The 58,196-nt window shown below is 44.7% G+C and overlaps 1 long non-coding RNA gene across 1 annotated transcript; it reads right to left on the reverse strand.

Annotated features, from left to right (window-relative positions):
- Positions 1-40,931: 40,931 nt before the first annotated feature.
- Positions 40,932-49,421, reverse strand: LOC140722579 (uncharacterized). Its single transcript, XR_012097675.1, has 3 exons — positions 49,284-49,421; positions 46,546-46,718; positions 40,932-40,979 (listed from the first exon to the last, which is right to left on the reverse strand). It is a non-coding gene; the product is annotated as an uncharacterized lncRNA (long non-coding RNA).
- Between the last annotated feature and the right edge of the window lie 8,775 nt (positions 49,422-58,196).

Genomic DNA, 58,196 nt, shown 5'->3' on the forward strand with positions numbered 1-58,196 from the left:
GTGCCCTTAATCAGGACATAGAATTCCCGACGTAGAAGTGTGCAATAAGCTGTTAGGAAATTATCCATTGTTAGTGACTGAAATTAGTGTATGGAAACACTTCGTATCTAGCGATCGTAACAACATAAGATTCCAAGTAAATATGGGGAAAAAAAGCGGGCTGGATGATGGGTTGAGATTCTAAATTGGAGAAAGGTCAATTCTGATGGTATCAGAAAGATCTAACAAGTGTGGATTGGGACAGGCTGTTTTTCTAGAAAAGGAGTACTTGTAAGTGGGAGTTCTTCAGAAGTGAGGGTGTAGAGTTTGTATGTGCCTGCCAGAATACAAGTTGTAAGGTAACCGGTGCGGGGAACCGTGGTTTTCAGAAGATATTGAGGCCTCAGATATTGTTCCTCTAAATGTCTCAGACTGCTGGGTGCTACCAAGACTCATTAATGACTACAGTATCATAATGCCGTGCCCTGAGCTCATCTGACTTTTTGTTTAGTCAGCTTCTGATGGTTTCTAAAAGCTTCCTAATAGTTTTTGCTCTTTTGTTTGCCCTGTCTTTGGTGTTTCTGTTGGCTTTGTCTTCTTATCCAGCCACAGTTGTGTCCTCCTGCCTCTTCAATGCTTCCACTTCTTTGGAATGTATTGATCACTGAGCTCCCGAATTGCTCCCAGAAACTCCAGCCATTGCTGCTCCTCTGTCACTCCTACCTTTTCCCTTCCAAACAAGTTTGGCCAGCTTCTCTGTCATAGAAATGGGGAGACGTTCAGTACAGGAACAGGCTATTTGGCCTATTTTGTCAATGCCAAAAAAACATTTAAGCTGTCTAATGCAACTACCTGCACTGGAACCATCGCCCTCCATACCCCAACCATCCAGGCTCCCATCCAAACTTCTCTTAAGTGGTGAAATTGAGCTCATGTTCACCACTTGTGCTGGCACCTCATTCCACACTCTCACGGCCAATTCAGTGAAGAGGTTTTCCACATGTTCCCCATAAATTTCACCTCCCCACTTAACCCATCACTTCTGGTTGTCATCACACTTAACATCAGTTGAAAAAGCCTGCTTGAATTTACCCGTTCTATGCCCTTATGTTTTTTCTACACAGGAACATAGAAAACCTACAGCACAATACAGGCCTTTTGGCCCACAAAGCTGTGCCAAACATATCCTTACCTTGCCCATAGCCCTCTACTTTTCTAAGCTCCAGGTATCCGTCCAGGAGTCTCTTAAAAGACCCTTTCGCTTCCGCGTCCACCAGGGCTGCTGGCAGCCTGTTCCACGCACTGACCAATCTCTGTGTAAAAAAAAATAACTTCTATACTTCTAACAATTCCTCAATGCAATGTATAATTTCCTTGTCTCTGTTTAGTGCATTTTTTAGGTGTATAAGTTGATGAGGGGCATTGATTGTGTGAATAGTCAGAAGTTTTTTCTCAGGGTTGAAATGGCTAACTTGAGGGGGCATAGGTTTAAGGTGCTTGAAAATAGATACCGAAGGTGATGTCAGGGTTAATTTTTTTTTGCACAGAGAGTGGTGGGTGTGTGTAATGCACTGCCAGCAGCGGTGGTCAATGCAGATACAATAGGGTCTTTTAACAGCCTCTTAGATAGGAATATGGAGCTTAGAAAAATAGAGGTCTATGCACTACGGAAATTCTACGCAGCTTCTAGAGTAAGTTACATGGTTGGCACAACATTGTGGGCTGAATGGCCTGGAACAATAGCCAATAGACAGTACCTGCTGGAGTAGGCCATTCGGCCCTTCTAGCCAGCACCGCCATTCACTGTGATCATGGCTGATCATACACAATCAGTACCCCGTTCCTACCCTCTCCCCATATCACTTGAATCCACTATAAAAGCTCTATCTAACTCTCTCTTGAATGCATCCCGAGACTTGACCTCCACTGCCTTCTGGGGCAGAGCATTCCACATATCCACCACTCTCTGGGTGAAAAAGTTTTTCGGCATCTCTGTTCTAAATGGCCTACCCCTTCTTCTTAAACTGTGGCCTCAAGTTCTGGACTCACCCATCAGTGGGAACATGCTTCCTGCCTCCAGCATGTCCAATCCCTTAATAATCTTATAAGTTTCAATCAGATCCCCTCTCATCCTTCTAAATTCCAGTGTATACAAGCCCAGTCGCTCCAATCTTTCAACATATAACAGTCCCGCCATTCCAGGCATTAACCTTGTGAACCTGCGCTGCACTCCCTCAATAGCAAGAATGTCCTTCCTCAAATTTGGAGACCAAAACTGCACACAATACTCCAGAACATGCTGTAGATTTCTATGTTCTACGTTGAACAGCGAAATAACTTTTTTTCTTTAATCTGTGCAGGGTCCATGATTTTATTGACACTTTTCCACACTCCCATAGAGCCTTTGTCCATCTCCTGAGTAAACAGAGATGAAAAAAATATTTAAGATCTCCCCCATCTGCTTTCGCTCCACACGTGGATTGCCATTCCGGTCTTCCAGAGGACCAACTTTGTGCCTTGCAATCCTTTTGCTCTTGATCTATCTCGAGAATCCCTGTGGATTATCATTTCTGCAGGACAACCTCATGCCTTCTTTTAGCCATCTGGATTTATTTCTTATGTGTTCTCTTGCATTTCTTATACTCCATAAGAAACTGCCTGCCTATCCCTGTTATGCAATTCCATTTTGTGCTTTACCAGGGTCTCAATATCTCTTGAAATCCAAGGTTCCCTACAGTTTCTAACTTCACTTTTTATTCTGAGAAGCAAATACCCGCTTTGTACTTTAAAAATTTGGCTTTGAAGGACTCCCATTTACCAAGCACACCTTTGCCATAAAGCAGCCTGTCCCAGTCCACAGTTGCCAGATCCTAGTATCTTAATTCCAGATGTTGATCCATGCCCTGAACACATCTACCTTTCCTACGCTGCTCCTTGTATTGAAATATACAGGGCTCAGCATATTCACTGCACCATGCTCAACGTTTTCATTCCTGACTTTGTCTGAGGACTGAACAACATCTGTCTCCACAACCTCTCCACTCTCTGTTCTGTTATTCAGGCTCCCATTCCCCCTGCAACTTTAGTTTAACCCCCCTTACCCCCACCTCCCAGCATGCAGATCTATCACCCCTTTGGCTTTCCTCTCCCAGATCAATAAAAAGGAGGTGTTTACCAGGTACAGGCAGATAGGAACAAATGGGGTACTTATGAAATACAGGAAATTCAAGCGAACACATATGAAAGAAATCAAAGAAGGCATGAGCTTGCCTGGGCAGGGAAGGTGAAGGAGAATCCTCAGGGATTCTGCAAATATGTTAAGAGCAAAAAGATTGCAAGGGATAAAATTAATCCTCTGCAAGATCAGAATGGTAATCCATATGAGGAGACAAAGTAGATGGGCAGATTATTTTTGCATCCGTATTTACAGAGGAGATGGACACAGAGTCTATAGAAGTGAGGCAAAGCAGCATCAACTTCATGGACCTTGTGCAGGTTACAGAGGTGGAGCTGTTGGCTGTCTTATGGCAAATTAGCGTGGATAAATCTCCAAGGCCTGACAGGTTGTTCCCTGGGATCCTGCGGAGGACAAGTGCAGAAACTGTCCGGGCACAAGCACAGATATTTAAATCATCCTCCGCGACAGGTGAGGTACTGGAGGATTGGAGGACAGCCAATGTTGTTCCACTGTTTGAGAAAGGCTCTAAAAATAAACTAGGAAATTGTACATTGGTGAGCTTGACATCAGTAGTGACGTTATGTGCAGGAACCGGACATATAAGTATTTGGATCGATGTGGACTGATTAAGGACAGACAGCATAGCTTTGTGCATGGTAGGTCATGTCCAACCAATCTTATAGAGTCTTTCGAGGAAGTTATCAGGAAAGTGTTAGCAAGACACTTGACAAAGTCTCATAAGGGAAGCTGGTCAAGAAGGTTCAGTCACTCAGCATTCAAGATGAGATAGTAAATTGAACGAGACTCCATCTTTGGGAGAAGTCAGAGTGTGGTAGCAGATGGTTGCCTCTCTGACTGGAGGCCTGTGTCTAGTGGTGTGCCACAGGGATCAGTGCTGGATCTGTTGTTGTTTGTCATCTATATCAGTATTCTATATGATAGTGTGTTTAACTGGATTAGCAGATCTGTAGATGAAACGAAGATTGGTGGTGTAGTGGTCAGCAAGGAGGACTATCATGGCTTGCAGTGTGGTCTGGACCCGCTGGGAAAATGGTTTGAGAAATGGAAAATGGAATTTAATGCAGACAAGTCTGAGTTGTTGAACTTCGGTCTGACCTACCAAGGGAGGTCTTTCACGGTGACTGGTCAGGCACAGAGGAGTGTTATAGAAGAAAGGGACCTGGGAATACAAGTCCTTAATTCACTGAAAGTGGTATCATGGTTAGATAGAGGCAGAAAAAAAGATTTCAGCCCATTGGCTCTGATGAACCAAATACTGACGATAGATGGATGTTATGTTGACTTATAGAAGACATTGGTGAGGCCTAATTTGGAATATTGTGTGCAGTTTTGGTCACCTACCTACAGGAAAGATGTAAAAGAGTTTCAGAGAGTACAGAGAAAATTCACAAGGATGTTGCCAGGTCTGGAGGACTTGGATTATAAGGAAAGATTGAACAGGTCAGGACTTTATTCCCTGGAATGTAGAAGATTGAGGGGAGATTTGATTACGATAGAGGGGCATAGATAACGTAAATGCAAGCTGGCTTTCTCCACTGAGATTGGGTGGGACGACAACAAGAGACCATGGGTTAAGGGTGAAAGGTGAACCGTTAAGGGGAGCATGAGGGGAACTTCTTCACACAGACGGTCATCCGGGTGTGGAATGAGCAGCTAGCACAAGTGGTGCATGCGAGCTCAAGTTCAACATTTAAGAGGTTTGTGTAGGTACCTGGATGGTAGGGGTATGGGAGTGGGCAGTTTATATAGTTTAGCACAAACCAGTTGGCCCAAAGGGCCTGTTTCTGTGTTGTAATTTTCTATGACTGTGACAAGAACCTGAAATAATACAAAAATTTACTCTACGTCATCTCAGCAGAAATTTTGTATATGGCATTAAAAATGTGGCACTTTAAGTTAATAATACATACAAGAAAATCCCAGATGCACGTCAAGAAAGATTATTTGCATGAGACTGTTTCTATTACTGTGGGGCCAGACAACCATGCAGCTCAGCAGGAACAGGGAATAATACTAATGGAGAGAGTCAAACTGAGCCAGGGTACAAATTGGAGATGGCAAAAGTGCCCCATTCTTATAGAGACAGGAAGAACATCAGAGAATTGATGGTCATTCCAGATACCAGCACTCTGCCCAGTCAGGAGATGATTTCAGATGGATAGACATACTTTATTGATCCCGAGGGAATTTGGATTTTGTTACAGTTGCACCAACCAAGAATAGAGTAGAAATATAGCAAAATAAAACCAAAAATAATTAAATGTTAATAAGTTATGCGAAGTGGAAATAAGTCCAGGACCAGCCTATTGACTCAGAGTGTCTGACACTCTGAAGGAGGAGTTGTAAAGTTTGACGGCCACAGGCTGGAATGACTTCCTATGACACTCAGTGTTGCATCTCAGTGGAATGAGTCTCTGGCTGAATGTACTCCTGTGCCTAACCAGTACATTATAGAATGGATGGGAGACATTGTCCAAGATGGCATGCAACATGGACAGCATCATCATTTCAGACACCACCGTCAGAGAGTCCAGTTCCACCCCCACAACATCACTGGCCTTACGAATGAGTTTGTTGATTCTGTTGCTGTCTGCTACCCTCAGTCTGCTGCCCCAGCACACAACAGCAAACATGATAGCACTGGCCACCATAGACTTATAGAACATCCTCAGCATCATCTGGCAGATGTTAAAGGACCTCAGTCTCCTCAGGAAATAGAGACGGCTTTGACCCTTCTTGTAGACAGCCTCTGTGTTCTTTGACCAGTCCAGTTTATTGTCAATTCGTATCCCCAGGTACTTGTAATCATCCAACATGTTCACTCTGACCCTTTGGATGGAAACAGGAGTCACCGGTGCCTTAGCCCTCCTCAGGTCCACCACCAGCTCCTCAGTCTTTTTCCCATTAAGCTACAGATGATTCTGCTCACACCATATGACAAGTTTCCCACCGTAGCCCTGTACTCAGCCTCATCTCCCTTGCTGATGCATCCAACTCTGGTAGAGTCATCAGAAAACTTCTGAAGATGGCAAGACTCTGTGGTGTAGTTGAAGTCCGAGGTGTAGATGATGAAGACAAAGGGAGACAGGACAGTCCCCTGTGGAGCCCCAGTGCTGCTGACCACTCTGTCTGACACACAGTGTTGCAAGCGCACATACTGTGGTCTGCCAGTATTTATCTGTCCAACTTGGGATTAACCTCACTGTAACAGTGTGATACCAGATCAAAGCTTGGCAACTCAAGTAATCTCATCTGAAATGTTGTCCTAAACCGATTGATGGATTTTGTAAATCTTTTTACAGGTTAAAAATGAGATGGAATTTGTCTCCAGGAAGCTCAAACACGGCACAGCAGTTTTGTTGTCTCTGTCTAGATATTTAAGAAGTGGAGCGAGGGATTCAATCGACCATCCTTCCTGCTCAGACTGTGGGGAGGGATTTACTCGGTCATTTGACCAACTGGCACGCCCGTCATTTTACACAGGAGAAAGGCCGTTCACTTGCTCAGACACTGGGAGTGGATTCACTCGGTAATCTCAATTGAAGGTACATCAGCAAGTTCACACTGGGCAAGGCCATTCATCTGTTCTGTGTGTGAGAAAGGATTCAGTTGGTCTTCCCACCTGTGGACGCACCAGTCAGTTCACACCACACTGGGCAGAGGCCGGTCATCTGCTGAATTTCTGGGAAAGGATTCACTCAGTCATTTGACCTAATGGCTCACCAGCGAGCTCACACCGGGGAGCGGCCGTTCACCTGCTCAGTCTGTGAGAAGAGATTCACTCATTCTTCCACCCTATGGAAACACCAGCGACTTCACACTGGGGAGAAGCCATACACTTGCTCAGTCTGTGGGAAGAGATTCACTGAGTCATCCACCCTACTGGTACATCGGCGAGTTCACACTGGGGAGAAGCCGTTCACCTGCTCTGTCTGTGGGAAGGGATTTACTCGGTTATCCCACCTACAGAGTCACCAGCGAGTTCACACTGGGGAGAGGCCTTTCACCTGCTCAGAATGTGGAAAAAAATTCACTGATCCATCCAACCTAAAGAGACATCAGCGAGTTCACACTGGGGAGAAGCCGTTCACCTGCTCAGAATGTGGGAAAGGGTTCACTGAGTTATCCAACCTACAGAGTCACCAGCGTGTTCACACTGGGGAGAAGCCGTTCACCTGCTCAGAATGTGGGAAAGGATTCACTGATTCATCCACCCTACAGAGTCATCAGCGAGTTCACACTGGAGAGAAGCCATTCACCTGCTCAGAATGTGGGAAAGGATTCACTCATTTATCCAACCTACGGAGACATCAGCGAGTTCACACTGGGGAGAAACCATTTACCTGCTCAGAATGTGGGAAAGGATTCACTGAGTCATCCACCCTACTGGTACATCAGCGAGTTCACACTGGGGAGAAGCCGTTCACCTGCTCAGAATGTGGGAAAGGATTTACTGACTCATCCACCCTGCATAGTCACCAGCGAGTTCACACTGGGCAGAAGCCTTTCACCTGCTCAGTGTGTGGGAAAGGATTCACTCGGTCATCCAACCTACAGAGTCATCAGCAAGTTCACACTGGAGAGAGGCCATTCACCTGCTCAGTCTGTGGGAAGAGATTCTCTCATTCATCCACCCTACAGAATCACCAGCGAGTTCACACTGGGGAGAAGCCGTTCACCTGCTCAGTCTGTGGGAAGAGATTCACTCAGTCATCCCAAGTACAGAGTCATCTGCGAGTTCACACTGGGGAAAAGCCGTTCACCTGCTCAGAATGTGGGAAGGGATTTACTCAGTTATCCCAACTACTGAGTCATCAGCGAGTACACACTGGGGAGAAGCCATTCACCTGCTCAGTCTGTGGGAAGGGATTCACTGATCCATCCAACCTACAGAGTCATCAGCGAGTTCACACTGGGGAGAAGCCATTCACCTGTTCAGAATGTGGGAAGGGATTTACACAGTCATCCCAACTACTGAGTCATCAGCGAGTTCATACTGATGAGAGACCGTTCCCCTGCTCAGTCTGTGGGAAGAGATTCACACATTTATCCACCCTACAGAGACACCAGCGAGTGCACACTGGGGAGAAGCCATTCACCTGCTCAGACTGTGGGAAGAGATTCACTCGGTCATCCGACCTACAGAGTCATCAACGAATTCACACTGGGAAGAAGCCGTTCACTTGTTCAGAATGTGGGAAGAGATTCACTCATTCATCCACCCTACAGAATCATCAGCGAGTTCACACTGGGGAGAGGCCATTCCCCTGCTCAGAATGTGGGAAGAGATTCACTCGATCTTCCACCCTGCAGAGACATCAGCAGGTTCACAATGGGGAGTGGCCATTGTTATGAATCCCTAGGTTTCATTTGCTGTGGACTGTCATTTTAAGAGAGAGACAGAGATTAAGAAGGTGAATCAGTCTGACTTGCAGCTTATTTACATCGCTCGCAGCTTGTTTAGTTTTAACGAAGGACACAGACACTCAGAGTCAGACGGAGACGAAGGAGGAGAAACGGAAGGATCGAAACCGGGGAACTGGTGGCCAAGGGTCTGATGCACCATCAATAACTCTTGGAGACGTGAGGCGAGATATGGGCTTTTATTAGCTGGAAGATAGAGCACTTATCAGCAGCAGAGCAGCAAGAGATCAACACACACATCCCGGAGACTGAGGGATGAGCTGTGCCTCCAATCGCCTTTATACAGGGGTCAGTCAGAGGAGCCACAGGAGCAGTCAGCAAGGGGGGGGGGGTGTCCAGACAGGTATATGTAGTTCACCACAGGGTCACTGTTTAGAACTTTCCTATGCCCACAATGGTAGGTTAATTATCAATTCACCATACTTCAAATGTGTGGTTGTGACCTTGTCTGATCCATTGGAGTGAATCTGTTTTGGGGTATCCTGTGAAGACCACTGATGTGTTAACCCTTGCCTGGGTGTGGCGTGGTCATTCATTTGAAGACGATACCCCTTGTGACAAGTCACTTTCGGTGATAATTCATATGTGGATTTGGAATGATGACAGATAAAATCTACAGTGACTGTTCTCTCATTTTACCACTATAGAACCTGTGGAATTCGACATAATTGCCTTCACTTGACATTTATCCTGGATTACAAATATCTCTCATCATCTATTCTGTGGATGAACTGAACTTTCACACTTTACCATCTCAAGACTCCAAGCCTTGTTTCCCTTGAGCTCAATAGTTTGGGAGTTATATTTACACATATATATATATATATATATATATATATATATATATATATATACATAACACTGTTAACTTCCGTTTATCTTGTTTAAGTTGAAATTTTATAAGTAGATTATATTAAAGATAGTGGTTTTAACATCAAAACCAGACTCCAGGTGTAGTCTATTGCTGCTGGCTTGTTTCTAAAGCATTATGGTTCATAACAAATTTGGGGGCTATTGATCGATTAATTATCGATTTGACTGGGGAAATCCCTTTTGATTTATTTGTGTGTGGAAATCAGCAGCAATGGATACTGATAAATTTCTGGAAGCGCCAAACCCTGAGGCATTAGGAAAAGCCAAAAAGAATGAATTGCTGACTGTTGCAACTGGGCTGAACTTTAAGGAGTAAGGGGGTGTGAAGGACCAGGGTAAGCATAAAACTGGGAGAGCAGGTAAAGTTAAAAAATATATGGGTTTTATTATATAATCTAGGCGTCCAACCCCTTTTTCAGAGACTGGGATCCCTGGTTCAATCGGTAATGATGTTGTGCATTTCAATGTGTTCACCTCACAGTCCTCGATTCTCTAAATGAAAGGGTTATCACATTTGATCTTTCTTCATATGATGACCCCACAACTCCAGGGATCAGTCTGGTGAATCTTCATTGCACTCTCTATAACAAACATTCTCTCACCTCTTTGTTAATCCTCTGTGGAATTAATTTCCATTTTCTGCAGCCCCGTGTTGCCCCAACCACTCACCTCCCACCCCTGTCAGTATTTCCACCTTCCCAATTCCTCCCTCACATGGATCCACCTCTCACTCCACATCTCTTGCCCCATCCGCACCCCTCACCTCTTTTTTCTGACTATTTCTGTCCACTCTCAGTCCGGAGGGAGGGTCTCAGCCTGAAATGTTGACGGTCCATTTCCCTCCACAGATGCTGCCCGACCCAGTGAGTTCCTCGGACAGTTTGTTCTTTGGTCTATAAAACCTGAGTTAGTATGGGGAGTGGGATTCCAAGTACAATCTCAACACAACACACATAATTGTCACTTTGCCCGGACCATTGGCCCCACTTGGAAGTCAACAGTCTGCCGGTGTTTGCCCCGCAATGTGGTGAATCCCTCTGCTCGCCACCACCGTTGTCTCAGACGGTTCCACAGATTTCCACCGGGACAAACATCCTGTCCGCCCCCTCTCTCACCATTTTCATCCTTTCAATAAAATCCCCCCTCTCCCTCCCTCCCCGGGGAACCGGCATCAAACTGACGGGCCGAACGGTCTCCTACCTCGCGGCGATACATCAGACTCCGGCCGCAGGAGACTCTTCAGAACTTCCCTTGGAGGGAAATGGAAATAAATCAGAAAGTGGACATTTACTCCGCTCTGATTGGGAGTTCGAGGTCGGAGCAGGGGTTACGCCCTCTCGGCTTGTTCGCCTCTGCGACGGGTGGTAATGCGTGACTGACATCGCTTTGCACTAATGGGAATAGCGCAGCTCCTGAATTCTGTGCTGTCAGCGGTGAGGGAGGGAGTCGTTATGTGATAATTAGCCCAGCTGTTAAACTGATAATGCTCGAGCTCACTAGCACGTGGATGACACCGCGCACGTGACGGCAGATCCCGGTGTCAGGAGCGGGGGGGGGGGGGGGTCGTCGTGACGTCACCTGTGGTGGTGCGCTCGCATTTAAAAGCACCTTAATGGGCGTTCCTTGTGATTTCGGTAGGACAACAACATTAATCACGGGTTTCATCACTGAATCCAGTGTTGTGGGATGTAAACTCCCTTGTTATGTGTCCGGCTGTGCCGTGTTGTTGGTGGAATGGGCAGCGTGGTGGTTGTCTTGATTCGGGTCACAACACCAGAATTGCCAGCGGGGTCCACACACAGTGGACAGAAAACCTCGTCCCTGCAGTCTTTGTCTCCTGGTAAACTCAGCACCCTGACAGTGTGAACCATAGGTATCCTTGCTCACCCACCCCGTTTTTATTCACTTTATGAACATACAATCAAACCGTGCATGGTATATAATCTGTGGATATATGTTGTTACTATTGTGTTGTTGTGTTGCATTGGACCCGGAGTAATAATTATTTCGACCTCATTTACTTGTGTCTGCTGGAAATGGAATTAAACAACCCTGAATCTTGAATAAACATTTCAGCAGCTGCAGCGTCACATTTCTGTCTCTCAGCGTTATTACGGCAGAGCGCCACCTGGTGATAATGGAGTCCACAAATCAGGGGGTCCTGTTATTGTGGCAAATCACCACCAAGTGGCAGTATTGTCCACAAAAGGGAGAGGTTTACAGCGATAAGAAGGGGTGTAGGGGCTGGAAGCCAACTGCAAGTGGATGAAGTGCCAGACCTGCCCATAACCTCTCTCCTCGTCACTAGTCAGGGTCCCAAACAGTCCTTCCATATGAGGCAAATTATCAACATCATGCCTGTTGGGGTCATCTACTGTTTCCAGCTTTCCAGGTGTGGCCTCCTCGACATTAGTGAGACCCGATGTAGTTTCTGCATTCTGCACTCTGTCCCGATGAGATTCTGCAGATGTTGGAGATGCAGAGTAACATACACAAAATGTTGGAGGAAGTCAGGAAGTCAGGTAGCTTCTATAGAGGGGGATAAAGCAAAACAGAGATTTCCTGCCGAGACCCTTCATCGGGACTGGAAGTGGGGAGAAGCCGGAATAAGATGGTGCGGGGAGTGGAAAGAGTCCAAGCTGGTAGGTGATAGGTGAAGCCAGATAAGAGTGAAGGTGAGTGGGTGGGGGATTTGGGAGATGAAGTGAGACGCTGAGATGGTAGGTGGAAAATGCAAAGGACTGAAAAAAAAAGGAATCTGATAGGATAGGAGAGTGGATAATGGGGAAACAAAAGTAAAAGCAGAACCAGAGGGAGACAATCCGCAGTGGGGAAGAGAGAAGTGTGGAGACAGAGTGGAGGAGACGGGCGTGTGGGTTGATGAAAAAAAAGGTAGAGGTAGAAGTTAAAGATATCGATGTTCACGCCATCAGGTTGTAAATTACCCGGATGTAATATGAGTTGTTGCTCCTCCAACCTGACAGTGCACTCATCATGTTAGTTAAACAATGAACCGGAAGGGAGAGTGGATTAATAATTTCCCTCTGGGATCCCTATTAAATCAATCCTCTCTCACCTTAAACCGTTGCCCTCTGGTTGTTGATTCCACAAAAGTGGGGAAAAGGACTGCACACATTCCCCATTTCTGTACACTCATGGTTTGGAACACCTGCATAAGGTCACCTCAATCTCCTGCACTTCAAGGTGTGAAATCCCAACCTGCCCAACCTTTCTCCAGAACTCAGTCCCTCGAGTATCGGCACCATTCCTGGAAATCTCCAATGCACTCATTCCAGCTTGACGTCCTCTCTCCTGTAGTAGAATGACCAAACACGAGGAAATCTGCAGATGCTTGAAATTCAAACAATACACACAAAATGCTGGTGGAACAGAGCAGGCCAGGCAGCATCTACAGGGAGAAGCACTGTCAGTGACGAAGGGTCTCGGCCCGAAAAGTCGACAGTGCTTCTCCCTATAGATGCTGCCTGGCCTGCTGTGTTCCACCAGCATTTTGTGCAGAATGACCAAAACTGAATAAAATAATCCAGACACTAATACCCTAATCCTAATGAAACCTCTCTGGCCTCTTCTTCAGACCATGAGCCATGAGATATCGGACAGAGGCTGCTCAGCCAATCGATTCTGCTCCGCCATTCCTTCGTGTCCAATTGATTATCTCTCGCAACCCAATTCTCCTGCCTTCTCCACATAATCTTTGAACATCCATTTAAAATACACTCAATGACTTGGCCGCTACTCCGTTCATGGGAATGAATTCTAAAGATTAAAATTCCTCTTCATCTCTGCTCTCAGTGGATGCCCTATACATTGAGGGCTGTCCTCTGGTCCCAGACTCACACAGTACAGGGTGCATCTTCTTCACAGCCACTCTGTCGAGGCCTTTCAATATTTAATAGGTTTCAATGAAATCCCTTCTCTTTCTTCCAGACCAGCGAGTACAGGGTCAAAGCCGTCTAATGCTCCTCATACTTAACCACTTCATTCCGGGAATCATTCCCATGAACGTTCTTCGGACCAGCTCCAATATGAGAGTATCATTTTCTCAGATAACCGGTCGGAAACTGCTCACAGTACACCAAGAGCGATCTGACCAATGCGTTTTAAAGCTACAGTGTCACATCCTTGCTCTTATATGCTAACATTACAGTTGTCATCCTTCATCAACACAATCTGCAAGCAAACCTTTAGGGACTCCTGCTCAAGGATTCCCAAGTACCTATGCACCTCTGATTTTTTTAATTTTCTCCCTTTTTTTTCTACGCCCCTATTCCTTCTACAAATTGTACCTGACCGTTCCCTTGCATACACTGTGTTACATCCGCTACTTCGATGCCTGATCGCCAGACCTATCGACGTCCTTCTGCAGGCTCCCACTTCTCTCTAAACTACCTGCCCCGTACGTATCCTTGAATCAACTGCCACGTTCGTAACCAAGGTATCAATTCCGTTATCCATATCATTCAGATTTAAAATGAAAAGATGCGGTCTCAATACCAGGCCCTACGGAACATCATTAGATACCGACAGCAAAACAGAATTGCGCACATTATTCTGACCCTGTCTCCGTTGTCAGTCAGACAATCTTCGATCCATAAAAAGTATCTTTCCTGTAATTCCGTGAGCTGTGATCTTATTAAGCAGCCTCACATGCAGCACCTTAAAAACATAGAGAACCTGCAACAAAATACAGGCCCTTCGGCCCACAAAGCTGTGCCGAACATTTCCTTACATTTCCTTTTGGACAGGAAAGGAGTGGAGGGTTATGGGCTGAGTGCGGGTAGGTGGAACTAGGTGAGCCTAAGAGTTTGGCACGGACTAGGAGGGCCGGAATGGCCTGTTTCCGTGCTGTGATTGTTATATGGTTACCCTAGAACTACTTAGACTTACCTATAGTCCTCTATTTTTCTAAGCTCCGTGTACCTATCCGGAGACTCTTAAAAGACCCTATCGTATCCGCCTCCACCACCGCCGCTGCCAGCCCATTCTATGTACTCACTACTCTCTGCGTAAAAAAAAACTTACCCATGATATCTCGTCTGTACCTATTTCCAAGCACCTTTAAACTGTGTCCTCTTCTGTTTGCCATTTCAGCCCTGGGAAAAAGCTTCCGACTATCCACACGATCAATGCCTCTCATCATCTTGTACACCTCTATCAGGTCACTCCAAGGAGAAAAGGCCGAGTTCACCCAACCTATTCTCATTAGGCATGCTCCTCAATCCAGGCAACATCCTGGTAAATCTCCTCTGCACCCTTTCTATGGTTTCCACATCCTTCCTGTAGTGAGGCGACCAGAATAAAGCAAATTACTCCAAGTGGGGTCTGACCAGGGTCCGATACAGCTGCAACATTACCCCTCGGCTCTGAAACTCAATCCCATGGAAGTGCAATGCACCGCATGCCTTCCTAACCACAGAGTCAACCTGTGTAGCAGCTTTGAGTGTCCTATGGACTCGGAACCCAAGATCCCTCTGTTCGTCCACACTGTCAAGAGTCTTACCATTCATACGATATTCTGCCATCATATTTGACCTAACAAAATGTACCACCTCACACTTATTTGGGTTGAACTCCATCTGCCAATTAACAGCCCAGTTTTGCATCCTATCAATGTCCCGCTGTAACCTCTGACAGCCCTTCACACTGTCCACAACACTCCCAACCTTTGAGTCATCAGGAAATTTACTAACCCATCCCTCCACTTCCTCATCCAGGTCATTTATAAAAATCAGGAAGAGTAGGGGTCCCAGACAAGGCCCCTGAGGCACACCACTGGTCACGGACCTCCATGCAGAATATGACCCATCTACAACCACTCATTGCTATCTGTGGCAAGCCACTTCTGGATCCACAAAGCAATGTCCTCTTGGATCCCATGCTTCATTACTTTCTCAATCAGCCTTGCATTGGGTAGCTTGTTAAAGATCATCTGAAAATCCAAGCAAACAACTTCCTCTGCCTCTGCTTTAACAATCTTGCCTATTATTTCCTCAAAGAATTCCATGAGATTTATCCGACACAATTTCCTCTAAAGGAATCCTGCTGACTTTTGCCTACTTCATCATGCGTATCCAATTACAGTACCCAAAAACACTCACCCTTAATACACTCGAACATATTCCTGACCACTGAGATCAGACTAACTGTCCGATAATTTTCGTTCTTCTGCCTCCCTGTCTTCTTAAAGAGTGGAGTGACATTTACAACATCCTAGTCCGCCAGAACTGTTCCAAAATCTAGTGACTCGTGATAGACCATTACTCATTACTTTAAGAGAACACTAAGGGGGAACTTATTCGTTCAGAGGCGGGGAGAGTGTCCACCGAGCTACCAGAGCAAGTGGCAGGGACGATGTCAATCTTTAGGAGAAGCTATGAAGCTCATGTCCATGGATGAGAAGGATATGGAGGGCTATGGTCCAGGTGGAAGTTGTTGGAACTCGGCAGATTAATGCTTTAGCACGGACTAGATTGGCCGAATGGCGTTTGCCTGTGTTGTAATGTTCTATGACTCTAATGCTTTCACAGTCTCTTCAGCTACCTCCTTCTGAACCTGGGGTGTACACCTTCTGGTCTAGGAGTCTTATCGACCTTCAGGCCTTTCAGTTTCAAAAACACCTTCTCTCCTTGGTAAAAACATTTATCCTCACTTCTGCCCCAGATACTGCTGAATGTTTAGCATTTATGTAATAAATTTAATGACACAATTGTAGTGGGTGACTTCAGTCTGCAGGAGGATTTGTAAAGTCAGATTGGTGTCAGATCGCAAGAACATGCCTAGGAAATGGCTTTTTAAGCAGCTGATGGTTGAGCCTACTCGGAGAACTGCGATCTTAGATTGGGTGTCGTGTAATAACCCAGATCTTATTAGGGAGGTCAGTGTAAAGGAACCATTAGAAGGCAGTGATCATAATATGATTGAATTCCTACTGCAATTTGTGAGGGAGAAGCATAGATCACAAGCGTAGTATCACAATGGAATAAAGGGAAGTACAGAGGCATGAGAGAGGTGATTCCCCAGGTGGATTGGAGAAGGATATTGGTGGGGATGACGCCAGAGTAGAAATGGCTGACGTTTCTGGGAATAGTTCATAATTTACAGGATAGGTATGTCTCGCAGAAGTAGTTCTCAAACAACGGGGCTAGGCTGCCGTGGCTGACAAAGGAAGCTAAGGACTGTATAGAAGCGAAGGAAAGTACATATAAGGTAGCAAAAGTGAGGAGTGAATTAGATAATTGGGTATCTTTTAAAATCCAACAACAGGCAACTAAAAAAAAGCTATTTGATGGGGAAAGGTAGGAAGGCAAAAGAGAGCAAATTATAGTCCAGTTAGCCTAATCTCAGTGGCTGGGAAAGTGTCGGAGTCTATTATAACAGATGAAGTTTTGGGGGTACTAGGAGACTAATGATAAGTCAAAGCCTGCATAGCTTCTGTACAGAGAAATCTTGCCCGACAAGTCTGTTAGAGATCTTCGAGGAAGTCATAAGCAGGATGGACAAACGAGAGGCGGTGGATATCATTTACTTGGATTTTCAGAAAGCATCTGATAAGGTGTCACACATGAGATTGCTTAACAGGATAAAAATCAGAAGAAATACAAGCATGGATAGAGGAATAGCTGACAGCCAAGAGGCAGCGAGTGGGATTAAAAGGAGCCTTGTGTGGTTCGCTAGCAGTAACTGCTGGTCTTCAATGGTCAGTATTCAGTCCACTACTTTTCAGATCATCTGTCAATGATTTGGATAATGGAACTGATGGCTTTGTGGCAAGGTTTGCGGATGATACAAAGATAGGTGGAGTCGTGGGTAGTGCTGAGGAAGCAATGCGATTGCGGCAGGACACAGGCAAATTTGAAGAATGGGCAAGAAAGTGGCAGATGGAATAGAATATTGGGAAATGTACGATAATGCACTTTGGCAAAAGGAACAATAGTGAACTATTATCTGATTGGGGAGAAGGTTCAAACCACAGAAGTACAGAAGGAAATATCAGTCCTCGGGCAAGACTCACAGAAGGTTAATTTACAGGTTGAGCCTATGGTAAAGAAGGCAAATGCAATGTTGGCATTTATTTAAAGTGAAGTAGAATATATAAGCAAGGAGTTAATGCGAATATGGTACTTTATACGTAGGCTGCAGTTAGAGTATTTGGGACCCATATCTCAGAAAAGGTGTGTTGTCGTTGGAGAGAGTCCAGAGGATGATTCCGGGAATTAAGGGGTTAATTATGAGAAGCGTTTCCCAGCCTTGGGCCTGTACTCCTGCAGTGACCTATGTTTAATAAATGTAGGGGGGGGGGGGGGTGTAAAATCTCACTGAATCCCACCGAATGTGGAAAGCTCTAGATCGGGTGGATGAGGAGAGGACTTTTCGTATGGTGGGGGTAGCCATGACAGAGGGCACAGCCTCAAACCTGAGGAGCGACCTTAAGGAGGATTTCATTTAGTCAGAGAGCAGTGAATCTGTGGAATTCTCTGACACAGACGGCGGTGGGGGACAAGTCTGTGGGTACATTTAAGGCAGAAGCTAATAGTTTACAGATCAGTCAGGGCATTACAGGATATGCCGAGCAGGCAGGTGTGTGGGGTTGAGTGAGAACCGGGATTAGCCATGATAGAACGTCAGTGCAGACTTGATGGGTTGAATGGCCTAATTCTGTTCCTATGTCTTATGGTATAATACTGCTAGTGTCTTACACAGTGAATATTGACACAAAATACTTGTTACGTTCAGCCGTTATTTCTTTGCTCCATTACTAACCCGCCAGCATCATCGTCCAGCGGTACAATATCAACTCTTGCCTCTCTTTTACTCTTTCTATATCTGAAAGACCTGGTACTTGATATTATTGGCTCACTTGCCTTAATTTTTCATCTTGTCTCTCTTGTGTGTGTTTTTTGTTGTCTCCTGTTGGTTATGTAAAAGCTTTCCAATCCTCTCACTTCCCACTGTTTTCTTGCTGTATTATATGGCGCCGCTTAAAATCTGTGGATGCTGGGAATCCAAGCAACACATACACAAAATGCTGGCGGAACCTAGGAGGCCAGGCAGCATATATCGGAAATAGTAAACAGTCGACGTTTCGGGCCGAGACCCTTCATCAGAACTGGGAACCAAAATATGAAACCTCAGAGGAAGAAGTGTGTGGGTGAAAGGGGTGGAAGAAGTGTTAGGTGATAGGTGAAACTGGGAGAGGAAGAGTAGTGAAGGAAAAAAAATCTTAGGATATAATTACCTAAACAATTCTTGAAAGACCATTGCTAATGCCTCCACATCTCTTCAGCTGCTTCTTTCAGATCTCAGGGGTGTACACCATCTGGTCCAGGTGAAGCATTTACCTTCAGACCATCTCTGCTTCCCAAGAACCTTCTCCCAAATAACGTTACTTTACACATTCTGACCACTGACTACTCTTGAGACCAACACCATCCTGATTTTCCAAATCACCTGCATGACAACCACCCATGACTATTGTAACATTGCCTTTTGGCACGCATTTTCTATCTCCCATTGTAATTTGTGGACCACATACTTACTACTGTTTGGGTGTCTCTATACAATTCCCATCAGGGATTTTTTTTTCCATTTGCTGTTCCTTAATTCTACCCACAGATTCTACATCTTCCAACCCTATGCCACCTCTTTCTAATGATTTTATTTAATATTTTACCAACGAAGCCACACAATCCCACAAGCAGCTTGTTCTTTCAATAAGCATAGAAGTATCTGGGGAACAAGAGGACCCGCAGATGCTAGAAATCTAGAGAAATACACAAAAACTGCTGGAAGAGCTCTGCATATCAGCCAGCACCCTCGGAGATCTGAGGGGCGAAGAAGATCTCAGACAGAACTACAGTCAGCTCGACTTCTTCAGTCTGCAGGGAATTCAAGGGAAACCTCTTCGCCCACAGAGTGGTGACTGTTTGGAACCCATCCCCACAGGGAGAGTGACAGGGGAACAACAGGTGAGGATTTGAAAGATCTGTTGTGGAACGGAATCACTGGCAGGGTCCAGCCGGCCTGAGTTGACTCTCTACTGTACACTCGGTCTGTTATAAATTCACCAAGTACCCGAGACTGTGCTTAAGATAGAATTGATTTATTTGTCCAGATCTGGTCCCAGTAAAGGTGAATATGCAGCAGAAGAAACTCCTCCCATGCCTGGTGAGCAGCAGCAATAATTGCAGAGTTCAGCACCTACAATCACTCTCGAAATTGCATTCAGCAACGGTGATGGACAAATATCCAGCATGCAGCTTATTGAAACTTTCTCCCCTGTGTGAACCCGGTAGTGTGTCGTAAGTGTAACACGCTGTAAGGATTCACTGCTGATGTAACGGCCTCTCTGTAGCAGCAATGTTTAGGTTACGACTAGAGATAACAGGGTGTTGGAGTGCGGGGTTATCCGGTGACAAAAATATTCGTTCTTGTGAGTCTGGAAGAGAGATTTTTGTGGTCTTTTTCTGGGAAGAGATGAGAAGAAGAGAGTGGGCCCTTTTTCTTTTTTTTTGTTTTGTTTACTTCAACAACCATACAGTCAAAATAAAAATTATAAAGCTCAATCGTTTAATCACATATTGTGTAGTGTTTGTTATTTTGGGGTGCTGATTTTAACAGGGGACACATCACACAGCATCCCAAACGAGATATCTTAAGTTTGGACAGGCTGGGGGACAATCACCCCCTTTATTAAGCTGCCTGCCGAAGCAAGAGTTGCATAAGGTTAGACGACTGAGTGAATCGCTTCCCACATTCACAGCATGTGAACGGTCTCTCTACAATGTGAACTCAATGGTGCACATTAGGTTGATTTCGCTGAATCTCTTCCCAAAGTCTGAGCAGGAGTTCGGCCTCTACCCCGTGTGAGCTCGCTGGTGCCTCTGTAGTTGAGATGACCGAGTGAATCCCTTCCCACACACTGAAGTCTGAATTATGCTTCTTCGTCGATGCTATGCTGCAGGCTCCGTGTTGCCGCGTACCCGACATGGCACCTTAGGCTGTACTGGCGCCCATTCCTAAAAATGTAACTAAGCGTCGCAGCGACGCAGAACGCAAGAACTGTGATTGGCCCGCTTGGTAGCAGACAATTCCCATTTCTTTTTCAATGTTTTTATTAAGTTTCAAAATTAATAAGCATAGCAATAATAGTAATGATACAAAAAGATCGGGATTACATTAATAATGGTTAACATGTAAAAGCAGATTCCAAATGACAAATATAGTGTAACCTCCCAATCTCATAGTAACTAACCATGAAAAAGATATTTTATAAGGGGAAAACACCCTAAACTACAAAAAAAAACTAAGCTAAATAAAAACAAATAGAAAAAGATTGGGCTGTCATATCACAACGGCTGAAATTATTTGTCGTTAACTCCACTTCTCTATACATGAACAAAAACTTATTACACAAGATTCGGAAAGGGTCAACTTACATCTTATGAAAATATTGAATAAATGGCCTCAAAGTCTCTTCAAATTTAACCGAAGGATCCACAGTACCACTCGTATTTTTTTTTTCCAAGTTTAGACATGCTAAGGCTTGGGAAAACCTTTACAATGTAGTAGGGGGATTGGAATCTTTCAAGTAAAATGGATCTTCTGGCTATTAATGTAACAAATGCAATTAGACGACAAGCTGATGAGGATAGTTGACTACAGTCTATCACTGGTAGTCCAAATATTGCAGTAACTGGATGTGGTTGTAAATCAATACGCAGAACTGCTGAGATAATATCAAAAATATCTTTCCAATACTGTTTTTAGAAGAGGACAAGACCAGAACATATGTGTCAAAGAAGCTACTTCGGAATTACATCTATCATAAACAGGATTTATATGGCAGTAAAAACGAGCTAACTTACCCTTGGACAAATGAGCCTTATGAACCACTTTAAATTGTATGAAGGCATGTCTGACACACACTGAAGAGGTAGATAGATAGATAGATAGATAGATAGATAGATAGATAGATAGATACTTTATTCATCCCCATGGGGAAATTCAACTTTTTTCCAATGTCCCATACACTTGTTGTAGCAAAACTAATTACATACAATACTTAACTCAGTAAAAAAAAATATGATATGCATCTAAATCACCATCTCAAAAAGCATTAATAATAGCTTTAAAAAGTTCTTAAGTCCTGGCGGTAGAATTGTAAAGCCTAATGGCATTGGGGAGTATTGACCTCTTCATCCTGTCTGAGGAGCATTGCATCGATAGTAACCTGTCGCTGAAACTGCTTCTCTGTCTCTGGATGGTGCTATGTAGAGGATGTTCAGAGTTATCCATAATTGACCGTAGCCTACTCAGCGCCCTTCGCTCAGCTACCGATGTTAAACTCTCCAGTACTTTGCCCACGACAGAGTTGAAAAATTTTCTCCCATTTCTGTATAGGTAAAGGTATCTGATGTTCTCTTTCCCACCCATTCTTAATTTTATCAGAAATACCTAAGCGTATTTTCATAATTAAATCATGAATAAATTATACTAAAGTCTTCTGATAGGGATTTAAACTGATTTTTTCCCGTAACTTCAATTCGATGTAATATTGGAAAGGAAGGTAAAATAACATTAAAAAAGTTTCTAATCTGTAAATATCTGAAAAAGTGTGATCCAGGCAAATTATATTTAGTAGAAAACTGTTCAAGACATAAAACAATCATCCATAAATAAGTCACGAAAACATAATTTTCCCTTTCTTTTCCATAAAATAAAAGCTTGATCAATTCTAAATGGTTGAAATTAAAACATAGATGTAATAGAACTTGGAAGGATATATTTATTCAGTCTAAAAAGTTTACAAAATTGAAACCATATTCCTATTGTATGTTTAATTATTGGATTTACCATTTGTTTATTCAATTTAGTAAGTGCAAAGGGGAGCCCAGCCCCTTAAATAGAAGCCAGTGAAAACTCCAGTACAGACCCACGCTCGAGGTTCATCCATCCTGGACATTGCATTTCATCAAACTCTTGTGTCCAAAACGTTAAATATCGAATATTAATTGCCAAAAAATAAAATCTAGGATCCGGCAAAGCCAAGCCGCCTTCCTTTTTTGATTTCTCTAAACCTTTCTTAGTTAACCTGCGATTTCTATTCTGCCATGTATATGAAATTTTAGAATTAATAATATGAAAAAAAAGATTTAGGGATAAAAATTGATACTGCCTGAAAGAGATACAGAAATTTAGGTAAAATAATCATTTTAATATCATTAATGCAACCAATCATGGATAAGGACAATGGGGACCATTTAGTAAACAATTGTTTAACATGATCAATTAAGGGTAAAAAAATTAACTTTAAAAAAATCGTTGTGCTTCTTAATAATTTTAACACCCAAATAAATAAAATAATCAGCAGCCAATCTACATGGTGATTGTCTTTAAATTGAGACTTGCATATTTAATGGAAAAGTACACTTTTATTAAGATTCAGTTTATAAGCAGAAAAACTAAAAAATGAGCAAATTGTGTTATTACTACAGGAATGGATTTCTCTGGATTAGAAATATATAGCAACAGGTCACCTGCATATAGTGATACTTTATGTGTCCCATTCCCATAAGTAACAGTGAATATGATGGGTAAATCACGAATATCGTTTGCCAAGGGCTCCAGGCCAAAATCAGATACTAAGGGGCTCAAAGGACAGTCTTGTATAGTACCTTAGAAAAGCCTAAAGAAAGCGGACCTCTGTTGATTAGTGAAACAGAAGCCAAAGGTATATGATATATCAATTGGATCCAATATATAAATTTTGGGCTAAAATTGAATTTCTGAAGTATATTAAAGAAATATTCCCATTCAAATGTATCAAACACCTTCTCGGCATCGAGCGAGATAACACATTCTGGAGTCTTAGATAAGATAGTGTATACAATGTTCATTAACCTCCAAACATTAAAATGTAAATAACGATTTTTAAAAAATCTTATCTGATCCTCGGAGACAATTGTGGCAAGCCTTCTCCAATCTAATTGCTAATATTTTATATAGGATTTTAGATTCCACATTCAACGAAGATCTAGGTCTGTATGATGCACATTCAGTGAGATCTTTATCATTTTTAGGAATTAAAGAAATAGATGCTTCATAAAAGGATTGTGATAATTTACTACAAATAAAGCATTTTTTTAAAAATTACCTAATCGGCGAGAAAGTAAATCAGAAAAAAGATTTTTAAAATTCAGCTGTATACATCCGGACCAGCTGCTTTATCAGAATTAATTGAATAAATTTATTCAATTTTTATTTCCCCTTCAGTAATGGCTGTGCCTAATACTAAATGTTCATCAACTGATAATTTCAGAATATTTAATTTCCTTAAAAATTCATGCATTATGGTAGAATCATCAGGAAATTCTGATTGGTATAAAATCCTTGAAAAAAATTGTTAATTTCATCATGGTCAACTGTTAAAATACCATCTCGTTTACGAACCCTATTAATCTGAAGTTTCGCCAAAGCAGCTTATAATTGGTTAGCCAATAATTTACCCGAATTATCACCATATATATATAAATGACACTTAGTTTTAAGTAACTGATTCTCAATCGGGGATGTTAATAACAAGCGATGTTTCATCTGAAGTTCAACTCTCTCTTTATAAAGCTCCAAATTGGGAGCAATAGAATATTTTCTATCAGTTTCTTTAATCTTATCAACCAATGTACGTATTTCATTATTAATTTGTTTTCTCAATCTAGTAGAGTATGAAATAATTTGCCCTGGGATATATGTTTTGAAGGTATCGCAAAATATCCCACGGAAAATTGTTTTGCTTTATCCACGGATTTAAACCATTTGAATGATTTATCAGGCAGAGCAACCATTAGGCAAGCGGGATATAACAAAGCTGGACAAAGATTCCTCTGATATAATTCTGACATCACCATTTTAAAACGCAATCTTTCTTGTATAACCACAGGACAACAAAGATTCTGATGCTCAGTAACTCCTTTCTAACGAGCAATCCGAATGAATTCCTCCTTAGTATTCACATTGTGACATCGAAGAATTACATGACACGGTTTTAACCCTTTTGATGGTTTTGTTTGCAGCGCCTGATGTGCGTGGTCGAGTGCAGGAAGAGAAGAAAAAACCTCCGAGCCAGAGACCTCCATTAAGAATTGAGAAAAAAAACTGAGTAAGATCCCAGCTCTCAACGTCCTCACTGAGTCTATTATTCGCAAATTCAGTCTGTGGCTTCGACTCTCCAAATCAATAATCTTGACTTTGTTCTGCTCCAATGTATGAGTGGTCAAAGATCATTTCTTTTACAAAGAATTCAACTTGTGATCTCTCTGTTTTTCAGCTTTAATAAGCTCTGAAATTTGCCGCTGCTGTTTTTTGTTCTTCTTTTCAAGTGTTGCCAATCTACCTTTGCTCTCCTTTAACCATACTTCCAAGGTAGTAAATATTTCATCAAGTTTTTCATCCAAAAGATTTGAGATAACCTGTAAAGTAAGTTGAAACATTTTAGGCTGTTCAAAGACATCTTCTTTCTTTCCATTTCCATAACTGGTTTCCTTGCCTTCAGCTAATGCCTTTCTTCCTCTGTAAGCCATTTTAGTCGATTAAAATTCAAACTCAAACATATAAAAGTGTTATAAACACTTTGATAAAGATATTAAAGGGTGGTAAGTAACTTTAAAATGAACGGAGCAAAGCCCGAAAGCTACCTACTCCATGTAGCGCCTCCAAGAGAGTTTTTTGCCTAATGTAGCCTAACGCGCCCATTCCCAAAAATCTAGCTATGCATCGTGGCGACACAGACTGCAAGAACTGTGATTGGTCCACTTGGCAGCAGCCAGTTTCCTCCTCTGCATTTCCTGTTGCTTCAAATTTGGAAAGTGGACCACGTCGAGGAGAGATTAAGTGAGGAAATCAGAAAATAAGTACATTTGCACGACTCGTCACCGGCACACAATAAAGACTTGAAAATGCAATCAAATTTGTGGAAGGAAATTTCCACAAACATCGGTTCGAAATAGAAAAACTACTCTGTTTTCTGCGCTGCAGTAATTTCAATAAGAGTAACTCTTGTTCAACATCTATTAGCTCCAACTCCAACAAGATGAACTCAGCAGTCACCATCGTTCCCAACTCCACACGAGTCAATTCAACACAGTGGCCTAGAACACCAATGCCAACTAGTGTTCTGGCAGAGTGACACAGACACATAAACACAAAAGTAGAAATACTCACAACTGTGTAGACGACATGCATGGGCTACTGTGTATGCTATGCCGTAGCGCCTACTGAGAGGTATAATTCAGGCTTGAGCAGATGAATGGCTACTTCCCAGAGTGAACTGACCAGTGTGCTTGTAGGTGGGCTGACTGAGTGAATCGCTTCCCACAGTCTGAGCAGGTGAATGGCCTCTCCCCAGTGTGAACTCGCTGATGTACCTTCAGTTTTGATGAGAAACTGAATCGCTTCCCACAGTGCGAGCAGGTGAACGGCCGCTCCCCGGTGTGAACTCGTTTGTGAGCCATTAGGGTGGATGACTTAGTGAATCCCTTCACACAGTCTGAGCAGGTGAACGGCCGCTCCCCAGTGTGAACTGACTGGTTTGTCCACAGGTGGGAAGACCTACTGAATCCCTTCTCACACACAGAACAGGTGAATGACCTTGTCCCAGTGTGAAATTGCTGATGTCCCTTTAGTTGAAATATCCGTCTGAATTCATTCACACCGTCTGAGCAGATGAATGGGAATCGCCTGTTTAAAATGACAGGCATGCCAGTCAGTCAGATGACCGAGTGAATCCCTTGCTCCACTTCTTAAATATCTGGACAGAGACAGCAAAACCGGCGTGGTGTGTTTTAGATTCCCGTAGAGAAATTTCTTGTCATTTGTAACCTGTAAAAAGATTTTAAAAAATGCATCAGTGGGTGTAGGACAACATTTCAGATGAGATCACTTGAGTTGTCAAGGTGTGATCTGACATCACACTGTTACAGTAAGGTTCAACACAAGCTGGAGAGAGAAATGATCTTCCAACTGGGCACAGTGCTGGTATCTGGAATGAGCATTGAACGCTCTGATGTTCTTCCTGTCTCTATAAGAATGGGGCATTTCTGCCATCTTCAATCTGTGACCTTGCTCAGTTTGACTCTCTCCATTGCTATTATTCCCTGTTCCCACTGAGCTGCATGGATGCCTGGCCCCACAGTAACTGAAACAGTAACTGTAAAAAACTTACACTGATATACCCTCGGTATCTATTTCCAAGCACCTTAAAACTCTGCTCCCTCGTGTTAGACATTTCAGCCCTGGGAAAACAAACTCTGGCTATGCACATGAACAATGCCCCTCATCATCTTATACACCTATAAAAGGCTTTCAACATAAACAAGGAAATTACACAACGGCCGAAAGGTTATCGGGGACCAAATTCTCCACAACCACAAACTGTTCCTGCTGCTACCATCCAGGAAATGGTACCACAGCAAAAGGATCAACAGGCTCCGGGACATCATCACCACCAGGCCATCAGACTGGTTAATTGATTTCTATGCTTTCTTGACTGTCCTATATACAAACTAATTATTATAAATTACACCTTGCACCTTTAGATGGACACATAACATAAAGATTTCTACTCATCTATATGAAGGATATAGATAATAAAGCCAATTCAATTCAATTCAATTCACCCTCTCCACTATCTATTGTCATTCTGGCTCCAATCCTCCTTGCAACTTACTTTAAGTGCATCACCCACCCCACCCACATTACCTCTAGCAAGCCTTACCACTAGGATATTAGTCACCTCTTGTTCTGTCCCCTGAACTAACGAATCCTCTCTCATCTCTTTGACTTTTCTCTGTCAGGTAATTCCCCCCAACAGCTTCTAAATTGATTTACCTGTTGTTGTGTGAGATGGCCACAGGAGTACTCTGCGATGGCTATTTAACCTCATTCCCCTTCCTGACTTTCACCCAGTTTCCTGTGTCCTGCACCTTGGGTGTAACTCACCTCTCTTCATGTCATATCCATCACTCCCCTCCAACTGCTGGATGATCTGGAATTCACCCATTTTAAGATCCAACATCTTAAAGTGCAGGGTTACAAGCTGCAGTTGGTTGCATATCTTCTAGGTGAGGACATCAGGGACACTGGAGGTCTCCCCTCCCTCCCTCCAATACCCCCTCTCACTTGTAATAACCAGTGTGCACATAAATCTTGTACTGTGCATTTTTTACCCAGTGACAACACGTGCACAGTGAATTTTACATAGAGAGATATTAATTTTCACAGCTAGCAAATCACTGTCAATAGGAACTTTGATCTCCTCTGGGTTTGATCGAGTTCATCTGCCCTCTCACTCAACCTATGTAGCAGGCCTGTAACGGGTAATGAAGGATTTTCTCACCAAAGCTTTTGCATATTGTCCATATGTGGTTTGCTTGCTAAATTACACTTTAAAAAGTCAGATTTCCAAATATCACTCCACTTCTTCCCTCTTGCAAATTCTCCAGCAACTTTTGCATCACCACAATACACACAGGTAACACCAGTTTCTGTATTCTACATAAATATTCCCCCTGAACCCTCCCCCAATGACTGAAGGTAGTCAACTCAGTGATGGCAATGCCAATGAATATGAAGGGAAGGGCAGTAATCTGTCTCATTGGAGTCGGGCACATTGGTGATGTGAAAGCTACTTGCTGCCCAGGGTAAAGGTGTTTGGTATCATCATGTACCCAGAGAGAATGGGTCAGAACATGTTCTCACCGGTAGCAAAGTCCAGAACGAGACGAGGTAGCTCAAGCAACACACACAAAATGCTGGAGGAACTCAGCAGGGCAGGCAGCATCTATGGAAAAGAGTACTAATGCTGAGTTCCTCCGGCATTTTGTGTGTGTTGCTTGGATTTCCAGCATCTACAGATTTTCTCTTGTTAGTGATTGGAGATAGAACAAAGGTGATTTTCTCAACTGGTGATGTTAAAGACCCGATGTTGTTCCCTTTCTCCGAGTTCCCAATCCTTGCATTTAGATAGCTGGAGCTCATTCTGTCTGAGAGATCCATCGGTTCCAATGCCCTCATCAACCGGAAGCTCCCCGGGACCCGTGTAAGGAACGTGGGGCTGAGAGAGAAGGACGAGAGCAGGACTGTCCGGGATTGCTGGGTACGGTGTTCGGAGTTCACAGGAATTGTCCTGAAATCGGTGTTTAAGATAAAAAAAAAATGGATAATTGCTCTTACCTGCACCCGACATTTTCAAAGCCTTCTGTGTACTTCGCGCATGCGTGATACTCTGAGACGTCACAGCCCTGACGCCTGCGCATTTCATCGGTGCTTCAACGCCGGTCAAAAGTTTTTAACGCAGGGCATTATGGGTAATGAGGGTGCCATGAAACATTTCTTCAAGCAGCGGTTCAATGTCCTTACCTCATTTTTTTTCGTGTGTGTATAGAAAAATCTGCAGAGTTCCTCCAGCGTTTTGTGTGTGTGCGTCTTTGGCATTAGATACACGTTGATATTGAGTATATTGTTTCTGTGAGCCGCTTTCTGCGTTAAAACACACAAAACGCTGGAGGAACTCTGCAATTCAGAGAGCAACTAAACAGCGGAGTACACAGGCTAGGCATGCTGAAGGGGCTCGGCCTAAACGTTGTCTATTTATTCCTCTCCAAAATTTCTGCCTGATCTGTTGATTTCCACCTGTGTTTTGCAGAAATTAACCACCTTTTTATATTCAGCGTGTGACTGCTATAGGCTGCAACTCTTCCATGCCCAAAAGGTTGGGTTGATCTGATCATCGGCACGCAGTGCACAACGGATGTGTGACTGTCACTTCGTATCATCCATATGTGTGGATTTGCTGGAGTGTCCTGTGGTATCACTTTTGTTGGCCCTTACCTGGAATCGGGGTGTTCTGTGGTAACCACTTGAAGACAATATTCCTGTCACTGTCACCTGGTGATATTTCTAAGTGGATTTCGGAACTAATCGACGGATAAGATCTTCGGCGACTGTTATTACGTTTCCCCAGCGTGGAATGTGTGTGGAATTCTTCGTAATTGCCTTCTCTCTACATGTTCGTGTGGATTTACAAATCTCTCCTCTCACTCACTTATTCCGTGGATTACTGAACTTTTCCACTTTACCATCTGAAGACTTTAAGCATTGTTTCCCGAGCTTGATCGTTTGGGAGCTATATATACGCATTACACTGTTAACTTCTGTTTATTTCTTTTAATCCTTTATATTTGGAGTAGATACTAATGAAGAGAGTGGTTTTCACATCCAAACCAGACTCCATTAGTGATCTATTGCTGCTGGTCCGTAACAATTGCAACAACCCAGCTGTCTGAGGCACAATCCTTTAAAATTGGTGAAAATGACCCAAAACGTTGAAAAGAGCAGGGAAGAAGGAGTTTAACCATCTTCGTCCAGAGCCCTGAAGAACGTCACAACCACAGTGAGCTCATCGTCTTAATCAGCCCGGAGAAAATCATGCAGGGAATTCATGCAGGTGTATAAGATGATGAGAGGCATTGGTCGTGTGGATAGCCAGAGGTTTTATTCCCAGGGCTGAAACGGCTAACACGAGGGGGAATAGGTTTAAGCTGCTTGGAAGTAGGTACAGAGGAGATATCAGAGCTAAGATTTTTAAAGCAAAGAGTGGTGTTTGTGTGGAATGCACTGCCAGCGATGGTGGTAGATGCGGATACAACAGGGTCTTTTAAGAGACTCTTAGATAGGTACACGGACCTTAGGAAAATAGGGGGCTATGCGGTAGGGTAATTCTAGATAGTTTCTAGAGTAGGTTACATGGTCGGCACAACCATGTGGGCCAAATAATCTGTAATGTGCTATAGATTTCTATGATTCTATGATAGATTTTGATATTCTGATATGGAACAGAAACATGGGCAGGGACCTGAGACACGGAATTTGATACAGAAGTGATTTATCTGTCACAGATCTACAATATTAAACACCGGTCTAGTTTAAGAACAGCAGAACAGCAGAACAGACTCCTCCAATGCTCAGTGACCAGGGTTCAGTCCTGGGTGCGATGAGCAGCCGCAAGAACTGCAGAATCTGACAGTAACAGTCCCTCATGAACCTGCAGCTGCCTTCAGTCACCGTGATGGTTAAACATTTAACACAGAGCTGGTTTGAACTTCCTCCCTGATGTGAAGTTGCTGGTGTTGCAGCAGCTGGGATGATTGAGTAAAACTCTTCGCTCACTCCGGACAGAAATGTGGCCTCTATTTATTGTGAACTCACCGGAGCATCACAAGGTGGGTTAACTAAATGAGTCTCTTCACACACATGGAGCAGGTGAACGGCCGCTTCCCAGTGCGAAGCTGTCGGTGTATCTGCGATGGCCGACTGAATCCCTTCCAAAATGAGAGCTAGTGAATGACGTCACAGTGCTATCAACGTCATCGCGATGTATCCAGAGAGATCGCGGACAGGGACACGTGTTCGGGCTCTCCTTGTAGCGAGTGAGGCGCTGTCTTCTCCAGCATCTCCGCCTCCACATTCAAGGATCGGCGGCATTCAAGCGCTGGTGAACTGACAGATACAGCGGAACTAACGTGCTGTTGTGTTGGGATTCCCAAACACAAATCCTTTGAATTTTCTACACTGTTAAATGTAGAAACTACGTCAGTGGGTGAAGGACAACATTTCAACTCAGATAATTTTAGTCTCCTTGGTGCCTTCTGAGAAAAACTATGTTACAGCTCAAAACAAGTGGGAGGAATAAGACTTCATCTTCTAACTGGCTAAAGTTCCGGCATCAGGCACAATATCAAACTCTCTGCTTCCCTCTCTGTATCAAAATGGATCATTCCTCCCCTTCATCAGTCTGACTTGGCTCAGTTTGTCTGCCTCCTTCGCTTTCTGAGCATGCGCCACACACCGACTGAGGTCAAATTTTATTTACACGGCTGTGACTAGAGACTTTCTGATTAGTATGTCCCTCCCGGCATTTGACGGTGGTAAACTCAGAGTCAGCAATGGTATTGAACATCGGGAGTAGGTGATTAGGCTTTTCCGTTGGAGATCGATAAACTGCCGGTAGTGTGTGTCTGGATGAGTGGGTCGTTTTCAGACTGGAAGGAGGTAGCGTTTGGAGTACCCCAGAGATCAGTCCCTGACCACAGTTGTTCACAGTTTAATGTCCTGGCGGAGGCAGCGAGATGTGAGATGTCCCAGTCTGCTGGTGACGCAGAAAGAGTGGAGTTGGGGGAGGGGAGGCTATTCACATGCAATTTCGTAGCTTTGCAATCAGTACATAGTGCACTGTGGGGCTGCAGTGACGGGTTCCAATCTGCTAATTAAATTTGCTGACAACACTACTTTGATCGGCCGAATCCCAAACAATAACGAGGCAGCATATAGAGAAGTCATCACACCGACACAGTTGTGTCAAGAAAACAACCTCTCTCTCATTTTGACGAAAACAAAGGAGCTGGTTGTGGATTATAGGAGGAATGGAGACAGGGAGCACATTCAACATTTCCAAGTCTGTTATTGACACAAAATGCACATTTTAATATTGATCTCGACACGATGTATTTTATATATTGTCAATGACACAAAACATTTTATAGATTGTTACTGACAGAGAATCGTATAATTTGTGTTCCGTGTGTTATCTGAATGTACTTGCCTGTAATGCTGCCACAAGTCAGTGTTTCTCTGCACCTGTACCTTCCCGTACTTGTGCACTTGGCAATAAATTCAACAGGACCTGAGAAATCTCAGTGAGATTTGATTAGTGATGATCATCTTGGCAGCTCGGTAGGTCGAATGTATGAGACAGTACACTGTTAAATGCAAAACCCTGAACAGTGTTGATGATCAGAGGGATCTTGGACTCCAGGTTCATCGCTTCCTGAGAGAGACTGCACAGATTGATCGGGTGGCTAAGAAGGCAAATGGCATGGTTTTCTTTATTAGTTGAAGCACTGAGTTCAAAAGTCGGGAAGTTGTGTTGCAGCTGTTACGAGCCTGCGGTCGTACTGTGACTGTTTCTTTAGGAGCGCCGGCGTGAGGAGGCGGGACTATGACGTCAGTCACAGGCTGACAGCGCTGACTGTGGACTGAACCATAAGAGAGAGAGAGCGATCTGCAGACAGGCAGTCGGTCAGTCTAAAGAGAGAGAGAGAGAGAGAGAGAGAGACTGGAAAAGCTGATAGCTTCAGTTAGTCGCAGCTGAGAACTCTCCTATGCCCACAAGAGTGGGTTGATCATCGGTACACGGAACCACAACGAATGTGTGAGGTTGTCACTTCGTATATTCCATAGGAGTGGGTTTTGGAATATCTTGTGTTAACCCTTACCTGGGTATGTTGTGTGGTAACCCCTGGAAAACGGTATTCCTGTGACAGGTCACTTCGCTGATAATTCGTCTGTGGACGGATTCAACGGATAAGAATTTCGTCGACGGTTATTTTGATGTAACGGCCTTTTCTCTACGTTTCATCCTGGATTACAAATATCTCTCTCCCGTCAGGTATTCCGTGGATTACTGAACTCTCCTACTTTACCATCTCAAGTCTTTGAGCTTTGTTCCCTCAGTCTCGATAGTCTGGGAGTTATATTTACACATATATACACTTAACTCTGTAACTTTCCTTTATTTCGTTAAGGTACTATATTATAAGTAGGTACTAATAAAGAGAGTGGTTTTAATATCAAAACCAGACTGCAGTGTGAACGCTATTGCTGCTGGTTCGTTTCTAAAACGTTACAGTTTGTGACACAGTTTTATAAATCTAGTTAGACCACATCTGGAGTGTTTCATACAGTTCTGATCGCCCCCATTCTCGGAAGGATGTCGGGGCTTTGGAGAGGGCGGGGAAGAGGTTTACCAGGACACTGCCTGGATTAGAGGGCATGAGCTATAACGAGAGGCTGGGCAAACTTGTGTTGATTTCTCCAGAGCGGCGCAGGCTGGGGTGAGACTGGATGGACGTTTATAAGATTACGAGAGGAATAGATAGAGTGGACAGACGATATATTTTTCCTGGGGGTTGAAATGTCTAATACATTTAAGGTGAGAGGAGATGTGAGCGGCAAGTTTGCTTCTTTCCACAGTGTAGTGGGTAGCTGGTTCTCTGTCTGGGGATGGGAGTGGGAGATAAAACCGGTCCGCTAATCCCGTTTCCTTTTCAAGTTGTTCTGCAGATCTGCAGCATCTGCGGGTCACTGCTCTACCTGTCCGTGTAGCTTCATCTTTCGCCCGTTCAGACAAAGCAGTGAGATCCGGATCGGTCACGTCGTCTCGTTGAGGTGGACAATATGTTTTTTTTCCGGCACTATTTGAGTACATGGACTGCTTTTCCGAGGGAGGGAAAGTCCATGGAGGGGAGGCTTGTTTCTCTGATGTTCTCTGCTCACCAAAGTTCTCTGCAGTTCCGTGCAGTCATGGGCAGAGCAGTAGCCGTACGAAGGCATGAAGTATCGACATGGAGCTCAGAGACCTTGGCCTTCACCCTGCCTTGTGTAGCTGGATCATGGACTTCCTGTCAGATCGCCTGCAGGTGGTAACAGTGGGCTCCATCTCCTCTGTCTCTCTGACCCTCAGCACACATAACCCACAGGGTTGTCTCTCTAGCCGCCTCTTTACTCTCTGTGCACCCATGACTTGTGTTGCCACCCACAGCTCCAATCTGCTAATTAAATTTGCTGACAGCACTACATTGACTGGCCTAATCTCAAATAATAACTTTCAATCAAATGACTCCTGACAAGGCTCGGTCCAAACAAACTTTTCACCCTTCTTCAGGGGATTAGTTAGAGGAAGAGCGATAGCAGCAAAGTGCTTACAGAACTTACGATAATATACATCCATTCCCAGAAACCTTCGAATGGCCTTCTTAGCAGTCAGAATAGGAACTGGAGAAATTGCCTGGACTTTTGCCCGAGCAGGAGCCAACTTGCTTTGACCTACAACATAGCCAAGACAGGTCACAGTGGCATGGCCAAATTCACTCTTAGCTAAGTTAACTGTAAGGCTGGCCTGGGAAAACCTGTCAAACAGCTTCTCTACTGCAGAGATATGCTCTTCCCAAGTGTCACTCCCTGTGACTAAGTCATCAATATAGGCATCTGTGTGATCTAACCCTCGAATTACAGAATCAATCATTCTCTGGAATGTTCCTGGAGCATTTTTCCTTCCAAAAGTCAAAACACCGTATTCACAGAAACCAGATGGTGTCGCAAATGCAGAAATTTCTCTACCTCTGTCCATCAATGGAACACACCAATACCCTTTCAACAGATCTATCTTTGTAAGAAAATATCTAATCCAACCTTAACGATGCAATCATCTACCCTAGGGATAGGATAGGTATCTGTTATTGTTACTGCATTTACCTTCCTATAATCAGTGCAAAATCTAACACTACCATCAGGTTTGTGCACAATAACGCAGGGTGAGCTCCAATCTGATGCTGAAGGACTAATAATACTATTTTCAGCATATATTCAATTCCTTGCTCAGCCGATTTACATCTTTCTACGTTCATGCGATATGGGTGTTGTTTAATCGGTTTGGCTTGACCGATATCTACATCATGTACTGCGACCGTGGTTTGCCTGGGAACATCGGGAAATAAATCTTTAAACTTCAGAATTAACTCCTTCAGCTGTTGTTGTTGCTTTGCCTGCAGGTGAGCCAACCTGTTATCAATGTTTTCTGGAACAACTGAGTTCATTAGCCTAACTGGGACCACGTTTGGCTTGTGAAAATTCTCAGACCAGTCGATTGTTTCATTCTCAGGGTCACCAGATTCATATGTTTTGACAATACTCACAGATGGTGCCTGCTTGTCAAAATAAGGCTTTATCATATTTATGTGTACCACCTGTGTTACTTTACGTCGGTCGGGTGTTTAAATAACATAATTCAGATCATTAATTTGAGACTATTTCATACGGTCTATTGAATTTCACCGGAATGCAGGTATAAACCACAGTGGGGCCACTGGGGTGACCTGATTAGGTTTAGAAACAACTTGACAAGTGTGACAGGTTCTGCAAAATGTCACAACACCAGTAGAATTATTTCCTAATCCTGTTTACAGTTTTATTCACTCCAAAATGTTGACCTAAGGGCATACTGTGGGCCTCATTAAAATTTCAGCCCTATGAACTATAGGAACTACAACTTGGTGAACAATTTCCATTCCTCACTCGCTGGTATAGCAGGAGGCCCTCACTTCCTCATTAACACTCCATCCTTGAGATAATACCCAACTGACACTTTCTTAATCACATCATCTGAGAGAGCTGTTTCTTTTAAAGCTTCAATCTCAGGTTCTCAGTTCCGTTCTGCTATAAACACCTTCCTAGGCAGGCATAAATCTTCCTCATCAGACTTACTACCTGAATCCTGTTGAAACAATGAAGGCAGAAAAGTCCCTGACAAGTCATTATAACCTGAATCCCGATTTTGGCTATCACGGATATCAGAATCATGCTGCACAGAACCGTCTGTGTCGGCAGACTTTTTAGCTATACTTCGAGTTACTGCGCAGGAAGGATAAATGTTAAAATCCATCTGTGGGTCGTCAGTGGTTGGCTTAGTTGTCAACTGCACTGCAGGAACAACTTTACCATCTGCCAGGTCATTCCCTAAAAGCAAAGTAACATCTTCCACCAGTAAACTGGAGCATAATCCGATCTCAACAGGTCCCGAAACCAATCCTGACTGTAAAGTTACCTTTTACAACGGCACAGAAACCATGCCGCCCCCAATGCCTTTAATAAGATTTACCTCACTAGTATCAGTCTCATCACCAAACTTTAGAACGCTGTCTAATATAAGTGACTGAGAAGCCCCAGTAACTCGAAGAATTTTCACTGGTACCGTGGTTGACCGTTCATTTACTAATACAAACCCATCTGACATAAAATGATCGAACACCTTCTTAACTCGGTCAGACCTCTCAGTCCTTAACTGAGCCTCAACAGAATGTTCAGAACCCTATGGGTTTATAGGTGCTTCAACAAACTGAACACAGGCATTTGGGACTGACTCCTTTTCCTTTTTCTTCCCCAGGAGGCAACAATTAGCCATCACATGACCAGCTTTCTTACAATAGTAACAAGGAAGACCAGAATATTTCTCCTTCAACTGTTTCCCTTCATCCTTACTCTTGACACTAGTCCCAGCTTTAATTTCTGGTTTACCCTGGTGATCCCTGCTACTCTTTTGGAAGCTCTTACTCTGGGTAAACTTAACCTTGTGGGTTAAAGCAAACATCTGCTAATGTAGCGGACTCCTGCAAAGTGGCAGCATCTTTTTCTTTTGAATACATCTTTATGTCATCAGGGACGCACCTTTTGAATTCTTCAATTAAAACCAATTCTTTCAAGCTGTTAAAATCATCATTCACGTTTTTACATGTTCACCAGCGGTCAGAACACAAAAACTTCTCATAAGCAAATTCCATATAAGTCCGGTTCACAGATTTCCTCAAATTTCTAAACTTTTGCCTGTATGATTCTGGGACCAACTCGTAAGCTTTGAGCACAGCCTGTTTCACTATGTCATAATCAGCTACTTCATCAACTGTCAAAGCAGAATAGGCTTGCTGAGCCTTCCCTTTAATCACACTTTGTAAGAGATCAGGCAAATTTTGTTTTTTGATTTGTTAAGAGGAGTTGTGGTTTTTTAAATTATATTTATAACAGCGTAATATTATACTTCAAGTCAAGTCACTTTTATTCTCATTTCGACCATAACTGCTGGTACAGTACATAGTGAAAATGAGACAACGTTTTTCAGGACCAAAAAAAACTTTAAAAAAACTTATCTGATTTTCACAATATATACTTTTTTTTTCCTGTTTATACATCTTTTGTGTTATCTGTTTGCTAACACCTCCTCTGATTTGTATTTTTTAATTGGAAAATCAATAAAAAGATTGTAAAATGAATGAAATGAGAATAGGCCAACCCTCTTTTGGCCACTTTAAACTCTGAGCAACCTTCTCAAAACTCTGAAAGTATTTAACAACATCTGTCTCGTCAAACGCAGGTACCAATTTAACTTCCCGACTGGCCTCAAACTTATCACCAGAGTACCTTTCCTGCAATCTTTCTATCCTTTCCAGCTCGAGCAGCTTCTGTCTTTCTGCTTCCTCGCTGTTTTTCTGCCTCTCTACCCTCAAATTGCCTCTGTCTTACTCTAGCTCCATCTTTAATTTTTCTAACTTATACGGGAGCTCAAGCTCATGAGGTTTACTTTCAGGAAACACCTCCAACTCCTCTACTTTAAACACACCCTCAGATACATAATGTTCAGCTATTATCCTCTGCATCTGTGCCCTCCTCATTGTCGATTTCACCTCAGCAAGTATTAACGTTTTAGCAATACTCAACAACTCAATCCGTCTGGCGTCCTCTAATGCCTCAGAGGTTGGCGCTTCCACAAACCTATCAGCATCTGCTGCTGATTTTCCATACACAAATAAATCAAAAGGGATTTCCCCAATGAAATCGATAATTAATCAATCAAAACGCCCCAAATGTGTTCATATTTCGGATGCAGGCCCCGATTTCATTACAAACCATACACTTTAGAAACAAACCAGCAGCAAGAGAGTTCACACTGGAGTCTGGCTTTTATGTAAAAACCACTCTCTTTATTAGTATCTACTTATTATATAGAAACTTGAGCAAGATAAACAAAAGTTATCAGAGTAATGTGTATATATGTGTGTAAATGTAACTCCCAAATTATCGAGTTGAGGGGAATCAAGCCTTGGAGTCTTGAGATGGTAAAGTATGAAAGTTCAGTTCATCCACGGAATAGGTGCTGTGAGAGAGATATTTGTAATCCAGGTTAAATGTCGAGAGAAGGCAATTATGTCGAATTCCATAGGTTCCACGGTGGTAAAACGAGAGAGCAGTCGCTGTAGATTTTATCCGTTGTTCCAAATCCACATACAAATGATCACCGAAATTGACTTGTCACAAGGGGTATTGCCTTCAAGTGAATTACCACACCACACCCAGGCAAGGGTTTACACATCAGTGGCCTTCACAGGATACCCCAAATCAGATCCACTCCTATGGATCAAACGAGGTGACCACCACACATTCGATGTACATTATGCTGAATCGATCATTAACACACCCTTGTGGGCATAGGAAAGTCACAAATAGTGACCCTTGGCCACTAGTTCCCTTGTGTCGACTGTTCAATTTCTCCTCCTTCGTTTCTGTCTGACACTGAGTGTCTGTGTACTCGGTTAAAACTAAACAAGCTGCGAGTCAGACTCTCTCTCTCTCTCTCTCTCCCTCTCTCCCTCTCTCTCTCTCTCTCGCTCACATAAAATAACAGTCCACAGCAAACGAAACCTAGGGATTCATAACAACGACCACTCCCTAGTGTGAACTGACTGTTGTGGCAGTAGTTGGGACGACTGAATGAATCCTTTCCCACATTCTTAGCAGCTGAACGACCTCTCCCCAGTGTGAACTCGCTGATGACTCTGTAGGTGGGATGACTGAGTGAATCCCTTCCCACAGTCTGAGCAGGTGAATGGCTTCTCACCAGTGTGAGCTCGATGATGTACCAGTAAGTTGGATGACAGAGTGAATCTCTTCCCACAGACGGTGCAGATGAACGGCTTCTCCCCAGTGTGAACTCGCTGATGACTCAGTCGGGTGGATGAGTGAGTGAATCCCTTCCCTCAGACCGAGCAGATGAACGGCTTCTCCCCAGTGTGAACTCGCTGATGACTCTGTAGGTTGGATGACCGAGTGAATCCCTTCCCACAGACTGAGCAAGTGAATGGCCTCTCCCCAGTGTGAACTCGCTGGTGTGTCTGTAGGTTGCATGACATAGTGAATCTCTTCCCGCATTCTGAGCAGGTGAACGGCTTCTCACCAGTGTGAGCTCGATGATGTACCAGTAAGTTGGATGACTTAGTGAATCCCTTCCCACAGACGGAGCAGGTGAACGGCTTATCCCCAGTGTGAACTCGCTGGTGACTTTGTAGGTTGGATGACTGAGTAAATCTCTTCCCACATTCTGAGCAGGTGAATGGCCTCTCCCCAGTGTGAACTCGCTGATGACTCAGTAGGTAGGATGAACGAGTGAATCTCTTCCCACATTCTGAGCAAGTGAACGGCCTCTCCCCACTGTGAACTCGCTGATGACTCAGTAGGTCGGATGAACGAGTGAATCTCTTCCCACATTCTGAGCAGGTGAACGGCTTCTCCCCAGTGTGAACTCGCTGATGACTCTGTAGGTTGGATGACTGAGTGAATCTCCTCCCGCAGTCCGAGCAGGTGAATGGCCTCTCCCCAGTGTGAACTCGCTGATGACTCAGTAGGTCGGATGAACGAGTGAATCTCTTCCCACATTCTGAGCAGGTGAACGGCCTCTCCCCAGTGTGAACTCGCTGATGACTCTGTAGGTTAGATGACTGAGTGAATCTCTTCCCACAGACTGAGCAGGTGAATGGTCTCTCCCTAGTGTGAACTCGCTGGTGTGTTTGTAGGTTGCATGACAGAGTGAATCTCTTCCCACATTCTGTGCAGGCGAATGGCCTCTCCCCAGTGTGAACTCGCAGATGACTCTGAAGACTGGATGAATGTGTGAATCCCTTCCCACAGTCCGAGCAGGTGAATGGCCTCTCCCCAGTGTGAACTCGCAGGTGTCTCTGTAGATGGGATGAGTGAATGAATCCCTTCCCACATTCTGAGCAGGTGAACGGCTTCTCCCCAGTGTGAACTCGCTGATGACTCTGTCCGTGGGATGACTGAGTGAATCTCTTCCCACAGTCCGAGCAGGTGAACGGCTGCTCCCCGGTGTGAACTCGCTGATGACTCTGTAGGTTAGATGACTGAGTGAATCTCTTCCCACAGACTGAGCAGGTGAATGGTCTCTCCCTAGTGTGAACTCGCTGGTGTGTTTGTAGGTTGCATGACAGAGTGAATCTCTTCCCACAGTCCGAGCAGGTGAATGGCCTCTCCCCAGTGTGAACTCGCAGGTGTCTCTGTAGATGGGATGAGTGAATGAATCCCTTCCCACATTCTGAGCAGGTGAACGGCTTCTCCCCAGTGTGAACTCGCTGATGACTCTGTCCGTGGGATGACTGAGTGAATCTCTTCCCACAGTCCGAGCAGGTGAACGGCTGCTCCCCGGTGTGAACTCGCTGGAGAGCCATTAGGTGAGATGACCGAGTAAATCCTTCCCCACAAATTCAGCAGATGACCGGCCTCTGCCCAGTGGAAACTGACTGGTATGTCCACAGGTGGGATGACCGACTGAATATCCTCTCACACAGACAACAGGTGAATGGCCTTGCCCAGCGTGAGTTTGCTGATGTACCTTCAATTGAGGTGACCTAGTGGATCCCACCCCACAGTCTGAGCAGGAAGGACGGTCGACTCCACTTTATAAATATCGAGATAGAGACAGCAAGATTGGCGTGCCGTGTTTGAGATTCCTGGAGACAAATGCTTTCTCGTTTTTAACCTGTAAAAAGATTTCCAAAATCCATCAATGGGTGTAGGAAAACATTTCAGATGAGATCACTTTAGTTGCCAAGGTGTGATCTGACATCACAATGTTACAGTGAGGATCAACCCAAGTTGGACGGAGAAATCATCTCCTGACTGGGCAGAGTGCTGGTATCTGGAATGACCATCAAACTGTCTGATGTGCTTCCTGTCTCTATAAGAATGGGGCATTTCTGCCGTATCCAATTCGTGACGTGGCTCAGTTTCACTCTCTCAATTGGTATTATCCCCATTTCCCACTGAGCTGCATGGGTTCCTGGCGCCACAGTAACTGAAACACTCTTCCGTAATTAGACTTTGACATGCAGCTGAGATTTTCTTTTACCTACTGTCAATTAAAGTTCCAACAGTTTTAAAGCCATCTGAAGATTTCCTGCCCGGATGAATGGTTGGTCCGCACAGCTGATAAAATGAATTAAATGAATAATAGTATTATTTCATGTTCTTGTCACAGAGTCATAGAAAGGTACAACACAGAAACAGGCCCTTTGTTCCATCTAGTTAGTGTTGATCTATTTAAGATGTCTATTCCCATACCCCTACCATCCAGGTACCTGTACAATCCTCTTACATGTTGAAGTTGAGCACGCATGCACCAGTTAGGTTGTCTGCTCATTCCACACCTTGATGATCGTCTGTTTGAAGAAGTTTCCCCTCATGTTCCCCTTAATGTTTCACTTTTCACCCTTAGTCCATGGCCTCTGGTTGTCGTTCCTCCCAATCTCAGTGGGAAAAGCCATTTTTGAAAAAAGAAACAGCATCCATTTACCCCATGTATAACCCTCATAATATTGTTACAACTCCATCAAATCTTCCCTCAATTCTTCTACATTCCAAGGAATAATGTCCAGCCCTGTTCAATATTTCCTAAGAACCCAAGTCCTTCAGACCTGGCAACATTCTTGTGAATTTTCTCTGAACGCTTTCAACCTCTTTTACATCTTTCATGTACGTAGGTGACCAGAACTGCACACAATACTCCAAATTAGGCCTCACCAATGTCTTCTACAAGTCAACATAACATCCAGCTATTGTTGTCAGTACTTTGGTTCATGAAGGCTAATGGGCTGAATGTTTTTTCCATCACTATCTATCTGTGATACCACTTTCAGTGAATTAAGGGCTTGCATCCCAGGTCCCTTTCTTCTACAATACTCCTCTATGCCCGACCAGTCACTGTGAAAGACTTCCCATGGTAGGTCAGACCAAAGTGCAACACCTCACACTTGTCGGCATTAAATTCAATTTTCCATTTCTCAAACCATTTTCCCAGCGGGTCCAATTCGCACTGCAAGCCATGATAATCTTCCTCGCTGTCCACTACAACACCAGTCTTGGTGTCATCTACAAATTTGCTGATCCAGTTAATCACACTATCATCCAGATTACTGATATAGATGACAAACAACAATAGATCCAGCGCTGATCCCTGTGGCAACCACTAGTCACAGGTTCCAGTCAGAGAGGCAACCATCTGCTACCACACTCTGGCTTCTCCCAAAGACAGTGTTTCATTCGAATTACTATCTCATCTTGAATGCTGAATGACTGAACCTTCTTGACCAACCTCCCATATGAGACTTTGTAAAGTGCCTTGCTAAAGTCCATGTAGACAACATCAGCTGCCTTGCCTTCATCTACTTTCCTGATAACTTCCTCGAGAGACTCTATAAGATTGGATAGACATGACCTACCATGCACAAAGACATGCTGTCTATCTTTAATCAGTCCACATCTATCCAGATACTTATATATCCTGTTCCTGAATATACATTCCGATGACTTTCCCACTAGTGATGTCAAGCTCACCAATCTACAACTTCTTAGTTTATTTTTAGAGCTTTTCTTGAACAGCAAAACAACATTTTCTGTCCTCCACTCCTCCAGTACCTCACCTGTCACTAAGGATGATTTAAATATCTGTGCTTCGGTCACGACAATTTCTGCACTTGTCTTCCGCAGGGTCCCAGGGAACAACTTGTCAGGCCCTGGGGATTGATCCACACTAATTTGCCTTAAGATAGCAAAACCCTCCACCTCTGTAATCTGTACAGGGTCCATGAAGTTAATGCTGCTTTGCCTCACTTCCAGAGACTCTTTGTCCATCTCCTGTGTAAATACGGATGCGGAAAAACTCTCCCACATCTATTTTGTCTCCTCATATGGATTACCATTCTGATCTTCCAGAGGACTAATTCTTCCCTTGCAATCTTTTTGCTCTGAACATATCTGCAGAATCCCTGAGGATTCTCCTTCACCTTGTCTGCTGGGGCAACCTCGTGCCTTCTTTTATTTCTTTCATAAATGTTCACTTGAATTTCCTGTATTTCATAAGTACCACATTTGTTACTATCTGCCTGTACCTGGTATGCACCTCCTTTTATTGATTTGGGAGAGGAAAGCCAATGGGGTGACAGATCTGCATGCTGGGAGGTAGGGGTAAGTGGGGGTAAACTAAAGTTGCAGGGGAATGGGAGTCTGAATAACAGAACAGATAGTGGAGAATTTGTGGAGACAGTTGTTGTTCAGTCCTCAGACAAAGTCAGGAATGAAAACGTTGAGCATGGTGCAGTGAATATGCTGAGCCCTGTATATTTCAATACAAGGAGCAGCGTAGGAAAGGTGGTTGTGTTCAAGACCTGGAACAACACCTGGAATCAACACTAGGATCTGGCAACTGTGGACTGGGACAGTCTGCTTTATGGCAAAGGTGTGCTTGATAAATGGGAGACCTTCAAAGTAAAATCTTGAAAGTACAAAGCGGGTATGTTATTGTCAGAATAAAAGGTAAAGATAGAGACTGTAGGGCAACTTGGATTTCAAGAGATATTCAGACCCTGGTGACGCACAAAATGAATAGAGTTGCATAACAGGGATAGGCAGGCAGTTTCGTATGGAGCATAGGAAATGCAAGAGAACCCATAAGAAGTAAATCAGGATGTCTAAAAGAGGATGTCTAAAATGTGTGGGAGTGCCACACATTGATTGGGACTTCCATACTGTTAAAGGTCTAGATGGGATAGAGTTGGTGAAATGTGTTCAGCAAAGTTTTCTAAATCAATATATAGATATACCAACTAGGGAGGATGTAATATTAGATCTCCTGTTAGGAGATGAGTTAGGGCAGGCGACGGACGTGTGTTTTGGGGGTCACTTTGGTTCCATTGATGATAACGTCATTAGTTTCAACTTGATCGTGGATAAAGATAGATCTGGTCCTCGGGATAAAGCTGTAAAATGGAAAAAAAAGCCAAATTTGAAGAAATGAGAAAGGATCTAAAACGCGTAGATTGGGACGTTGTTCTCTGGCATGGATGTGATTGGTAAGTGGGAGGCCTTCAAAGGAGAAATTTTGAGAGGACAGAGTCTGTATCTTCCTGTTAGGGTTAAAGGCAAAAAGAATAACAATAAGGAACCTTGGTTCTCGAGGGATATTGGAACTCTGATAAAGAAGAAGAGAGAGATGTATAACATGTATAGGCAACAGGGAGGAAATAAGATGCTTGAGGAGTATAAAAACAGTAAGAAAATACTTAAGAAAGAAATCAGGAGGGTAAAAGAAGAGATGAGGTTGCTTTGGCAGTCAGGGTGAAGGATAATCCTAAGAGCTTCCAGAGGTATGTTAAGAGCAAAGGGATAGTAAGGGATAAAATTGGTCTCTTGAAGATCAGAGTCGTCGGCTATGTATGGAGCGATAAGAAATGGGAGAGATATTAAATGTTTCTTTTTGCATCTGTATTTACTAAGGAAACTGGAATGAAGTCTATGGAAACAAGGCAAACAAGTAGGGAGGTCATAGAACATAAAGATTGAAGAGGAGGAGGTGCTTGCTATCTTGAGGCAAATCAGAGTAGATAAACCCCCAGGACCTGACAGGGTATTCCCTCAGACCCTGAAGGAGACTGGTGTTGAAATTGCAGGGGCCCTGGCAGAAATGTTTTAAATGTCGATATCCATGAGTCAGATGCCGAAGGGGTGGAGGATAGCTCATGTAGTTCCATTGTTTAATAGTGGCTCAAAAAGTAAACCGGGAAATTATATGCTGGTAAGTTTGACATCAGTAGTAGGCACATTATTGGAAGAAATATTAAGAGATAGGGTCATCAAGTATTTGGATAGACAGGGACTTATTAGGAAAAGTCAATATGGCTAGGTGCGTGGTAGTTCATGTTTAACCAAACTATTTGAGTTTTTCGAGGAAGTTACCAGGAAAGTGGATGAAGGGAAGACAGTGGATGTTGTATACATGGTCTTCAGTAAGGCCTTTGACAAGGTCCCGCGTGGGAGGTTAGTTAGGAAGATTCAGTCGCTAGGTGGAGAGGTAATAAATTGGATTAGACATTGGCTCAATGGAAGAAGCCAGACAGTGGTAGTGGAGGATTGCTACTCTGAATGGAGCCCTGTGACTAGTGGTGTGCCACAGGGTTCAGTGCTGGGTCCATTGTTATTTGTCATCTATATCAATGATCTGGATGATAATGTGGCAAATTGGATCAGTAAATTTGCTGATGATACAAAGATTGGAGGTGTTGTGGACAGTGATGAAGGTTTTCAAAGCTTGCAGAGGGTTGGAGGATTGGGCTGCAAAAATGGCAGATGGAGTTTAATGCCGACAAGTGTGAGGTATTGTACTTCGGAAGGTCAAACCAAGGTAGAACATACAAGGTAAGTGGTAGGACACTGAGGAGTGCAGTAGAACAGAGGGATCTGGAAGTACAGATTCATAATTCCCTAAAAGTTGCGTCACAAGTAGATAGGGTTGTAAAGAGAGCTTTTGGTACATTGGCCTTTATGAATCAAAGTATTGAGTATAAGAGTTGGCATGTAATGGTGAAGTTGTATAAGACATTGGTGAGAGTGATTTTGGAGTATTGTGTGCAGTTTTGGTCATCTAATTACAGGAAGGATATTAATAAGTTTGAAAGAGTGCAGAGAAGGTTTACAAGGATGTTGCTGGGACTTGAGAAACTGAGTTACAGCGAAAGGTTGAATAGGTTAGCACTTTGTTCCCTGGAGGGTAGAAGCATGAGGGGTGATTTGATAGAGGTGTATAAAATTATGATGGGGATAGATAGGATGAATGCAAACAGGCTTTTTCCACAGAGGCCAGGGGAGAAAAATAAAAACAGCTGTCATGGCTAAAGGGTGAAGGGGGAAAAGTTTAAAAGGAACATGGGGGGTGGGCTTCTTCACACAGAGAGTGTTGGGAGTGTGGAATGAGCTGCCAGATGAAGTGGTGAATGCGGGTTAACTTTTAACATTTAAGAAATACTTGGACAGGTACATGGATGAGAGGGGTATGTAGGGATATGGTCCAGTTGCAGGTCAGTGGTACTAGGCAGAAAAATGATTCGGCACAGCCAAGAAAAGCCAAAAGGCCTGTTTCTGTGTTGTAGTGTTCTTTGGTTCTACGGATCTAGCCATCCAGGAGTATCTTAAAAAGACCCTATCGTTTCCACCTCCATCAGCGCCAACGACAGCCCATTCCACGCACACCACTCTGCGAAAAAAAAACAACTTACCCTTGACATCTCCTCTGTACTTGTATACATCTATCAGGTCACCTCTCCTACTCGGTCGCTCCAAGGAGAAAACGCCGAGTTCACTCAACCAATTCTCATAAGGCCTGCTCTCCAATCCAGGCAACATCCTTGTAAATCTCCTCTGCACCGTTTCTATGTTTGCCACATCCTTCCTGTAGTGAGACGACCAGAATTGAAAACAGTACTCCAAGTTGGGTCGGACCAGGGTCCTATATAGCTGCAACAGTACCTCTTGGCTCTCAAACTGAATCCCATGATTGATGAAGGCTGTATGACTTTTTAACCACCGAGTCAACCTGCGTAACAACATTGAGTGCCTTATGGACTCGGACTCCAGGATCCTGCTGATCCTCATATACAAAGACCATAACCGAGGATCTGGAACCCAGAAAGATCCCAGTTACAAACGGCACTTGGCATTTCAGTACTGTTGATGTATGTACAGTATGGGATGAGGTGGAGAGCGCGGGGTGTGACGGGAGGGAGGGAGAGGGCTCGGTTGAGAAAGAGTGAGAGAGTGCGAAGAGGGGGAACGCTTAGGATGAGCGGTGCATTTAGAGGGTGAGAGAGAGAGGAAGACAGTGTAGGATACGAGTGCCAGCAAGGAGATTGTTTGGGAGAACGAGGGGGAGAGGGTGGGGCATTGGGAGAGATATAGACAGGGAGAGGGTTAGAAACGGAGGAGGTTACAGAGAGGCAGGGGTGAGTGAGTGAGAGAGACGAGTTTGAGTGAGGTGAGAGGGTGCGTCAGAGACGAGGAGGTGGAGAGGGGAAGGCAGAGGGTGACTGAGATTGAGAGTGAGGTGGCGGGTGATAGGGGTAGGGACAGGGATTGTGGGATGGGAGAGAGAATGGAAGAGTAAGAGAAACAGATGGATAGAGGGGAGAGGGTGTGAGAGAAATGAAGAGAGGCATGAGAGAGTGAAGAGATGAAGGGAGACAAGAGAGAGGAGTAGAGACAGTGGTGAGAGGAGAAAGCGAGGAAAGGGGTGATAGAGAGTGGGAGACTGGTCGAATAGGGGTGTAACAGAGGGGTAGAGGAGAGGGAGAAAGGCGATGAGGAAGCAAGGATGATTGAGAGAGGCGATGATAAGGAAGGGGTGAGGGAGAGAGGGAGACTGGTCGAATAGGGGTGTAACAGAGGGGTAGAGGAGAGGGAGAAAGGCGATGAGGAAGCAAGGATGATTGAGAGAGGCGATGATAAGGAAGGGGTGAGGGAGAGAGGGAGAAAGAAGGAAGGGCTGCACTAGAGGGCCGGATGATGAAGAGGGACTGTAAGGAGGGAGTGGTGAGGGAAATGTGGTAAGTAGCCAGGGGTGAGGGAGAAAGGCGAGGAGATGGTGTGCCTGATTAGAATTGTTGGACTATTATTTATTCAGTCCCCAGATGCAGGGTCGTTAATTACGTATGTTCACAAGTCACCGGACAAATCCACCGTGGGAATACGGTTGCACGCCTGGAGTTTTACCGCGTTCGGTTCGGGTCTCCATTACCGACAGCGGGGAGTTTGACCACGTACGGTTCCGGTCTCCATTACCGACAGCGGGGAGTTTGACCACTTACGGTTCCGGTCTCCATTACCGACAGCGGGGAGTTTGACCACTTACGGTTCCGGTCTCCATTTCCGACAGCGGGGAGTTTGACCACGTACGGTTCCGGTCTCCATTTCCGACAGCGGGGAGTTTGACCGCATAAGGGGACCTACTGCAAGTCGCAGCAGAATGTCAACCGCAGCTATTGCCGGGGTGTTTTCTGTTCAGGGGGCGGTGCGGAAGGTGTTAATCTCGGGTTTGTGTAAATCGAGGACCGGTTGCAGTGGGAAAGGGCCGGGACCGAGCCGGACAGCTGGAGGCTCCGGGCTCTCCAGTCTTGCATCCCTAGTTTTAGTTTTGCACTGAGTCAGGATCACGGGATCAGTTTGTTGTGGTTCCCCAAGCTGGGAGGGTGGATGTGGGTGAAGGGGGCCTGTCCATGTGTCGGTGTGGGGTGAATGGTCAGAAGGGTGTGGGGCCACTGGCGGGACGGAGGGTGGTTGGGGTACTGTGGGTGATCAGAAGTAACATGACCTGGGTGGGTGGGAAAGGGGTAAATTACGTTGTGAATGAGGGTGGATCTGGTCCACTGGATCAGACAGCTCAGCTCTCGTGTCCTTTCAGCAGGCCACAATTCCCTCTTCATCTTAATTACTGACTAATCTTCCTTTTCACAATGAGTTTGTTACAGAGACTCAGGGTCTGCAAACAGATGATTGGTAGGAAGTAGAGGGTGAGAGGCTTTTTCTTGAACTCGAGTCCCGAACTTAGTGACGTTCCCTGGGGTTACGCCCATTGCTACTCCTCAACTATGTCAATAATCTGGTTGAGAAAGTACAGGGTATGGGTAGAGAGTTTGCAGCAAGTTCAAACAATTACTCTTTTTGAAAGTCAGTCAGTATAAACACTCCCCTCTGTTTCCCTCTCCCCACTCAGAACTGACCAAAAGTTACTTCAGGAGATGCAAGATCTTGAACTGCGTAACCACTGTGAGGGAATGGGAGTGATTTCAAAGGGCTGGGCTGCTGGAAGCACATTACCAGACCTGGAGTGATTGTAACTGGTCTGACAGAGGCATAACTGTTACTTCTGGGAACATTCAGTCTCACTCCCAACTATTTCCTACCTTCCTTTGTATAGGTATGTAATGTCTAAAGGACCAGTGTTTGAGTAAATGAGACTCACCAAACTTTCTCCTGACTGAATCACTGGAATCTCCGAGTCAGATGAGTCCTCTCCAGTTGATGCTCTCAATCCTCGGGCTGGTTCACTTGTTGCTGTTCCCTTGTCTTTAGTCGTGGTTTTAGTCCAGTTGGGGTTTTTCTTCAAAGAAATCTCTCACCGCAAGTCTAACTTTAACATGAAAGATAATGAAGCACATTATCAATAAAAAGGAGGACCAAACTTTTCTACTAAATGTTGCTAAGAACAAAACTGACTGATATTTAAACTTTGAAGGCAGATATAATTATCTCAGTGAACAACCTTTTATTGACCCTCACACATCACAAAATGATATGGGATAAGAAGGAGCCATCATTCAGTCATGGTAAGACATAAGGCGCAGGAACAGAAGTAGGTGATTTCATCCATCTGGTCTGCCCCACCACTCAAACATGGCTGAGATTTATTCCAACACCATATTCCTGTCTTCTTTCTGTAAACCTGAAGTGACTTAGCAATCATGAATATATTAATCTATTTCATGAATACACTCAATGACGGCCTGAACCTACCTCTGCGGCAACAAATTCTACAGATCAGACATCTTTTGGCCATTTTGTTTCTCATCTCAGTTTTAATGGGAAGCATTTTTATTCTGAGATTGTACTGTAAGATTACAGATGCTCCATCTAATAGAAACATCCTCTCCATGTCCACTGTATCCAGGCTTTTCAGCATTCGGTCGGTTTACTTAACCACACTTCCCCCGGCCCCCCACCACCCCCATCGTCCCTCTGAACTCCATTGAGCACACGTTCAGAACCATCAAATTCTCCTCATACATAAAGCCGATTATTCCTGAGATTATTCTTGTAAACCTTCTTAGCAATAACTGTACTGAACACATTTCCTGGAATAACAGACAAATTGGTACCAGGTTAATTCACAGGGAAACGTTGTGCTTTCTTCACTGTTGTACCAGCACAGATAAGTCATTTCCATTTCCAGGTTAAATCAGGTCCATTTCAGGAAATATAAACCAGTCCAGGGTGAATGTAATAAAAAGAAATTACATTCTGGAATTACCAGAAACTCTCAGCAGGTAAGGAACAGCTGTGGGGAGAGGAACAAACATTACAATTCAGGTTAATAATGTTTCGTCAGAGTGACTTCAAACGTTTACAGTTTTTAGTGCAGATCTCCAGCAAGTTGAAATTCTGCTTGATTTCCACCGAGTGACAGACAGGTGACAGTAAGGCGGGGGGGGGGGGATTTCCAAACACAGATTGAACACCAAAACTCACGAGTCTATTTCTACTGTTGTGAACACGGATCAGCACATTTACTCATAGCCTCTCCCTGTGAGGATGGACTGGTAACCCATCTTCTCCTCAGTAGCAGTCTTTGCTTCTAAAGGAACTCCAGAAAAAATCAAACATCTGATCCCAGACCAGGAATACTCTCTCAACACCTCATAAGTCCAGGCAGCTCGATCACCGGGTCCTTTTTACCTGGATCAGAAACTGTGATATCCAGTTCCCAAACTCACAGGGTCAAACAGCTGAACCTGTCATTTAACAACCCTGACTGTCTCACACATCGTCCCCCCCTCCCATCTCACAATCCCGGATTTCCCCACAACCAATGTCCAGCTGCTCGAAATTTCTGCTTCATTGCAGAAGGACGACCATCCAGCCCCAGCTGTAGAAGCAGTAACCAAAGTCAAAGCCAAAACACCAACAGTTCCATATGCCGGGAATGCCGATCAGAGGATTAGAGCCCAAGCACCAACTCTCCCAGTACTCTTTGCTGCCAGTAAAATGCTGCAGTGTGTCAGCCCGTCACTGTTCATAAACTAGCACCTCCACACCAATGCACAACAGAACTGGGACCTGATGACCCTCTGGCATTCCAGCTAACAAAGAATGATTCTAGAAGTGACTCAGCGAGGCCAAAGGTTCAAAAGAACACTTCACAATGAAGACAAGGGTTGGAGGAAAAATTGCTGATGTATAATATTGAGGTGTGGGATAAAGGGTGGACAGAAGTTGACCCAGATGGTTGATGTATATCACTGAGGCGGTCGGGGGGTTAGGGATAGGAGACTGGGCAGAGGTTGAACAAGATGGGCAGGGATGAGCAGATGGAACCAGGTGGGAGAAGGGATCAAGGACAATCACTGATGGTCCTCCAGCAACACACAGATACTGAATTAATAGTACATACTACTGTATAAAAGATTCTAAAATGACAAAGTTAGAGCAAACAATAAGAACGTTGCCATATATACTTTGACGCTCACCAATTTTTATATCAACACACCATAGAAAATTCCCCATCCAGATACTTCACGCGTTGCATGGTAACTCCTCTGCCCGTGACTGTGAGGAACTGCAGAGACCTTTGGATCCAGATCAGCACATCACAGAAACCATTCTTCCCCCTAGACTTCCCAGTCCCTCGGTAAAGCAGGCAGTGAAATCAAAGATCCCCACAACGTGGGACGTTCTCCTTTCTCACCCACCCCAGTTCGGGAGAAGACACAACAGCCATAAAGCTCCTGGACAAATGTGAGGAGCCTCAGGAAACGAGGCGAGTTGGGGAAAGTTAACGCGACTCAGGGGCCAAGATCAGATTTCTCCAGCACAACATGGTGGAAACATCACCACCCATCCAGGAACTTTCAACACACCACGTGATCTTGCGTCGCAAAGCCGAGGGCGGGTCAGATCTGCGGCTCACAGCCTCACGTGACCTGTTGGCGGGAGTACCACTTCAATTCTGCGGAAATAGACTGCCTGGGCTCCTGGTTTGTATCATTCAATGCAGATTATGTGAAGTCGACACATTTTTGACGAGGCCATATAACTGGGTACTAAAGGAGTAATTGGCCCTCAGTTCGGGGCTCACGACCAACATCGGATCTCCCCGCTCGGGATCGGTCTCAATACTCACCGATGGGAAAGTGATATTTGCCGGCCCGCAGAGAGTGATCCCGACCCCGGCTCCTCCCAGTGGCCACATATGTTAATTCCATGTCCCATTCCCATTCTGATATGTCTGTCAATGGCCTCCTCTACGGTAAAGATGAATCCACACTCAGGTTGGAGGAACAACACCTTATATACCGGCTGGGTAGCCTCCAACCTGATGGCATGAACATTGATTTCTCTAACTTCCGTTAATGCCCCTCCTCCCCTTCTTACCCCATCCCCGACATACTTAGATGTTTGTTCTTTTTTTCTCTCTCTGCCCATCACCCTGCCTGTTCCCCATCTCCTTCTGGTGCTCCCCTCCCCCTTTCTTTCTCCTGAGCCCTCCCGTCCCATGATCCTTTCCCTTCTCCAGCTCTGTATCACTTTCGCCAATCACCTTTCCAGCTCTTGGCTTCATCCCATCCCCTCCGGCCTTCTATCATTTCGCATTCCCCCCTCCCCTCACTACTTTCAAATCTCTTAGTATCTCTTCTTTCAATTAGTCCTGAAGAAGGGTCTCGGCCGGAATCGTCGACAGTGCTTCTCCTTATAGATGCTGCCTGGCCTGCTGTGTTCTACCAGCATTTTGTGTGTATTGTTTGAATTTCCAACATCTGCAGATTACGTCGTGTTTGCTCTTGGAAATGTTGAATTTTGTTCCTCAGTCAAATAGTTGACTCACTTTGGGGACAAGTGGGCTCCAAGCACCTGTCCCTACAACACCCACTGGGACATCCCTCAGTGAGCAAATCTGTAACTGTCCCTCACAAGTAATGAAACCTGATATGGTAAGAGTCATCGTCCAGTCATGGAAATACACAAGACAAAGGAACAGAATTAAGAAATTCGGTTCATCGAGTCTGCTCCACCACTCAACCATGGCTGATATTTATTTCAACACCATATTCCCACCTTTTCAGTTTTGTAACGTTTAAGCTAAGATTGTAATGGCTGCCTTTACAATTCCTTGTGCTGCATTCAACAAATTCTCTGGTATTTCCTGGTAACAAAAAAAGATTTCAGAAATAACTCAGTAAGGCAAAATACTTCACAATGAAGACAACGGTAGGAGAAAGATTGTTGATGAATAATCATTGGTGGGATACAGGCCGGACAGAGGTTGAACAAGATGGTTGATATATATCATTGAGATGGTGGTATACAGGCCGGACAGAGGTTGAACAAGATGGTTGATATTTCACATTGAGATGGTGAGATAAAGGCTGGACAGAGGTTGACCAAGATGGTTGATATGTATCATTGAGGTGGTGGGATACAGGCTGGACAGAGGTTGAACAAGATGGTTGATATTTCTCATTGATGTGGTGGGATACAGGCTGGACAGAGATTGAACAAGATGGTTGATATTTCTCATTGAGGTGGTGGGATACAGGCCGGGCAGAGGTTGAACCAGATCGGCAGGGAATGAGCAAATGGAGCCAGATGGGAGAATGGGATGAAGGGCGATCTCTGATGTTCCTCCCGCAATACACAGACCCTGAAATAATAGTACGCACGAGTAGATATCAGATTCCAATATAACAAAGCCAGAACAAACAATAAGTACTTTGGTATATGTCCTTTTCTACTCTACACACTTTATCAATGCACCGCAGAAAATATCCCATCCCGATTCTTCACATATTCGTATGGCTACTGCTCTTCCTTTGACTGAATGAAATAGCGGAGAACTGTGGACACAGCTGAGCACATCATAGAAACCAACCTCCCCTCCATGGAGTCTGTCTAGACTTCTCACTACCACAGTAAAGCAAACAACATAATGAAAGATCCTCACAACCTTGGACATTCTCATTTCTAATGCCCCATAGGGGCGAAGAGAAAATAAAACAGAAACATTCCACCAGGCTCAAGGACGGTGTCCATTCTGCTGTTAGAAGCGAACAGCGTGTTGAGTGGACTCCTGAACTCGCAGTCTAAATCGATGTGACCTTGCACCACATATCTACCTGCACTGCACTTTCTCTGTAACCAGAATGCTTTATTTTACCTCAATGTACTGCTGCAATGTATTGATCTGTGTGGACAATAACGGAGACACGAATTTCACTCAACCTCTGTACATGGAAAACTAAACAAAGATTCCCCATTTCAATCGTGTGGAAATATTAGACAGCCTGGGTTGCTTCTTTGGAAATTCCGGAGGGAGTGTGCACAATTCAGAGAAACTCAGACAAATGAAAAAAATACTTAATTCTCGCATTAATAGGGCCAGATATCGAGAAACACTGTCAGCATGTCGGCAAGTCGTAGTCATGGAAAGAAGATGGATGTAAACTTCCCAGCACCCCGGGAGGACGTGAGAGATCTGGATCTCACTGTCCTGTCTGAACGGGGGAAAGATGAACTTCTCATACACGTGGAGCAGTGTCCCGAGGGGCGATTACTCTGTTTAACCCTCGGGTCTGCAAGAACACAACAGGCCGAACGGCCGCTTCCAGCGAGCTGGAAATATGTAAAGCAATTATCGACCCCAGGCGTCGATCCAGGTGAAGTTTGGATCCGATACCAGGCCGGGTGATGGAGGTAAAGTTCACCAGGTACATCTTAATGGATGGGTTCAGTCTCGGCATCACCACCTCATCCCACTCCTGGGACCAGAACACCAGGGGCTGAGCGGCGGCTCATCTCAGGCGGTTCGGTGTGAAGGTCCCATAACCCGGACCGACCACGACAGGTTGTGTCCAGGAAGCGGGACGAGGCCGCCAGTTCAAGGAAGTTGACGGGACTCTCTGCCCAACATCAGGTTTCCCTCCCCCGGGATCGGCTTCAGTACTCACCGATGTGAAATTGTCAGTTGCGTTCAACCCCTAGTGACCGGCCTCAGTACTCACCAATGAGAACTTGATCAATTTGTCCCGGAGACAAATCGGTCCACCCGCTCCCAGCAGACGATCCGCTTCAACAGAGAACTGAAAGAGAACCCCGCCCATCCGGAGTCTGTGAGAGCGGGGGCGGGGCCTCGGAAGCGAAAACCTCAGATACTGCAGATCTGCGTTTGGAATGGGAGCTAGAACCTGGGTCACGTGACGGGTGGAGGGTCTCCCACCTGAACCGGTGATTCAGCTCCTCGCCCCTCATACGCTGCCCGAACTACCTGCCGCATCTTACACCAGCTACATTTTTGATTTTTCCTGCTGTATCTTCCCGTCCTCATCTCTCCACCTCCCGGTTCTCAGAGTTACGGGTTCGATTCATATCCCGGTCCGATCCACAATTCCCAGCCGATTTGTGCAGGTTTCATTGAAGTCGCTTCTATATTTATAAACACTAATTTCTACTCACATTCCTCCGGAGCCTCACTGGACAGGAACACGGAAACATCAAGTGCGAAACGGCAGCACCAAAACCGTCAGCAAGATGGCGGCTGCTCTCCCATCTCAGCCACGTATTTCTATCCAATTCTTACTTCCTCGATCCCGTTCGGTCTCCACGCATCTGCTGTCCTCCGTCACTATTTCCACCTTCCCACTTCCCAGTCACCTGGATTCACTGACACCCCAGTTCCTGCCCCGTCCCCACCCCTCACCTCTTTTCTCTGACTATTTTCCGTCCATTCTGAGTCCAGAGGGAGGGTCTCGGCCCGAAATGTTGACGGTCCATTTCCCTCCACAGATGCCGCCCGACCCACTTAGTTCCTCTGGCGGTTTGTTTTTTGGTCTATATAATCCGTGTTAGTATGGGGAGAGGGATTTTACTCCAAATACTCTGCAGATGCTGGGGTCAAAGAAACACGCACAACAAGCTGGAGGAACTCAGCAGGTCGGGCAGCAGACGTGGAAACGAGCAGTCAACGTTTCGGGCCGAGACCCTTCGGCAGGACTGAGGGGGAGGAGGCAGAGGCCCTATAAAGAAGGTTGGGGAAGGGTGGGAAGGAGATGGCTGGTAGGTGCCAGTTGAAAAAATAGTAAAGGGAAAGATCAAGGGGTGGGGATGGGGAAGCAGAGAGGTGATAGGCAGGAAAGGTAATGAAGGTAAAGCACTATGTGTAGTAGAAGAAGGCAGAATGATGAGAGAGGTGATAGGCAGCTAGGGGAGGAGGCAGAGTGAAACTGGGATGGAGCCACCTGCAAAAATGTTATTCCCTATTCCCAGTTCCTCGGTCTCCGCTGCATCTGCTCCCAGGATGAGGTTTTCCGTTCCAGGACATCTCTAATTTCCTCTTTATTTAAGAATCGTGGTTTCCCTTCTGCCGTCATCAATGATGCCCTCACCCGCACGTGCTCCATTTTCCGCACTTCGGCCCTCACCCCATCCTCCGGTCACCACAACAGGGACCGAGTTCCCCTTGTCCTCACCTACCACCCCACCAGCCTCCGGATCCAGCACATTATCCTCAACAATTTCCGCCACCTTCATAGAAACAGAGAAACCACAGATCTCCCACCTGATACTTATCCCTGCAAGCGTAAGTGCTACACCTGTCCCTACACCTTCTCTCTTACCACCATTCAGGGTCCAAAACAGTCTTTCCAGGTGAGGCAACACTTCACTGGTGAGTCTGTTGGGGTCATCGATTGCACCCGGTGCTCCCGGTGCGGCTCCTCCACATCGGCGAGACCCGACGCAGATTGGGGTCACCGCTTCTTCGAGACAGGATCTCCCGGTTGCCACTCACTTCAACTTTGCTTCACATTCCCATTCGGACACGTCCATACATGGCGTCTTCTACCGCCATGATGAAGCCAAAAATCAGGCTGGAGGAGCAAAACCTCATATACCGACTGGGTAGTCTCCAGCCCCTTGGCATGAACGTTGAATCCAAAGCAACACACACAAGATGCTGGAGGATCACAGCACAACAGGCAGTATGTATGGAAAAGAGTAAACTGTCGACATTTTGGACAACTAGCCTTTTTCATTCCCGAGGACGAGGGGAAGTGATCTGAATGAAAAGGTCGGGATGGAGAAAGAGGGGAGGTGCAAGGTGATTGGTGAAGTCAAGTGATGGACAGGTTAAGGGCTGGAGAATAAAGAATCGGAGAGTTGTCAATAGGAGAAAGGCAAGGAGTGGACCCGGTGGGAACTAATAGGGTGGTCAGCAGAAATGGAAGTTCAGAGTGGGGAATAGTGAAATGGGTGGGGGTCGGAATTTGTTTACTGGAAGGAGAATTCAATATTCATACAGTCAGGTTGGAGGGTACCCAGATGGAATACAAAGTGTTGCTCCTCCAGGCTGAGGGCGGTCTCATCTAGGCACAAGAGGAGGCCATTGATCGAGACGTCGGAATGGGAATCAGAATTTAAATGTTTGGCCGCTGCAAAGTACCCCTTGTGGCAGATGATAGAGAGATGCTCGACATAACGGTCTCCCAATTTATGGCGGGTCTCACCAATGTGAAGGACGCTGCATCAGGAGCACCGGACACAATAGATGACCCCAGCAGATTCGCAGGTGAAGTGTTGCCTCACCTGGAAGGACTGCTTTGTGTCTGAATGGAGGTGAGGGAGGAGGTGTACGGGTAGGTGTAGCCCTTAGGCCGTATGCAGGGATAAGTATCTGGAGGAAGATTAATGAGGAGGGATGAATGAACAAGGGGATTGTGGATGGAGTGATCTCTGTTGACCCTTGTTTGTGACATCCTAAACAGATTTGCATGAATGCAATCCCTACATTCATTAGTTATCTCTTTATTGCAACATAAACATCACATATTCCATACAGTGATTGCTCAAGGCATCCTCCCATCCACACCAGCTCCTGAGGCCACTGAGGGGCAGTGACCAGAGAGTGATAACAATGTTCAACACTCTGCAGCTCTGCTGGGCTGTTACCCTGGTGATGGAGGAAGTGGCTGAGCAGAACTAACTAAAAATAGGAAATAAGGAACAACCTCACACGTTTTGAGTTTCATTGTGACAAAGATGAATACTGAGCTCTCAGCCATTTTGTAATGTGGAAGCTCAAATTCTAATGGCAGTTTTAACCCTGTCTAGA

The sequence above is a fragment of the Hemitrygon akajei genome, unplaced genomic scaffold (genome assembly GCF_048418815.1).
Source record: "Hemitrygon akajei unplaced genomic scaffold, sHemAka1.3 Scf000080, whole genome shotgun sequence".
In the NCBI taxonomy this organism is placed as follows: domain Eukaryota; kingdom Metazoa; phylum Chordata; class Chondrichthyes; order Myliobatiformes; family Dasyatidae; genus Hemitrygon; species Hemitrygon akajei.